General features: G+C 44.9%; 2 protein-coding genes across 2 annotated transcripts; both read left to right on the forward strand.

The window, feature by feature from the left end:
* Positions 23,295-46,689, forward strand: PPP2R1A (protein phosphatase 2 scaffold subunit Aalpha). The gene is made up of 15 exons (XM_018062936.1): positions 23,295-23,667; positions 33,223-33,313; positions 34,071-34,171; positions 37,001-37,233; positions 38,180-38,327; positions 38,446-38,601; positions 40,265-40,379; positions 40,505-40,575; positions 41,017-41,151; positions 42,666-42,839; positions 43,106-43,166; positions 43,837-43,991; positions 45,231-45,373; positions 46,043-46,134; positions 46,264-46,689. Exons 1-15 carry the CDS (start codon positions 23,590-23,592, stop codon positions 46,278-46,280), a joined length of 1,770 nt encoding a protein of 589 aa, XP_017918425.1. The 5' UTR covers positions 23,295-23,589; the 3' UTR covers positions 46,281-46,689.
* LOC102182824 (vomeronasal type-1 receptor 4) lies at positions 67,696-68,696 on the forward strand. The gene is given in 2 exon segments (XM_005692902.2): positions 67,696-68,659; positions 68,661-68,696. Coding segments are annotated over 2 exon segments (816 nt in total). The 5' UTR covers positions 67,696-67,879.

The following is a 72,089-nucleotide window of genomic DNA, read 5'->3' on the forward strand; positions in this document are numbered from 1 at the left end:
TAATGTCCTCATCTATATGAGCTTGGGCTCCTCAAGTGGAACTGGCACTTTTATGCCACTCCTGCACAAAAATGGTGGTTTGTACAATCTGATGGACAGCTATACCCGCCGCTGCCTCTGTGGTGGTGATGGCAATAATGCCCATTATGGTGGCAATAAGGAGCCAAATAAAACATTTGGATCTTTTCGAAATAGAATTTAGTACTGTGAGCACAGTATGCATATCACGGGAGGGTTCCCAAGGCCTGTTTTGAGTTAGTGGCAGCCAAACTCCTAAACGTCAATGCAAAGTCACATAGGAATGGTTCGAGTTAAATAATGAAGTGTTCAAGCAGGTGTGTGGTTTGCAGTCCTGGCAGGTCAGGTTTCTTTCTGTCTGATTAATAGTTATAGTGCCAATCACAATCACATTTGGATCCCTAACACAAGCTTGAGTATAATGTGTCCAATTTGTTGATGTAATGACAGAGTATAATTCATGGAATGAGAATAGTTTCCATCCCAAATTTGATACTTTTTCAGGCTTATGGCCAATTTTCACATTTCTGTTTGAACCCTACCTAATTTGAACTGTGGCTATGGCAGAGACATGCCACTGCCATGCCAGATAATGAGGTATTCTGAATGTGCAGTAATATTAGTGAGATTGTATACAGACACATGCCAACGCAACTTCTTATAAGGATTTCAGGATGAGTCGTGAGCAATTAGAGACTGAGTACCCCTTAGGGGACCAGTCCCAGACAATTCCATTGGACCCACTAAGTAAGATCACCCCTTCAATCTTGTGACAATTATCCCAGTATATTTGATTTTGTCGGTGAGCCTGTATGGGTCTGCTCTCACACAGGGTCTATCTGGCTTGGTTAGATTAATTTGATCAGTCTCTTGATATCCAAATATCAATCCAGAAAGTAAATACAGCTGAGCCTTAGTGTGATTTCTGTTCAAAGAATTTACAGAAAGCCAAGCTTTCTTTCTTTCTTTCTTTTTTTAACTTTAAAATCTTTAATTCTTACATGTGCTCCCAAACATGAACCCCCCTCCCACCTCCCTCCCCATAACATCTCTCTGGGTCATCCCCATGCACCAGCCCCAAGCATGCTGTATCCTGCGTCAGACATAGACTGGCGATTTGATTCTTGCATGATAGTATACATGTTAGAATGCCAAGCTTTCATTGATAGATTAAGATAGCCCTGATCGGCACCCAGACAAACAAGCCAAGTGTTAAAACCCAAAGTGCTATGGAAGGGGATCCCCTATTCCTTTTTATGAATGGGCAAACACTTGTCTTCTGGACCAGGGATCTAGGAGGAGTCATTAACGTAAACAGAGATAGATCCTTCACCCCAATTAACAGGCCTTAGCAATGGGAAATTAGGTACATAGGCCAAATAGATGAAATTCTTTGCTTCTGCTGAAGCCAGGGGTATACTCACTGCGATGGTTATCAGGGCAAACATAACCATGATCAGGTTGCCTGGAATCACTTATTGTTTCTGCTTGGTTTTACTCTATGAGCTGGAATCCACACAGGTTCTAGACCTTCTCCTGGGTGGATACAAGCAAACCCTCTTCCCCATGTAATTAATTTCCCCGGTGACCAAGCACTTGTTAATGGATCTTGCCACCAAATCACAGGCTTAGCTGTATTTGTGGATGTAGCCTGAACATGTTGCTCAGCTGCAGTTTCCATAGTTTGTGCCGAGATATTTAAAATATCAAAAGTAAAAAAGCTTTATTCAATATTGTTTACTGTCCTATAGCATTTTTGTTTTTGTATGATATGTATGTGATTTATTAGCCCTCTCCATTATAGCCTGTCCTTGTGGGTTATAGGGAATGCCAGCAGAATGTTTTATAGACCAAATTTTAAGAAATTGTTGGAATGCTCTACTAGTATAAGCAGGGCCATTATTAGTTTTAATAGTTTTTGGTAGTTTTATAACAGCAAAACAAGCATATAAATGTGTTTGTTTTGTAGTCTCACTGGAGTGAGCAGTGATCCACATAAATTGAGTGAAGTCGCTCAGTCATGTCCGACTCTTTGCGACCCCATGGACTGTAGCCTGCTAGGCTCCTCGCCCCATGGGATTTTCCAGGCAAGAACACTGGAGTGGGTTGCTGTTTCCTTCTCCAGGGGATCTTCCCGACCCAGGGATCAAACCCAGATCTCTGGTACTGCAGGCAGACTCTTTACCAACTGAGCCACCAGGGGAGCCCTATATAAATTGAGAGAAAGTATCAATAGTCACATGTACATAAGAGAGCTTACCAAAGGAAGATATATGAGTTACATCCATTATAGCTGTGGATTTCATATGGAACTATATACCATCATCATATCAGTGGCTCAGTCATACATTTGATAATGTAAGGGACCACATTTCTTGAAACAGGCAATATAGAAAATAATATAGTTAGCAATAATAGTAAAATCATAAGTAAGAATTTAAGTCAAGAACTTTCATAAGGTAGAGCCCAGAGACATCTTTAAGTCATCTGACTTAGATTGTTAAATGACTGTAGCTTGTTGTTAATTTCCTGGTTGCAGATCCTGGAGCATTTGATCTTTATTTAAAGACTGGTTACTGAGATAAACTTTAGAAACAAACTTAGAGTGTCCTTTTTAATGAAGCACCTTTTAAATTTAATAAATATCCTTTTTAATTTAACTTAGTGAAGCCTGTTAGCAGTGTAACATAACCACAAGGAGCTATATTAGAAGTGAGTCATAGTAAATACAGGCCTTAATTAACAAAACTAAGACTTACTACTCAGTGAAACATATTAGATGTCATAGGCCTGACATCAGTTGTGTGGATATTTCTTTTAGAGCTCCCCAGTATACTCTGAGATTTTTGTATATGTCTGGAGACAGTCTTTTTTACCTTGATAAGGCTGTTTAGAACTCAAATGTCTCCAATTTCTGGATTGACAAGGCAGAGAGAAAAGAAAAATGTTTTCATTTTACCCACAGGTGTAAATCACTAAATTGTTTTAAACCCTCAACGACTTAAGGAGAATAACTTTTTTATATCTGAAAATAAAGATTAGAAGCCAGTAATATGTCAGACAAAAAGTCATGAAAATTTTAGTCATACTTAGCAGTCTGTTCAATCTCATGTAACCAATCCCTTTGCTTTGTGGTCCTTGCCTGACAACAAAGGACGTCAGTGAAAGTGATAGTGTCTAAGAAGCTCATGACGTTTTTGCCAGTATCCATACAATCTGCCCAGCAAAATGGGCGCCGTGATCACTAGAGATCACAGAAAATGATTTTAACCATTTTCCCCCTTGTGATATATTAACCCTGCAGCCAGGAAAGGCTTTATGCTGTCAAATAAAAGTGAGGTTTGTCAGGGAGCCGGGAGAAGCCAAACAGCTGTCTTGGGCTTCCCATAGCCCTGATGTTTGGTTAATAGCCATTATTTATCCATTTTAAATTTTCGTATGAGGGGTTAATTTTGTAGAAGCAGAATGAGCTTTGTCTATGTGTGCCATAGTCTCCACAGATCGTTGTGAAATAACACTCATTTATTTTATCAAAGTAACAAGATTTTAAAAGCAAGTATGAATCACTTAAAGACAAATTTCCATAGTCTGTTATCAAAAGCCTCAATAGTGGAATCACCAAGTCCTAAATAAACACTAGACCACCAGGGAATTCCCATTGGTCTTGAATTGAGTGAGTAGCACTGGCTTATCTGACGGTTACAAGAATAGTAGAATCCCCCTCTTGAACTATCTGCTCCTGGTTCTTTTATTTTTGAGGGACTTTTTAGAACCTTCCCTTTTCTATGAATATTAGTCCTGCTTCTGCTTCCTATCACCCTGTGCTTATTACTCAGTCATGTCCAACTCATTGCGACCTGATCGACTGTAGCCCAGTGGACTGTAGGATATTTGGCCCCTCTGTCTATGGGGATTCTCCAGGCAAGAATACTGCAGTGAGTTGCCATGCCCTACTCCAGGGGATGTTCCCAACTCAGGGATCAAACCCAGGTCTCCTGCATTGCAGGTGGATTCTTTACCAGCTGAGCTACCATGGAAACCCTCCTATCACCCTAATTAGGGTCAATATCAGTAAAGTTTAGTTTCCTAACAATTCCTAATATTTATTGATATTGAGTTGTACAAATGCGTGCACTGATATCTAATGTGGATTATTGGCACCATGTCCTTCTTGTTACTTTGATCTGCTTTGAAAGCCTCAGATATTTGGACAAATTCTACTTCTTTGTTCTTAATTGATGATCCAGCTCAATATATGAAATTGGGGAAGAATTGTCCTGAGTACAGTTTTTCAGTGAGATGGAACCTCCTTTGAGATTCATCCTTGCAACCAGCCCCTTACATGTCAGTCCTAAGTTCTTCCTGCTTGCTCCCTGAGGTGAGCCTGTTTGCCTCCTGGGATCATGGAAAAGTGAGACTTGATCACAAACACTCTAATAGTCTCTTACGACATATTAGCTGGAAACTTCTTATTGCTCTTGACAGTTAGCAACTGGGATACAAGGATTTACTGTATGGCACAGGAGAAATATGCAATAACTTATAATAACTGACAATGCAAAATAATAGGAAATATATATATAACTAAATCACTTTGCTGTGAAAATAACACAATAAGTCACCTATACTTTAAAAATTAAATTAAATTGAAAAATAATCTCCAATGAATAAATAGTGATGATTCAGATAAAATCGTAGATCTACTTTTATTGGACAAAATATAGACCCCTGACAGAGGAAAGCAATTTGATTAGAAAGTAAGTCCACTATGACATATTTGTGTAAAAATATAACCAAAATAGAATATTAAGGAATTCATTTTTATGCCATTTCAGGTAAAATATCAGGTATAGTATGAAACCACAATATAAAAAAAGAGTATGTCTAAAACTAAAGAAAATGATCACGCATCAATATCAAAATGCCATTAGCTGTGGGATGATAAATGAGAATCTTAATTTTGCTGTTTGTATATGATTGTGTTTCCATGGGAATCAGATTTCTATTGCTTCTGTAACAAACTGCCACGATATCAGCTGCCTAAAACAACATTCATTAATTTTCTCACAGGTCAGTAAGTCAGAAGTCAAAGTCAGTGTCTGCTCCACTGGACTCTTTTTTTTTTTTTTCAAATTGAAGTATAGTTGATTTACAATCTTGTGCTAGTTTCAAGTGTCCAGCAAAGTGAATCAGTTACATATATACATATCTCTAGGCTTTTAATGTGTACTAAAGTACTTCCTTGGTGGTCCAATGGGTAAGACTCCACCCTTCAAGTACTGAGAGTATAGCTTCAATCCCTGGTCAAAGAACTAAGATCCCAGAAGATATATTGTGGATTCAAGGAAAAAAAGGATGCTAAATTTCTAGGTTAAAAGTTAACACATACTTCAGTTCAGTTGCTCATTCATGTCCAACTCTTTGCGACCCCGTGAACCGCAGCACGCCAGGCCTCCCTGTCCATCACCAACTCCCAAAGTTTACCCAAACTCATGTCCATTGAGTCTGTGATGCCATCCAATCATCTCATCCTCTGTCATCCCCTTCCTCCTGTCCTCAATCTTTCCCAGCATCAGGGTCTTTTCAAATGAGTCAGCTCTTCACATCGGGTGGCCAAAGTATTGGAGTTTCAGCTTCAACATCAGTCATTCCAATGAACACCCAGGACGAATCTCCTTTAGGATGGACTGGTTGGATCTCCTTGCAGTCCAAGGGACTCTCAAGAACACCGCATTTCAAAAGCATCAATTCTTTGGCACTCAGCTTTCTTTATAGTCCAACTTTCACATCCATACATGACTACTTGAAAAACCATAGCCTTGACTAGATGGACCTTTGTTGACAAAATCATGTCTCTGCTTTTTAATATGCTATCTAGGTTGGTCATAACTTTCCTTCTAAGGAGTAAAGTGAAGTGACTGAAGTGAAGTCGCTCAGTCATGTCTGACTCTTTGCGACCCCGTGGACTGTAGCCCACCCGGCTCCTCCACCCATGGGATTCTCCAGGCAAGAATACTGGAGTGGGTTGCCATTTCTTTCTCCACGGGATCTTCCCAACCCTGGGATCGAACCCAGGTCTCCTGCATTGCAGGCAGATGCTTTAACCTCTGAGACACCAGGAGTAAGCATCTTTTAATTTCATGGCTGCAATCACCATCTGCAGTGATTTTGGAGCCCCCCAAAATAAAGTCAGCCACTGTTTCCCCATCTGTTTGCCATGAAGTGATGGGACCAGATGGCATAATTTTCATTTTCTGAATGTTGAGCTTTAAGCCAACTTTTTTACTTCCACTTTCATCAGGAGGCTCTTTAGTTCGTCTTCACTCTCTGCCATAAGGGTGGTGTCATCTGCATATCTGAGGTTATTGATATTTTTCCCGGCAATTTTGATTCCAGCTTGTGCTTCTTCCAGCCCTGCGTTTCTCATGATGTACTCCGCATATAAGTTAAATAAGCAGGGTGACAATATACAGCCTTGATATACTTTTTTTTTTTCCTATTTGGAACCAGTCTGTTGTTCCATGTCCAATTCTAACTGTTGCTTCCTGACCTGCATACAGGTTTCTCAAGAGGCAGGTCACACTTTAGGTGCTGTGTTTTGTAAATATTGTGATTTTGATTGTTGCAGGGTTGGATGGACTGGAAAGTACAGGAAGGCTCCCATTATGAGGCAGCCAGAAGTTTGCAGATAGAACTGTTTTTCTATGGAAGATCATGTCACTGAGACAGACATGTGCATGGTGACTGTATTTTTAAGAAGGAGGGGTATTCTGAGTTTGTGTATCTATGAGTATTAGTATATATGCATGGGAATTTTCATGTGTTCAGTATGTGTGCTAATGCTGTGAATGTCCATTGAGATTATATGAGGATGTGGGTGTGTATATGCATAAATATGTGAATGTGTGTGACTAAATGTTTGAGTATGTGAATGTCCATGTGTGTATGCTTGCATGTCTGTGTAATGACTTTGTGTGTGTTTATGTCTGTGTGTGTAGAATGGGTGGTCCTCCATTACGGCTCTAACAACTGACTTGACAATTGAGAGTGAATTTATAGTGAACGCGGGTCAAAGATCTGTTTGTGAGTGGGGTCCCCTGAGAACTCAGTTGGTAAAGAATCTGCCTGCAATGCAGGAGACCTTGGTTTGATTCCTCAGTCAGGCAGATCCGCTGGAGAAGGGTTAGACTACCCACTCCAGTATTGTTGGGCTTCTCTGGTGGCTCAGCTGGTAAAGAATCCACCTGCAATGTGGGAGACCTGGGTTCAATCCCTGGGTTGGGAAGATCTCCTGAAGAAGGGAAAGGCTACCCACTCCAATATTCTGGCCTGGGTCTCAAAGAGTAGGACACAGCTGAGTGACTTTCACTTTTGATTTTCAGGGAAAACCTAGATAATTCAACTCAATGTATAAACCTCTTTTGTTGACCCATTCGCAATGTGCTTCTTAATTTGAAAACCTGGATGTCCAACAGCAGATGAATCGATAAGAAAGCTGTGGTACATATACACAGTGGAGTATTCAGTTCAGTTCAGTTGCTCAGTCATGTCCGACTCCTTGTGACTCCCTGAATCGCAGCACGCCGGGGCTCCCTGTCCATCACCAACTCCGAAAGTTCACTCAGACTCACGTCCATCGAGTCCATGATGCCATCCAGCCATCTCATCCTCTGTCGTCCCCTTTTCCTCCTGCCCCCAATCCCTCCCAGCATCAGAGTCTTTTCCAATGAGTCAACTCTTTGCATGAGGCGGCCAAAGTACTGGAGTTTCAGCTTTAGCATCTTTCCTTCCAAACACCCAGGGTTGATCTCCTTCAGAATAGAGTGGTTGGATCTCCTTGCAGTCCAAGGGACTCTCAAGAGTCTTCTCCAACACCACAGTTCAAAAGCATCAATTCTTCGGCGCTCAGCCTTCTTCACAGTCCAACTCTCACATCCATACATGACTACTGGAAAGACCATAGCCTTGACTAGACGGACCTTAGTCGGCAAAGTAATGTCTCTGCTTCTGAATATGCTATCTAGGTTGGTCATAACTTTTCTTCCAAGGAGTAAACGTCTTTTAATTTCATGGCTGCAGTCACTATCTGCAGTGATTCTGGAGCCCAAAAAAATAGTCTGACACTGTTTCCACTGTTTCCCCACCTATTTCCCGTGAAATGATGGGACCAGATGCCATGATCTTCATTTTCTGAATGTTGAGCTTTAGGCCAACTTTTTCACTCTCCTCTTTCACTTTCATCAAGTGGGGGAGGTGGGGGGGTGGGGGAGGTGGGGGGGTGGGGGATGGGGGGGTGGGGGGTGGGGGGGTGGGGGCGGGGGCGCAAAGACATGAATCAGCCTGCAAATAATTCTCCCCCAGAGGCTCTAGTTAAGAGCCCAGGTGAGCAGACTTCTTGATTCTGGCCCTGACTTGACTGAGCTATCAAAAAATGAATGAGTGTTGTTTCAGGTGCTATATTTCATGGAAGTTTTTTACAGAAAAAAATGGAAAGAGAATAATAAAGGAAAAATAAAATGAAGTAAAATTCTCATTTATTCTTTACAACTGATACCATTGTGATATTCAAGCGTAACATTTTTTTGTTTTTCATCTATTCTTTTAAAAATGTGGTTTTAAAAAAGTATACCTGATATTATAATTGGTGAAAAATGCATTTTGTAATATGTTGTTTTGCTTCAGTGTTTACAAAAATATTGTCAGACTGATGTTAATTTTTCTCAAGTTGCTTACCTCAATCAGGTTGTTTATGAAGAAGATATTTTTATGTCAGTAGAAATAGCTTTACCATGTTCTGCCAAACACAACAATTTATTCAATGGAGAATATCAGTGAGTCATCTTTATCAAAACACTCCCTGTTTATACCTTTAGAGTGTTGAATTTCAGCTATCACACACTTCGTGGGTTGTTAAAGTACATCACATTGAACTGTCTATTCGTGAATTTTTATTGGCAGCTGTGGCTCAGCGGTAAAGAATCCATCTGCAATGCAAGAAACACATGAAATACGGGTTTGATCTGTGCTTTGGGAAGGTCCCCTGGAGGAGGAAATGGCAACCAACTCCAGTATTCTTGCTGGGAAAAATCCCATGGACAGAGGAGCCTGGCAGGCTATAGTCGTGGGGTCACAAGGAGTTGCACACAACTGAAGTGGCTTATCATGCCTGCACAGAAAATCTCTCTGCCTTTTCTCTCTCTGCCCTCTCTATAACCCCAGGCTCCCAGGTTCACTCCACCACCATCTTATCCTTATAGCTCCTTTTCTCTGTGGCCTGTTCTTACTCCACTCTATCATACCTGCACACTGTCACTTGCCAAAACACTCCAAGTTCCAGAGTGTATATTAACACCAGGTAGCAATATTCACCACACATTTTAGGTGCTGTGCATTATGGTAAATATTGTCTTTGTGACTGTCACAGGGTTGGAAGGACTGGAAAGTGTAGGAAGGCTCCTATTTGGAGGCATCCAGAAGTTTGAAGATACAGCCATTCTACTCTGTATAATCATGTCATTGATGTACATGCATAGTGACTGTAATTTCACGAAACAGTGTAATTGTTTGTCTGCGTGTTTATATTAATGAGTATTGTTATATTCAAGAGGGAATTTTCATGTGTTCAGTGTGTGCATTCATGGTTGTGAGTGTGCAGTTGAAATTGTATGAGGACATGAGTGATTGTGTATGTGTACAAGTATGTGAATGTGTGCAAATATATATTTGAGTGTGACTGTTCCTGCATGTGTGTGTAAATGAGCTTGGGTGTTTGTGTGTGTATGATGGGTTGTGGCTCTAACAACAGACTTGAAAACTAGGAGTGAATGCAGAATGAACCTGAATTAAAGAGTTAATTTGTAAGGGAAACCTGTAAAATTAAATTCAATTAATAATATATAAGTATTTTTCTTGACCCATTGAAAATGTTTCTTAATTAAAAATTCAATCGTAATTCCTTAATGAAAAATTTCCACAAAACTGTGTAGAGTACTCTGTTGACCTCACCGTGGTCTTGAATTAATCGCTAGCACTGACTTATCTGACTGATGCAGAAATAGTAGAGTCTCCCTCGTAAGCCGTCTGATCCTGGTTCTTTTATTTGCATGGGTCTCTTTTAGAGCCTTCTCTCTTTCTTCTATGGATAGTATATACTTCTGCTTCTAAAACTACAGAAGGTCCATATCAGTAAAGTTTATTTTCCTAACAATTTACATATTCATTGATATTGAGTTGTATATATGAGTACCACAATGTCTAATGTAGATTGTTGAAATCATGTCCTTCCTGTTACTTGTATCTGTTTTGAAAACCTCAGATGTTTGGAGAAATTCTATTTCTTTTACTGATGGGCCAGCTCAGTGTATGAAATTAGGAAAGAAGTTTCCTGGGTATCATTTCTCAGTGAGGCAGAACCTCCATTGAGATATATATGTGCAGCCAGTCCCTTACATGTCAATCCTAATTTCTTCCTGCTCCCTGCATGTGAGCCCTGTGTGCCTCCAGGGAGCATGAAAAAGTAAGCATCTGTCACGAACACTCTAATAGTCTCTTAAGACATATTAACTGGAAACTTATAATTATCTTTGGCAATTAGGAACTTGCAGAATATTTTCAAAAACAATCAGAGCTCCCAAGTCTGTTCCTGCGCACCAGGTGACATGAAAATTGCATTTCTGAGGGGAGGTGAGGTCACAGGTTCACAAATTCATATCTCAGGGTCCAGCTAACCCTCCTGCACACTTACTGATTGCTTTGACCTTCACACTGAGCCCACCATTCAGGTAGCAGGAAAAAGTCAATGGTTTTCTCTGTATTCACATGAGAAGTAGAATCTGCAAGGGATAGATTTATATCAGCAATCCGGTAAGTGAACATATTGGACAAAGGGATTCTCCCTTGTGTGAACCTGGTCCAGCACCAAAGCCCTGCAGGAGGGCTGGATAAATCCTGAGTCTGAACTGAGATAGAAAAGGGAGATGGGGTCCTAGACCTTTCACCAATCCCTGATGCCTGTCATGTGAGATTGTTGTGGTTTAATGCCAGTGTGATATTTTATGTACTTAAGGACTGTATTTCCCAAGTTAATATGATGTTCAGTCTACTTTCCAGGAATTACAGACATAAATTTCAGGGTTCAGAGGTGAGTACATAGAAATCCAATCTGTAACAAAGAGTGTGATGAGTCTGGAGGAATCATCTGATCCAGTGCTGCAACAGTGTGTCTGGCAGCCATTGCTGGAGTAGAAATGTTTCCTCAAACTGTGGGTGTGTGAAGTGTTGAGAAGATTTAATTATTGTGACTCTATTGATTATGGAGAGAGTCTTCCCACTTAATGGTAGGGAAGCAGCATTTAAGAAAAATAGAACTTTATACATTTCAGATACTATTTTTTAGGCTCCAGTTTATCTTCTATTATTTCTGCCACTTTCAAATATCTTAATACTGATCCAACAGAGTATGTGCTTTGTACAGTACACAAGTTACTCACCTTAACATTCCATTTACATGTGCCTTATATTTGCATATCTTTTGCAAATCTTGCTTTACTGGTAATACTTGTATTTGACTCAGGTATTAAAAAATAGGTAGATGATGTGAAATTAGTACTAATTTTGTTTCTACAATGCACTATTAATTAGGCAGCAGTGTTCCCTGTCCCATATGTCCTGAGACCTGGCCATTACACTTTTGTCCTGGAATGAGAGTAAATGAGTCTTTCTGTTTCCATCCTAATATTGAGCTGTTCTTGTATATATTCAATCCACCATGTCATGGTACAGGTGTCTGCAGTTTTATATTGCAGACAGTGTATTTACATTAAAAAACATTTTTTTTTGGCTGCTCCTAGTGGCATGTGAGATCTTAGTTCCCTAACCAGAGATCAACCTCATCCTATGCCATGAAAGCAAGAGTCCGAACCCCTGGATTGCCCGGGAAGTCCTAAGGGCATCTACATATAATTAAGATCTCTAAAGCTTTATTCAAATTTTGTAATTGTGTAAGTGGAAATTTGTATTTGTGTAAATGGAAATTTGTTAGTACCTAAATTTTGAAATGAAATACAAGCCACGTAAATTGAAATGACAAGGTGCAAAACCAAACTAAATTTAGATGTGTTTTATTTGAAGGACAAAGGTGACTGGTATTTGAGTATGTTCTGGATTAAATGCACCATTGTTGTTATTAGCTGCTGCTGCTGCTAAGTCGCTTCAGTCGTGTCTGACTCTGTGCAGCCCCATAGACGGCAGCCCACAAGGCTTCCCCGTCCCTGGGATTCTCCAGGCAAGAATACTGGAGTGGGTTGCCATTTCCTTCTCCATGTTATTAGCTGAGTCAGGGTCAAATCCCCACTAGCCATCTGCCCCCAAACAGTGAGTGAATTTAAACCAAATGCTTCATTTCTCTGTGTGGACGTTTGCCTCATTTTTATAAGGAAGATAATAGTGTCTGCCTCATGAATTTGTGAGGGACAAAGACATTAACGCACATGTGTCTTTCATCGCAGTGATTCATACATTTCAAGTGTTTTTTTAATGATTACACTTTCAACCCTTGCAAGCCTTGACCTGACAGGAAATTTTTAACTAATTATTTCTCAGTAGAAGTATTTGTAAGGTCTTCCCTTGTAGCTCAGTCAATAAAGAATCTGCCTGCAATGCAGGAAACCCAGGTTCAATTCCTGGGTCAGGAAGATCCCTTGGAGAAGGAAATGGCAACCCACTCCAGTATTCTTGCCAGGAGAATCCCATGGACTGAAGAGCCTGGCGGGCTACAGTCCATGGGGTCACAAGAGTCAGACATGACTTAGCTACTAAACCACAGAAAGTATTTGTAAGTACAGAATGTTGCCCTTCAGTTTACATGGTACCTGTGTTCCACATCTCATGTTCCCATTCAGGACCCTCTAGCTCAGAAGACACCCATCAGTCACTGAGACCTGACAGCATGGCTGCTGGTGATTCGGAAATAAGAACAGTCTTCTTATCACAGACTCTGTTTGGAGTCCTGGGGAATGTCTCTCTTCTTTACCATTATCTCTTCCTTTATTGCACTGGGTGTAGGCTGAGGACCATAGATTTGATTGTCAAGAATCTGATTGTCCCCAAAATCTTGGTTCTGTTCTCTAATGGATACCACTATACAATGACAAATTATGGGTGGCACCACATGGACAGTGACTTTACATGCAGATTTTCCCCATATGCTCGTGGAGTGAGCAGAGGTGTGCCCATTGGCACCACTTTCCTCTTGAGTGTCTTCCAGGCCATCACCATCTGTCCCCGGACCTCCAGGTGGGAAGAGCTTAAAGTGAAAGCTCTGCAGTTGGTTTTCCCTTCAATTATCCTGTGCTGGATCGTGAACATGCTGGGAAATGTTGTGTATCCTATGTATGTGACTGGAAATTTGAGCAACAAAAACTTCACAAACAGAAAACGTTTTGGACACTGTTTTTCTGTTCGTCATGACCAAATCAGAGACTCATTATATGCAGCATTGATATCATTCTCTGATGTCTTATGTTTTGTGGTCACAATCTTGGCCAGTGGCTCCACGGCTTTTATCCTATACAGGCACAAGCAGAGGCTCAAAAACTTTCACAGGATCAAAGTCTCCTCCATATCCTCTCCTGAGTCCAGAGCCACCAAAACTGTCCTTCTTGTGGTGAGCACTTTTGTCTGTTTTAACACCCTTTTCTCCATCTATTATATTGTTTTGAGTGTTTTGAAAGATCTTGATTTGTTCATTATGAACATCTCTGCCATAATCACTGCATGTTTTCCAGCTATTAGCCCCTTTCTGCTCATGAGTCGTGACTCCAGAATATCTAGGCTCTGCTTTGCTGGGAAAAGGAATACAAACTCCCCTACTCTTATGAGAAAGATGTAAATGGTATATATTTGCACTGTGGGTCCAAAACAGTCATAGGATCAATGTCTCCTCCACATCCTCCCTTGAGTCCAGAGCCACCAAAACCATCCTCCTGGTGAGCACCTTTATCTATTTCAACACCTTTTTCTTCATCAGTCATATTACTTTGGCTTTAAACAAAAACAAACAGTATTGATATTTTTTTTGTTTGTGAAAACGTCTGTAATAATCATTGCATATTTTGCAACTCTCAGCTCTGCTCATGAGATGTGACTCCAGAATATCCAGGATCTGTTTTGCTAGGATAAGTAATAAAACAAGCTGTAATCCTGTGAGAAAAATGTAAAATGGATGTATTTGGACTATGTTCATTTCATTTCATTTCATAGTCACTTCCCCCAGAGTCCTAACTAAGATTATGAGTGGCTGAGCAGAAATAGTAGGTCAGCAAGACATGGTGAGCATCTTCTCCAAGTAAATGCAGTTATAATGGTAATTGTAATTGAAGATATATAAGTACTTATGTACTGGAAGTTTCACTAGTGCTTGCATTGGAGGAGTTCAGAATTTATGCACTAATAAGCATCAGGTCCTAAACAATCTGGATACTACGGAGAATTGTATGAGTGTGTAATTTAAATGTGTCACAGTATATTTCTGAAAAATGAAGTTGACCTGGAATATTAAGAAAAGGTCCATGGAAATGGAAGAGAATGCAGCAGGCCATGACTGAAACTGAAGATAATAGTTCTGGAGGGGAAATTCAGAGGGATGGTATGGGGAGGGAGATGGGAGGGGGGTTCAGGATTGGGAACACGTGTACACCCGTGGCGGATTCACGTTGATGTATGGCACAACCAGTACAATATTGTAAAGTAATTAGCCTCCAATTAAAATAAATAAATCTAAATTTAAAACAAAAAAGCTTTTTGAACCATTCATGAGGTTTGTCCATTGTGTCCCTAGAGAGATGCTAGTTATGTACTTGAAATGTGATGCTACATAGGGAGATGTGCATGTTTAAACATTTTCAGTTAGAAATGTCCAAATTGAACTGGAGTGGGGCAAATGAGTGCATAAAATGACATTTTACCATAGTTTGAAACAATATCTCATGATGTGAAAATTGAAAAAGACGTGAATTGCATGAAATTGGGGTTTGCAGAGGCACATTTCTGTCTTTTGTGATGATGACTTGGGCAAGTTGTCAAGAAAGACATTTGGAGGTATTGCTCATGTCCCTAAAGTGATGATGTTTATTTCTACTGTTGTTGCTCAGTCAGTAAGTCATCTCCGACTCCTTGCGACCCTGTGGACTGCAGCACGCCAGGCTTCCCTATCCTTCCCTATCTCCTGGAATTTGTTCAAACTCATATCCATTGAATCGATGATGCCATCCAACCATTTCATTTTCTGTCATCCCCTTCTCCTCCTGCCCACAATCTTTCCCAAGATCAGGGTCTTTTCCAATGAATTGGCTCTTTGCAATTCTCTGCAAAGTATTGGAGCTTCAGCTTCAGCATCAGTCCTTCCACTGAATATTCAGGGTTGATTTCCTTTAGGATTGACTGGTTTGATTTCCTTTAGGATTGACTGGTTTGATTTCCTTGCTCTCCGAGGGACACTCAAGAGTCTTCTCCAGCATCACATTTGAAAGTATCGATTCTTCTATGTTGAGCCTTCTTTATGACCCAGCTCTCACATTGTACATGACTACGGGAAAAACCATAACTTTGACTATATGGACATTTTTTGGCAAAGTGATGTCTCTGCTTTAGAATATGCTATCTAGGTTGGTCATGACTTTTCTTCCAAGGAGCAAGTGTTTTTTAATTTCATGGCTGCAGTCACTGTCTGCAGTGATTTTGGAGCCCAAGAAAATAAAAATCTGTTACTGTTTTCATTGTTTTCCCATCTATTTGCCATGAAGTGATGGGGCCAGATGCCACGATCTTCACTTTTTGAATCTGAGTTTTAAGCCAGCTTTTTCACTCTCCTCTTTCATCCTCATCAAGAGGCTCTTTAGTTCCTCTTCACTTTCTGCCATTAGAGTGATATCATCTGTATATCTGAGGTTGTTGATATTTCTCCTGGCTATACTGATTCCAACTTGTGATTCATTCAGCCCAGAATTTCATATGGTATACTCTGCATATAAGTTAAATAAGCAAGGTGATAATATTCAGCTTTGACATACTCCCTTCCAAATTTTGAACCAGTCCATGTCTGCTTCTAACTTTTGCTTCTTGACCTGCATACAGATTTCTCAGGAGACAGGTAAGGTTGTCTGGTATTCCCATCTCTAAGAATTTTCCACAGGTTGTTGTAATCCACAAAGTAAAGGACTTTAGCAAAGTCATTCAGAGCATCACATGAAGATCCATTTGAAAGGAAAAGACATAAAAGATACAAAAAGATCCATTTTTTGTCTACAGAGTTTGGAATTTGGGGTTCCTTGATTATTATTATTATTATTATTTTTCCTCATCGAGCTGCTCAGTTCCTGGGATCTTAGTTCCCTGACCAGGGATGGAACCTGGATGGAAGCAGGGATGGAACCTCCTTCAGCAGACTCTCGGAGTCCTAATCACAAGACTGTCAAGGAATTCCCTGGAGCTCCCAGATTTTCAATGAGCACTGTGGATATTGCCTCAAATTTAGGAGAGATTTTTACGTGGTTTTCTCTGTATTGATATTCTGAAACCAGTGAAAGTATTGACAATTCAACAGTTTGAAAAACAAAAAAATTATTTTCAAACAATTGATATATAGATTGAACCTTGCATCCCAAATAGAAACCACTATTTCTTTCTCACATGAGACACTTAAATATTTACCAGAAACTGGATTACAATGGAAGAAGAGAAAAATGAAAGAAAAACCTACATATGTGTATATATGTCTGTGTGTGATCCATGTGTATATATGCATAAAGTCTATCACGTTTGTTATCCATCAGTCAGTACATTGGAAAGTTATATAGTAAGAAAAATTGAAAATGCCACTAATTACAATAACAAAACTCAAAGTGCATGTTGTCTAAGGAGTACGTTGCCATGTTAGCTGCTTCTTAAAACTCCATGAAATGTTTTTTTCATTTTCCTACTTTAATTCTATTATGTGGCCCTATCTTCTGTAAACCCATTCATGAATAAGGGAAAAAATTTTCAGTTAAGAAATTAGTCTTTATAAATTTAATGTAATAATTGATACATTTGCTGTTAGAGTATTTTCTTATTTTATCTATGTTAGCTTCTTTTCTATTAATTTCCAAATATAATTCTATAGTATAATTTATATATTTTCTTTGAAAAGTTGTATACTATGTATTTATTAGCTTTTACCCAGAAATGGTAGCATATTTTCCAAAGGTAATCACAGTGTCATTGTACCTAATACTGTTAAACACCACCTTTATAATATGAGGACATTGCAACAGTAATCTGTTTTCTGTATCCCATCTTTCTTTTTTCCAGAATGCTCCAAAGAAACCTTTATTTATTTACTTGCTGATTTAATTATTTACCTTCGTTTCCACTTTTTATTTTTTAAAATTTAATTTTTGAAGATTGAGGTATATTTTGTTTACAATATTATGTAAGTTTCAGATCTACAGTAGTGGTTCACAATATTTAAAGTTTATACTCCACTTACTATAAAAGATTAGCTGTACATCCTGTGCTGTACGATATTTCCCTGTACTTCATTTATTTCATACATAGTCATTTGCAGCTCTTAGCCCCCTACCCTCTGCCTCCCTTTGGTAGCCTCTAGTTTGTTTTCTATATCTTCAAGTCTGTTCTTTTTGTTATATTCAGTAGTTTGTTCAATACTTAAGATTCCACAAATAAATGTATCATATAGTGTTTGTCTTTCTCTGACATATTTACTAAAGCATAATACCCTCTAAATCCATCTGTGTTGTTGCAAGTAGCAGAATTTCATTATTTTTTATTGCTAACTAGTATTCCACTGGAGAAGGCAATGGCACCCCACTCCAATACTCTTGCCTGGAAATTCCCACGGATGGAGGAGCCTGGTGGGCTGTAGTCTATGGGGTCGCTAAGAGTCGGACGTGACTGAGCGACTCCACTTTCACTTTCATGCACTGGAGAAGGAAATGGCAACCCACTCCAGTGTTCTTGCCTGGAGAATCCCAGGGACGGGGGAGCCTGGAGGGCTGCAGTCTATGGGATTGCACAGAGTCGGACACGACTGAAGCGACTTAGCAGCAGCAGCAGCAGTATTCCATTTTGTTTGGTATAGATATATTCCATCTATATGTATCACATATTCTTTATCCATTCATCTGTTGGTAACGCAATTTGCTTTCATATCTTGGTTTGTAAATAATGCTGCCATGAACATTGAGGTGCGCATATAATTTTGGATTAGTGTTTTCATTTTCTTCAGATATGTATCCAGGAGTGGTCTTTGATGATGGTCATTCTCACAGCGTATCCCAACTTTTTGATTGGTGATATGTATTTTAAAATATTAAAGATACATGCACTTTATACAGTCAGAGCTCAACAGAAATTCACAGAATGAATACATTTCTGTAGTCTGTACCTAGATCAGTAAATGGAATATTGCCAGGCCCCCGGAACCCCCGATCTGTTCCTTCTCATCTGTTGCTCCTCAGGGTACCCACTGCCTTGACATCCAGCAACATAAATCACTTTAGTCAGTTTGAATTTTATATAAAGTAAGTAAACTATTCTTGTATTTGGCTTTTGTCATTTCTCATGTTGTTTGTGAGTTTATTGCTGGGTGTTGTCATTGATCATTTGTTTGCATTGCTGTGTAGGGTTCTATCACGTGAATAGGAAACAGTTACTTTAATCATTCCTCTGTTAGTTGGCATATGGATTGTTTTCAGTTTGGGACTATTAGGAGTAGTGCTTGGTGTGTAAATCGAGAACCTGTTTTGATGAGACACATACTAGTTTCTGTTGGCTGTATATTTAATAATGGAGTTGTTGGGTGACAGATTTACATTCTTACTGTTTTTAAAGGTTGTTTTTGATGTGGACTATTTTTAAAGTCTTTACTGAATTCATTATAATATCACTCCTGTTTTATGTTTTGGTTTTTTGGCTGTGAGGCATGTGGGATCTTAGCTCCCTGACCAGGGACCGAACATGTACTCCCTGCATTGTAAGGCTAAGTCCTAACCACCGGACCACCAGGGAAGCCGCTGCATCTTTACCTTTTAAGGGCAGTGCCAAAGAGGTCTGGAAAATGTTTGGACCAATTTCCACAGTCACAGCAGTGTAGGAGATACTCTTGGCTTACCAACATCCTTGTCGACACTTTCTGTGTGTTTTTTTTTTTTCATTTTGGACTTCCAATTGGTGTATGATGGTTATGATGAAAATGAAGCATGTTTTCACATATTTATCTATTGGGAAACTTATTTCTGAAGTATGTATTAATTTATTTTATCCATTTTTCTATTTATTGCTTTTTTCTTATTGATTTCTAGTAGTTCTATATACCTGCTGGACATGATGTCATTCTTGGTTTCCTTTATCTCATGCTCTCTGTCTCTGTCTTCCTCTGTCCTTTATCTCATGCTGTCTGTCTCTGTCTTCCTCTGTGTGCGTGCGTGTGTGTGTGTGTGTCAATGAGGAGGAAGTGTTAACTTTAATGTAAAAATATTTACTTCTCAATAACCTTTATTAGTCCGCTTAATAAAATTTCCCATTCTAAGACTAGAAATGTTTGCCTTTGTTTTATTTTAAAATTTTTATTTAGCTTTAACATTTAGATTAGCAATCTACCAGAATTGACTCGTTGCATGCGTGGATACTCAATTATATATTTTTCTGATGTTAAAAAATTTCAATTTATTCAGATATGTGACATTATTCTTTCTTTTCATCTGTTCTCACCTCTCACTGCTCATCCAGGTTAATACCACCTCACCCATGAAGCCTCCTGTTAAATCTGTCTCCTTCTGTCTCCTCTAGCCTTTTAACAGTCACACAGCACCACACAGGTGGTGCTAGTGGTAAAGAATCCACCTGCTAACGCGGGAGACAAAAGAGATGTAGGTTTGATCCCCTGGAGGAGGGAATCACAACCCACTCCAGTGTTCTTGTCTGGAGAATCCCATGGACGGAGGAGCCTGGTGGGCTAAGTCCATGGGGTCAGAGAGTCAGACATGACTGAAGCAACTTAGCGCAGCAGCACCACACAACCAAAGTCAGTTTGGGTATTAGAAATCTTCAGTGAATCTTTTTGCTCAGTTACTCCCAAAAGTTGAAGGGAAAGGTGTACCTTATTAGGAGACAGTTCTCCATGACCCTCTCATTTTACTTTTTCATGTCTTATATCAGCTTCTGTTCTGGATTACTTTGAAAGGATTTTTATATAACCTCCTTGAAATATGGCAGTAGTGTCTGTCTTGGGGACAAGGGCAGATTCATTATCTAACTAATATAATAAATAAAATGTCTTCCTCAGAAACAAAGGTTGATAGATGTACTTACAATCCACACTGGAATATTAGGATTTCTTAAGCATAATGTTCTCCATCTGTGACACAGACCCCACTGTGGGTGTGGCATCCCCCTGGGCTTCTTTGCACAACCCCTGTGGGGCTTGTGGGAACAAAAGGAACCAGGTGTGAACTTGGAGCTCTTGCTGCCTGTTGTGCCACACATAATAATGGCTTCTGTCTCAGTCCCAGGCATCTCACGTCTTATGCCAGCATCCATGAAACTGGCAAGGTAACTTGGTTTGCAAATGGGGTAAAAATCTTACACCCTTTACCTTTCTTGACAATCTTGGAAATGAGGATGGGGTAGTGACTGAACCAACATAACAAAGAGCCTTCATGTATTATCACAAAAGCAGAGGGAAGCTAAATAGATGAGGTAATTGGGGGCCTATCTCAGTCTGTTCAGGTTGCTGTGATGAAATTCCAGAGAGTGGGTAGTTCATAAACATCAATTTATTTCTCTCAGTTCACAAGGCTGAAAGTTTGAGATCTGGGTGGCAGCATGGTCAGGTGAGGGCCCTCTTATGGGCTGCAGACTTCTGGCTGTATCTTTACAAGACAAAAGAAGGCAAGAGAGCTCTTTCAGGCCTCTTTTGAAAGGTCATTATAATCCCATTCTTGACCTAATCTCTTTCCAAAGCTCCATCTCTTAATACGATAACCTTGGGAGTTGAGTTTCAATATATGAATTTTGAGCACACACAAAGAGACCATAGCAGGATCCTTTGGAAAAATTCAGCATCCTGCATCAGAACATATCAGAAATTGCTGTGTGATATGCTTGTGTTTCCACATCCCACAGATGTTTCAGTAAGGGGAGATGCAGGTAGACAAGTCTTAGTGAGACATATTACCTTTTTGCTTGCCTCTGGCAAGTGGTAAGGATTTTGGTCAAGCGCCACTAACGTCTGATGCACAAAGTTTTCATTATATAAATTATATTCTCTTTGTTGGCAAGTTAGAGGCCCCAGCCTCCATAGCCTTGTCTAACTTGTCATCACATCTCAGCCAGTTGGGGTAGCTGATATAACCTGACCAAATTCAAGTCCTATTTTCCAGTGAAAGTTTAATGGGATTCTTTGGGCAGATTACCATGCTCAATCCTTCCATCAGTGAAAGAAAAATTATTGTCTCTTGAACTCCCCATTAGCCAAAGGAGGCCCAACACTCACTACACTCCTGGGACATGGGAGACAATGTCCTAATGATTTTGTTAGTTAATACCTCTGGCAAAGGGATGCAGCCTCCATTTAAAAGTCCCCACTGCTTTATGAACTCAGGGCCACTCTGACACTACCAACAGGTGCACTGCTTATAAACAGCAGTAATTAGCTTGCCAATAAATGCACCTCAGGTGGGCTGCCATCTATGGGGTTGGATACGACTGAAGCGACTTAGCAGCAGCAGCAGCAAATGCACCTCAAAACTGAAGTCTGATCCGTAGAAGCCTTGCAATTCTCCTGCTTGATGTTCCAAATTTGGGGATGAATCAATTTGGACTCCACTGCCACCAAGGTACGAAGGGCCCCCGAAGTCCTGCATCTTATAGGAATCACTTACTCGAGAATGAACCCAGACTGGCTCCAGCAGCATCCTGGCTTTATAGGAATAAGTGGTATCTATCCCTTTGGGGGAATTTTCAGCTCTACACTATAGCCATAGCCACTGGCACTAGTAACCCTGTCCTCTGAGACCTCCCTAAATGCATGGTCTGACCTACACGGAAGGTTTAGGCAAGTTGAAACCTAATGTTGCTCCCTGGGCCGCTGTGGCTGTGCAGTCTTAGTGACAGCTGTGCAGGAATAGAAAACAGATGTGGTCAGACACCTGGACGATTACCAGTGTGTCCAAGTGGCACACAAGCCTTTAGTGTGCCTTGGACATCCCTCTTTTAGGATGTGAACTGTGGAAACAAACTGTTGTGCTGAGAGAACTGTTTGGGTCACTGGTTGAAATACTCTTGGTCAGGGTCTTTTCTGTGGAGTCTGACCAGCATCAAGCTGCTGACTGCATCTATGAGCTGCAGAGAGCTGTCTCTGCATGGCACACTTGGGACTCTTTGAGGGGGGAGGGCTTTGAGGTGTAACTGACAAAATTATAAGATATTTAGAGCGCATCCTTAGCTAAGGAGGTTTATAGCCTCCGTGAGTTGGCAGAGTTGGGGTTGGGGGAAGATCCTGGGAATAAGGAGGAAAAGACTGAAATATGCAACGTCTCCTCCGCTCAACCCCCGCTCCCTTTTATAAGGAGCAGTTTCCTAACTGGAGTGGGTCTTTAGCACAGACTCAGCTAAGGGATACGAATTTTGAGAGAGGGAGGGAGGGAGAGAAATTGAGATTGACTGATTACGTGGCTCTGGGAGCTTGGCCAGGACTGAAGAGAGGAAGGGAAGAGGAGATACGTAGAGATCCGACGATTTAATAGGAACTGCTTTCCAAATAGAACGTACAGTTTGGGCAAAGGCTTGCTGGCATGAAAAAGCATGATGTGCTCAAGCAGTTAATTTTCCAGAACTGCTGAAGAGTAAAAAGGGGAGGTGGGAGACAGGCGTTCAGGAATCAGATCCACGCATGAGGAGCGCTGGGTTTTACCCAGAGTAAGGCAAGTCGCCACCTTTCTCGGGGCCTCAGCAAAATAAAGCATAAATCAAAGACACACTCTCTCCTCCTCTCGCACAAAGGTTCAGGAGTCCACTTGCCAGCAAGAGGAACCACTGTCTCCCAAACCAAAACCTGCGGATAGTTCTCGTTGCCCCGCCAATGACGTCATGCATTCCTAGCGACGCAGGCGCAGAAGAACTCGGAGGCGAGCTGACTTAGCCACCTCCCAATCTTCCTCCTCATTGGCTAGAAGCAACTGCTCGTCTAGGCCGCTATTAGCGGCGACGTAGGCGGGCCCAATCTTGGTCGCTAAGATACCACGTACTTCCGTTTCCTCCTCCCCCTCTCCTACGGCAAACTTAATCTCGTCACTTCGGCCAATGGCAAATGGGCGGTAGGCGGGACCTTATTTGTTCGGACCAAAGAAACGCAGGCTCAGCCCGGGATATCGCGGCCAATGAATGTGGGGTAGCCCCTGTAAAGTGGCTCGGGCGTCCCCACGCCTTTCTTTCCTCCTCCCAGCCCAACCCCTCCCTATCCCGGTTTTAGCACGGCGCTGGCCGCAGTCTTGACAGGAACGGGACGGGCCCAAGATGGCGGCGGCCGATGGCGACGACTCGCTCTACCCCATCGCGGTGCTCATAGACGAGCTCCGCAACGAGGATGTTCAGGTCCGGAAGCAACGGGGACTTGAGGAAGAAGGGAAAGGGGACCTGGGGGCACGGGCGTCCCTCGCGGACAAGGTTCAGTGTTCGCTGGGAGTGGCGGAAGGGGCGGCGGCCAATCAGCATTCCGTTTTCATATGTTGGGGTCCCCGGACTCGGTGAGACGGCGCCCGTGATTGGGTGTCGGCCCAGCGGAGGGCGGGAGCGAAGGCCACCTTGGAGGGTCCCGGGCCTGCCAAGTGCGCGCGGGGCCCCGGGCCTACGAGGCCGCGGCTCTGGAGAGAGTCGACCGATTGGGTCGGGGAGAGGCGAAGGAACGGCTCGGTGATTGGCGGCAGCAGCCCTTGAATGGCGCCTTGGGGATGCTGTGGGCGCGTGACTTGCTCCGAGTGGGGGAGGGGCCGCCTGATTGGTGGGGGTCCGGGTAGTTTTCACCCTTCACGGTTTCAGCGGCTAAGGCTCTGCGCTGTGGGTTAAACTTTCCAAATGGAGACTGAGACGTGAAGACTGACTTTACAGTTCCTGCCCTGCCACTGTCCAGTTTTGGTGTAGACCCCCGAAGGGGAGGGGGGGGGCGAAAAGCTCACTCCCAAAGTGGGAACTGGCCAAATTCAGGTACGAATTACGAGGTGGAAACTCGCCCCCCTGCCAGGATCCTCCCGTTGAGTGGAGGGTGGGCAGTGCCCTAAACGGACTAACATTTCTAATGTGTAGGAGCGGGAGGTTCAGATATGTGAGCCCAGCAGGCCGAAGTATTGAGAGGAGGTAGGGTTAGGGTTTGCCTATCCCAGCCCTGCCTCTCACCCGAGTGACCTTGGGCCGATTACTTCACCGATCTGGGCCTTTGTTTTCCATAAACTATGGCCTAATAATAGTCCTGGTGTCAATGGGAGGTTGTAAGGGGCTGAACGAGTTAATAATACGAGTCATATAGAACGGCGCCCGGGCTGTTGTAAGGGCCCAATAAATGTTAGCTGTAATTGTGGGGAGTGGTGATCGAAGAGTTTCTGTACTCCCTTTGGGCCTCAGTTTCCCCATTTATAAAATTGTGCGGGTTACACTGGCCCAGCCTCTGTGGTTTGGGCTCTTATGACCGTAGTTTGGGAGTCAGAACAGCAAGGCCAGCGTGGTGGCTGCACAGTGAATGTCGAAGTGGTGGCAGATGAGGATTAATCCAGAGCTAGATCGAGTGAGGCCTGTGGACCAGCAAGGCGAAGACTTTGGTAAGGTGGAGGAGCCAGTGCCAGGCTTTGCGTAGAGGAATGACATGCTCCTGAGTTTTTGCTGTCGAATAGGGGCCAGGCAGGAGCAGAGAGACCTTTCTGGATGCCACTGCAAAGCAGCACCAGCACTGGCAGGATTGGGGGTATCTTGAAAAGGAGGGTTGTTGGGATTTGCTGGTGGTTTGGATGCAGTGTGGTGAGTGATGGAGGAGTCAAGATGACTGAGATTTGAATGCCAGCACTACCGGTGCCCTCCCTGTGTGCGCTGGGCCAGTCAGTGCCTTGCCTGTTCTGGGTCCAGATTCCTCATCTGTAAGGAATAATGATGAGTGAGGAAGCAGCATCTGCCTGGTTGGGAGGTTGCAGTGGAATTGACCCCTTAAGAAGGCATTCAGTGATGACCTCATTCAGTTGTCATAGCAGTTTATGGTTTTATATTTGGAGAGTGAACTTCAAAGAAATTGCTTCCTTATCCAGTAAGAAGCAGTGACTGGGTTGCATTGTCTCAGGGGTGTTTGGGGCACCACGTTTCTTAAAATGTGGTTCACTGGTGGAGAGAACAGGTTTCTGTGTTACTTACACTGTCTGCTTCAGTTTTCTCATCTATGAAGTGGGAATAGGGAATTCCCTGGTGGTCCAGTGTCTGGAACTCGGCACTTTCACTGTATTGGGTTCACTGCATTGGGCTCAGACTTCAGTCTGTGGTTGGGGAACTAGGGTCCCGCAAGCCGTGCAGTGGATACCTACCCCCCCCCCCAAAGTAATACTTAGCATTTCATAGGCATGTTTCAAGGATTAAATAGGTTAGTACAAGGAAAATGCTTAGAACAGTGCACGACATGTTTTAAGTTTTCATTGAATTTAGTCTGCCGCTTGTGGTAAGATGAGGGCTTCGTCTCTCAAAGGTGAGATGCTTCAGGAATTTAAAAACTGTTCTCTTAATGGTTACTGTAGAGCAGTGGGTCTTAACAGGTTGTCACGACTGGTGGGGGGAGAGCTGCAAGCAGTAGCTAGGCATGCTCCCCAACATCCTACACTGCCCAGGCCCTCCCTTCACAAGGGATGGTCCAGCCCCAGAGGTCAGTCGTGCCGAGGCTGAGAAGCCCTGCTGTCTGCCAGCCTGCTGAGTGCTTTGTGTGTGTTTGTTGAGTCCTCACAAAAGAAATCTGAGATAGGTGCTGGGTTTTTTTCCAGTAAGTGATTTTTGATTGTCAGATCTCAAGCCACAGAGAAAATAGTACCAAATCCAGATTCAGCAGTTTTTAAAAAAAAATTTATCATATTTTTTCACCTGTTTCTCATCCTCCTCCCCACACACTTTTTTTTTTTTGGCTGAAGTATTTTAAAAATAAATCCCATACCCCAGATACTTTCTCCTACATACTTCATTATGCACCTCTAAAACCATGGACTTTTTAAATTTGGCTGTGCAGTGCAGCATGTGGTATCTTTGTTCCCCAACAAGGGATCAGACTAGTGCCCCCTGCATTGGAAGCATGGAGTCTTAACCCCTGGACCACCAGGGAAGTCCTAAAACAATGGGCATTTTAATAACCATAATGACATTATCATACATCAGTTCAGTTCAGTTGCTCAGTCGTGTCCTACTCTTTGCAACCCCATGGATTGCAGCATGCTAGGCCTCCCTGTCTATCACCAACTCCTGGAGTTTAGTCAAACTCATGTCCATTGAGTCAGTGATGACATCCAACCATCTCATCTTCTGTCATCCCCTTCTGCCTTCAATCTTTCCCAGCATCAGGGTCTTTTCAAATGAGTCAGTTCTTCACATCAGGTGGCCAAAGTATTGGAGCTTCAGCGTTTCAGCATCAGTCCTCCCAATGAATATTCAGGATTGATCTCCTTTAGGATTGACTGGTTTGATCTCCTTGCAGTCCAGAGGACTCTCAAGAGTCTTCTCCAGCACCACAGTTCAAAAGCATCATACATGACAAAGTTTTTACAGTGATATTTGATGTCATCTAACAATTGATTCATACACATAATCAGATTTTCCTGATTGTTCCAGAAGTGTCCTTTTACAGTTGGCTCCTTTAAATCAGATTCTGAATCTTCATTCTGAATGTTTGGTCATTGTCACACAACCCAGTAAATACTGATGTAGGACTTAGCCAAAAGCATTGGGTTTCAGGGCAGCACTTTTCACCACCAGGCTGGGCCCTGTGGAGACAAGAGTAGGCCCGGAGGTGACACAGAGGTGGCAGTGCCATGGGTGGAGGCAGACCAGGGTTTCAAGTCTGGTCTGGCAACTTCATGAGTTACTCAACTCTTCTGGGCCTTGATTTTCTTGTTAAGTGAGAAAAAGGGTGGGAGATACACCCGGCAGGGCTGCTGTGAGGATTAAATGAGATAAACTGTAAAGACAGCAGGTTCTTGCATGCTCTAAGACATTTTGGGTGCCCACACCTTAGAAATACGATGTCTCAGGCTCCGGCTTCTTTTCTGGAGCACATAGAATATATGGGGGTTTGAAGCAGAACTCAGGAATCAGGTTGCTCTGAGTTTAGTTGGTGTAGGGTGGTGGTGAAGAAAGTGGGTTCAGGATCTGCTGTGCCTTCTCTGGATGACCTGCATTTTTAAAGACTTGAAAAGTATTTATGCTTGCTGTTTTTGATGTGTCCAGCCCTGTACTCGGTTCAGGAATCACCAGCTGGTAATAGTCATGCTCCTTCCTCATCCCAGAGACAAGTCACCTTCCAAATGTGGGAGCAGGGACGTCCATAATTATAAGGCCGGGTAAACTGCTAGGGAAGGACTCGTTTGTGCTGCGGTTTCCAAGGAGGTGGGGAGATTACTTTTTTCCTTTCTATTTCAGGTTAACTATTTCTTCCCTGCTCAAGAAATAAAAATACATGAGAAATAATGATAAGAATAATGGTTACACTTGTGTGCTTGCTTCATGCCAGGCTCTACGTCCTCTTTATTTGATTATCCCAGCAATCCTGTGAAACAGGCATGTTGTGATAACCATCTTACAGTGAGGAAACTGAAGCTCTGAGGTAGCCGGGATTTACCTGGGGACCTTAGCTAATTGGTGAAGCCAGAGTGCATACTTGTTCATTCTTTACTTTAAAAAAAAAAATCAAATGCTCCAGAAATAGAGATTGTGGTCCTCATTTCACTCTCTGGTGATGCAGAACTTTTCACACCCATCTGCCTGCACACACCCACACACATTATATTCATTTAAAAACATGATTCTTCGTGAAATGAGGTGGAAGGATGTTAGGATTTTGTAGAAGTTGAAGAGGCACTTGTGTCACTCACTAGGCGTTTCCAGGGCTGAGGCTTGTTATTAAAGCAGCCACCTTGCAGCGCCTGCCACCCCACTCCTTCCCAGCCACCGGCTCTACCAAACTGTAACAGCTGGGAGCATGTTCCCCCTGGTTCTTTCCTTCTCTGCCTATAGAAATAGATGTGTAGCCTTGATTTAAAAAAATTAATCCAGCATTTATTGGGCTCTTCTTGTTTGCCAGGCCATGCCCTGGGATTTGGAGGCACAGAGTGCAGAAGACAGAATCCCTGCCCTTGTGAAGCCCACATTCTAGTGGGGAAGGAGAAACAGTGAACAGAGAAGTGGAGGTGACCCTTGAACAGCACAGGTGTGAACTGTGTGGGTCCACTTACATGCAGATTATTTCATTAGTGAATACTGTGGTGCTACGTGGTCTGCCGTTGCTTGAACCCATAGATGTGGAACTTGAGAGGAGGGCCCACTGTGAGTTATACTCAGGTTTTCAAGTGAGCAGGTGGCGGGCGCCCCAGCCCCGTCCGTGTTGCCCAAGGATCCGCTGCCTGTGTTAGAAATGGTGAGAGTTAAGATGTATAGAGTGATGAGGCCGTGCTGGTGTATCCGGGGCAGGCATTGGTGAGGCCTGAGCAGAGGCCTGAATGCAGTGAGGGGAGCCCTGTTGTGTCTCGGGGGAAGCTGAGGAAACAGCATGTCAGCAAGTAAGAAGACCTGACCGTAATGTTTGTGTTCTAGTAGCTGTTGAGGGAGCTACTCTGACAGGAATCCAGGGAGCAAAGAGGGAATGGGAAGTGAGGATGATCCTGTACACAGGAGCCAGTCGCGTTGGGCCTCATAGTCCACAGGAGAGCCTTCGGGTGTCACTCAGCATGAAGCGATGATATACTACATGTGGGACCGTACTCTATGTGGTCATATCGGGGAAGCTCTGTGGGTTGAATGTGACGTGGATTTTAAAAAGTGGTAGCGTTTGTGTGGATGTAGTGGTGAGAAGGGAGTTTTTATTTATTACGTCTCGTGTAGTAGGCTGAGGGCTGCTGGGGACAAAAACAGCCCTGGCTCATGGTGATACGTGTGGTCGTGAAACCATGGGTGTGAGCAGAGAGGTTCTTCTCATCCTCCTCCCTCTCATCAAAGAGGAAAATCTTTCCTGGATGTTCCTTGGCCAGCTTGTCCTTATATCTTTCTGTCCAAAAAGAACTCTGTCATTGACTGGGCTAGTTAGGATTAAGGTTGGCCTGCAGAGTATTTCAGTAGTAAATACTGCGGTGCTACGTGGTCTGCCATTGGTTGAACCCATAGATGTGGAACTTGAGAGGAGGGCCCACTGTGAGTTATACTCAGGTTTTCAAGTGAGCAGGTAGTGGGCGCCCCAGCCCCGTCCGTGTTGCTCAAGGATCCGCTGCCTGTGTCACTCAGTCGTGTCTGACCCTCTGCCACCCCATGGACTATAGCCCACCAGGCTCCTCTGTCCATAGGATTCTCCAGGCAAGCATAGTGGAGTGGGTAGCCATTCCCTTCTCTAGGGAATCTTCCTGACCTAGGGATTGAACCTGGGTCTCCCACATCGTTGGCAGATTCTTTACCATTTGAGCCACCAGGGAAGCGAAGTGAAAGTGAAGTCGCTCAGTCGTGTCTGACTCTTCGCGACCCCATAGACTGTAGCCTACCAGGCTCCTCTGTCCATGGGATTTTCCAGGCAGGAGTACTGGAGTGGGTTGCCATTTCCTTCTCCAGAGGATCTTCCCTACCCACGGATCGAACCCGGGTCTCCTGCATTGTAGGCAGACGCTTTACCGTCTGAGCCACCAGGGAAGCCAAGGTTGGCTATAAGTAATAGGAAGACTCTGAATAAATGATACTTAAATGACTCACATCAATAAGTCTGGCGGTAGTCCAAGCTGGTGTGACATTAAGTGTTAGAATCCCAGGCTCGTACACGTTGTTCTGTGTCCTCCATCCCGCCCTCCCCAGTCCCAGGTTACCTCAAGACCCCAAGATGGTTGCTGAAGCCCCAGCTATCATAGGCCCATTCCAGACAGGGAAGGAAGGATGAAGACGACCCCCATCTCCCCATAAGAGCACTTCTAGAAGTCACACACACCGTTCCCACTTGGATTTCACTGGCCAGACATTAGTCTCATGGTCACATCCAAATGCAAAAGTGGTTTTAAAATATCTTTGCGGGGACTCACATGCACAGATGGAAACCAGAGGTCCTGAGCGGCAGTATAGCCCGGTGCAGGGGCTCTTAACCCGGGGCCCATCTGGCATTCAGGGCATGGCCGTGACACTGGGTGAGGACGATAGCATCAGGGAGTGCCCGTGTGCTTCCTGCTCAGATGTCACTGGCAGTTCACACTCGCCGTATTTAGTTGCTTTCATGTTTCTGTATGTCTGTCTCTATATACGTTTAATCTTCAGCTGAAAAGATGCAGGGCTTGTGATACTTAATCTGGAGGCCCTTTTGCTGCCAGGCAGGTGAGCGAGTGGACCACTTCAAGCCCAGGTGGTCCAAAGACCCAGTGACACTGTATGAAAAGTGGGGTGTTTTTCTGAGGAGAGGCCACCATAGCATTTCTTCAGGCTGTCATCACTGTGGTTGCCAAAGAGAGTCTTAGCGCCTTCAACCGGAGGGGGTGCAGGGTCCCAGGCACTCTCCGCCCTCTTCAGAGTCTCATGGCCTGGGGAAGAGCGGGCCAAGGGAGCCCTTGCTGCTCCCCCTTCGCCATACTCCCTTCTTTCTGCTTTTCCTCTGGGGAGGAGCCCGGCTTGTGCTTGGGCTGGTGAAGCTGATGGGCCTACCCACCACTGGGGCGTTGCCTTGCCCTTTCCGCACAGGAGCTCATGGCTGCAGCCCCACTGTCAGGCTGGAGACACGGAAGGGAGATTCCCAGGTGGCCAGGCCACCTGAGCAGCTGGGGTTGGGTCCTGGCCCACTCAGTGCTCATTCAGGCAGCAGTCTGCACCCCCGAGTCTGCCTCCCTGCTGGTGGAAAGGAGGCATTCGTCCTGTTCCCCGGGATGAGGGCATCAGATGAGGTCCTGACACTAACATTCTGAGCCTAAGGCCTGCCTTGTGTTAGCAGAGGGTGTGATTTCAGGGGTGGCCACGACAAAGCACTGCAACTTAGGTGGCTGCAAACAACAGAAAGGGTTCTCTCTCAGCGCCTGGAGGCCAGAGGTCTGAGATCAGGTGTTAGCTGTGTTGGTTCTTTCAGGAGGTTCAAGAAGTCCGAGATCACAGTGTTGGCTGTATTGGTTCTTTCAGGAGGTTCAAGTCCTAGATCAAGGTGTTAGCTTTGTTGGTTCTTTCAAGAGGTTCAAGAAATCCGAGATCACAGTGTTAGCTGTATTGGTTCTTTGAGGAGGTTCAAGAAGTCTGAGATCACGGTGTTAGCTGTATTGCTTCTTTCAGGAGACTCCGCGCCTCTCCCCAGCTTCAAGGGTATGCCAGCCATTCTGGACAGATTCCTTGGCTTGTGGACACAGCCCCAGCTCCCTCTCTGTCTTCACACGGCCGTCCCCTCTGTGTCTCTTTGTCTTTTCTCCTGTCTCTTGTAAGTCACTGCTGTTGGATTTCGGGCTCGTGTCTTTGCTTTCCTCTCACACCCCTCTTACACTTAGCACTTCTGACACCAGATGGCTTTCCCCACTTCCTGATCAAGCAGTTCTTGGCAACACCTGCTGGATGTCCTACAATTAGCATCAAAGCAAGCCCCCTCCGTGGCTTTGATTATTTGTTAGAACAGCTCACAGACCGTGAGGATTCACTGGCATTTACCAGTTTGTTATGTAATAAAGGATACAATAAAGAGTCTAGATGAACAGCCACGTGAAGGGATGCAGAGGGCGAGGTCAAGGGAACTTCTGTCCCCAGAAGTTGGGGTGCATCACCCTCGCAGTATGTGGGGGTGCACCCCAAGCCCCATACTCTGAGGTTTCTTACAGAGGCTTCATCACATGGACATGACTGATCATCCGGTCAGTGCCCCTCTTGGGGGAATGGGGCTTGGGGCTCAAAGCTCCCAGCTTCTGAGCATGGCTTGCTCTCTGTGGTGACCAGCCCCATCCAGGAGCCCAGCCAGAGTCACCTCATTAAAACAAGAGACATTCCCATCATCCAGGAAATTCCAAGGAATTTTGGGGCTCAGTTTCAGGAACCAGAATCGAAAATCAAACATCAGAACAAGAGATGCTCCTTGTGTTCCTGTCTCTTAGAAAGCTGCAGGGGTTTAGGAGCCAGGAACTAGGGATAGACACACGCTTTTCTAATGTTGCACAGCACCGCCACCACCCCTGGCCCCAAATTCAGGACAGTCTCGAGATGCTTAGTTACATTTGCATATTTCACATTCGCCACTACTGAGGGTTAGGACTGGGACGTACCTTTTTGCAGTCACTGTTCAACTCACTGTGCTAGTGGAATTACTACTGCCAATGTTAGTCTTGTTTTTATAGCAGTGTCATTGTAATATTGTTTGTTCTGTTATCACTACTGTTAACCACCATCTACCATCTAACCCATCGCTGGGTTACAGTCCCCGCTCCCTGCCACAGAGCTCTGTGACCCTTAGAAGGGACTTTCACTCCCTGAGCCTGTTTGCTCTCCTGGGGTAGGGCCTGTAACCCTCTGTCCTCAGCTTGTCGTGAGAGATAAATGAGACATGCAGCTGAGTACTCTGCCTGGGACTGGGCCCAACACAGTAAGCTGGGAATGTAGCTGCTGCTGTTAAGAGCACAAGGTGGAGTATGTTAGTGGTGGTGAGCCAGAGAGTGGGCACAGGTAGGAGGGTGGGGAACTTGGGCATGCAGGCATAGCATCAGACAGAGTGACCCTGGAAAGTGCTGAAGGGGGTGTTGGCTCAGTGAGACCCATTGAATACTGTTGCTGAGGCTGCTGCTGTAATTTAACAGCTCAAGGTCACACAGTCACTTGGTAGGCCTGCATTACTCAGCACCCTACACGTGCTTAGCGAGGCTTCCAGTGGCCGACTGGGTCCAAAACTATCACCTTAAGTGTGGGCTTGCTAACATTCTCCCTTCATTTTCTTCTTCTCCTCATTAGCTTCGCCTTAACAGCATCAAGAAGCTGTCCACCATTGCCTTGGCCCTCGGGGTTGAAAGGACCCGCAGTGAGCTTCTGCCCTTCCTTACAGGTACAGTGGAGTCCTGGGGCCCACGTTGAGTGCGGGCTTCTGGGGGTGGTTCCTGCCAGATAGGAGAGAAACCTCTCTGTGAGTTTAACAGATAGTGTTTAAGTGCCGTGTGCTGGGCGCTGGCGCAGGGACTGATGGAAGGGGGTCTGAAGGCAGATGGAGCCTGGTTTGAAGTTAGAAGCTGGTGACTTTAGGCAAATTACTCCTCTGTTCCATAGAGTTTTTATGTATGAAACAGGCATGGTCATCATGTGCTATAGCGTTGATGTAAACATTAAACGATAATAATAGTAATAGTAGCTACTACTTACTATAAACTGATGATATGCCAGATAGTGTTCTAAACCCTTTCTCGTGAGAACTAAGTTTGTTCACAGAGCTTGTGCTCTATGCCACCATCGTTGTCAAGATTATCTCACAGGAGCTTCTTAAGGCAGGTAAGACTGCTGCCCTCATTTTATAGATGAGGAAACTGAAGTATGGAGAGATGAAGTGACTTAATTGGTCATGTAGTTAGGAAGTGACTCAGGATATCTATCAAGTCACGCTGGCTCTGAACTTGACAGTATTGGTGGTCTCTCTTCCCTAGCATCGCACACCTAATCACTCAGTCCCACCCCCCGCCCCGCCCCCGCCATCTCTGCCCGCCCAGGTAGAGGGTGGCTGCCAGGTTGAGGAAGCGGACTGGGGCACGCTTGTTCCCCAGGGAAAGTCAGCTGTGGGGCGGGACTGTAACCCAGTCTGTCTTGTCCCGCAGATACCATCTACGATGAGGATGAGGTCCTCTTGGCCCTGGCGGAGCAGCTGGGCACCTTCACCACTCTGGTCGGAGGCCCCGAGTATGTGCACTGCCTGCTGGTGAGTCTGGAAGCTGGGGGGGCGGGGGGGGGTCCTGCCCGCTCCTGGGGGGTCAGAACCAGGATCCTCGCAGGGAGGGGAGAGTGCAGGCCAGGCCGGGATCATCTTCTCTGGACAGAGGGGCCTTGATCATTCACTTTAACCCAGCAGGTCAGCAGGCTTTTACTATATTTGAACGAAAATGCACCTGTCTTCCTCACTGTTGACTGGGCATGTGTGAGCAGTGCCAGGCCCCACCTGGCCCTCTGCGTGTGAGGTTTTCAGTTGGGAGTCAGGCTCCACTTACTTGCTGGGTGACTTGTAAGTCACCTGACTTCTCTGCTGTCCTTTCCTCATCTGTAGAAAGGGAGTCCTTAGAACTTATGTTGAGGACCACCTCAAGAAGCCTTAGTGCAGTACTCGGCATGTAGTAAGCACTCAGAGATGTCAGCTCCGTTGTCATCCTGTCCATGCTTTGAGGTAGAGACAGTCATACTGTCTACGGCCGTACCACCCTGGACGCGCCCGATCTCATCGATCTCGAAAGCTAAGCAAAGGTTGGTCCTGGTTAGTACTTGGATGGGAAGGCAGTCACACTGCTAGTGAGTGGCAGAGCTGGGATTCCAGGGTTGTCCCTGTGACTTTTCCTGAGTTCCTGTCCATGTGACCCTGTGTTGGGTGATGGTAGAGGTTAGACATGGTCAGATACTGAGAGTAACTGCTGTTTGGGAGAAGGGAAGGGAGGAGGCGCTCCAGTCCTGTGGCCTGGGTTTAAAGAACCTTGGAGGTTGCTCGGTTTTCGCTGTTCCTTAGAACCACCCTGTAATTCTGTCTTTCGTGATCCCTGAAGACACAGCTTCATATTTTGGCATCTGCTCTTGATGGCGTTTTGTAGTTAGTCTGCAGGCTTTCATTTAGTCTGCCGTATTTTTAATGAGATTGTAAAAAATTTGTTCTCGATTTTTAAATTTTTTTTCATGCTGAGTTAGTAGTAATTAGTGACCATTATTAGGAATTAATAGTACCATTATTAGGAATAATGGTGATAAATAGTTACTATTATTAAGAAGCAGTGACTGTTTTCACCACTCTTTTCCCATGACATTAAGTACATGCATACTGTGGTGCAGCCATCGCTACTGTTCATCTCCAGAACTTTCCATCTTCCCCAAAGAAACTGTACTCATCAAGCAGTAGCTCCCAAGCTCCTCGCACCCACCCCCAGCCACCTTTCCACTGGCTGTCTCTCTGAGTCTGCCTACAGACGCACCTCAGAAATTGTGGGTTTAGTTCCACACTACCATAATAAAGAAAGTGAATGTTGCAATAAAATGAGTCACATGAATTTTTTTGTTCCCTAGTGCATATAAATGTTATGATTACACTTTACTGTTGTCTATTAAATGTGCAGTAACGTTCTGTCAAAAAAAAAGATACATATCTTAGTTAAAAAATACTTTCTCACCAAAAAACACTAACCATCACCTAAGCCTTCAGCAGTTGTAGTCTTTTTGTAGTAGTAACATCAAAGATCACTGATCGCAGATCATCATAATAAATACATTAATAATGAAAATGTTTGAAGTATTTTGAGAATTATTGAAGTGTGACACAGACTCAAAGTGAGCAAATGCTGTTGGAAAAGTTGATGTTGATAGACTTGATGGATGCAAGGTTGCCACACACCTTCAGTTTGTAAAACGTGGCACCTCACGTAAGGAAGCATACATTATGTAGTCTTTTGTGAAAGCCTTATTGCATTTAGTATAACGTCTTCAAGGAGTTCATCCACATTGAAGCTTGTGTCAAATGAGATTTCTTTTTCACATGTAAGAGCCTGGCCCTTTTAGCTGCTTTTGGAAACCCCGAGATTTGCTTTCCCCGGCCATGTCCCCCTGTGACAGTTGGCGGAGCTAGAAGCTGGAAGCAGCTCTGCTCCCTGGATTGGATGCTCTCCAGCCAGTCTCTGCCCCTGCTGTCCCCGCCTGTCACCTTTGCCCGTTGCTGCAGTCAGTCACCTGCCTGGGTCCTGGAGAAATCTCGAGTTATTTCTTTCTGCTTTCTGTCCCTGTCAGGCAGGTTGGACTTCAGACCACAAGTCTCCACCCACATGTTTATTTGAACAGATTAGGATAAAAATTGAGTCTCCCTTCTTTAAGTCAGTAATTCTTGCATTCCTGCTCTGTGCTAGGAGGTCTGCTGGGCTCCAGGTGACCCCATGGTCAGCCAGTCACATGTCCCTAAAGGAACATGATCACTCCAGGCCTCGCAGTAACAAGAGTCTCGAGCCCCAGGTTCCCCAGTATCGTGAGATCCTGGTGTGGTTGCCTGTCCACACAGCTCTGCCCTTCAGCCCTTTGGAGGTTCTGGAGCCAGCTGGCCCGGTTTAGATCCTGGCTTGTCCCTTACATCTCGGGAAAGTTACTTAGCCTGGCTGTGTCTCAGTTTCCTGTTAGTTTAGAATGGAGACAGTAACAGGACCTGCTTCATAGGACTCAGGTGAGTTAGAACCAGCACCGCTGGAGCTGTGGCCCTGCTATGAACATGTAGTAAATAGACACTGCTGTCAACATGAGTCATTATTACTGCATTTGGAGATGCCAGGGACAGCTGTGGCCCTCTCAGAAGGTGACATGTATAGCTTGGGGGTTTGTACACCCCACTGAAGCGCCTTCAAGGACCTGTGCGTGAGGTTCTCTGTTGTGATTCTTCAGGGAGGAGACATAGGGTGCACGCGGGCCTCTGGTGATCAGGGAAAGCCTGTCAGAGGAGCTGAGTCCCTGAAGGGGTGCAGCTGGGAGCTCTGGGGGGTTGGGGGGGAGCTGTGCGCTGACCTGTTCTGCCCCACAGCCGCCCTTGGAGTCGCTGGCCACGGTGGAGGAGACGGTGGTGCGGGATAAGGCAGTGGAGTCCCTGCGGGCCATCTCGCACGAGCACTCCCCCTCCGACCTCGAGGCCCACTTTGTGCCCCTGGTGAAGCGGCTGGCGGGCGGCGACTGGTTCACCTCCCGCACCTCAGCCTGCGGCCTCTTCTCCGTCTGCTACCCCCGCGTGTCCAGTGCCGTCAAGGCGGAGCTTCGACAGTGAGTCCCCCGGCCGCTGGGCCCTGGCGAGACCCCACCTCCCGCTTTTGCTTGGTCCCCTTCTCTCAAGCCTCAGGCTCTGTTAGGCCCATCCAGCTCCCAGAAGCCCCTGAGCTCTGCCAGCCCTCGGAGAGCTGGTGTGTGGATACAGCAGGGTGTCAGTCCAGGCACTGCCTCCTGCTCATTTAGGAAATGGAGACAATGATGGTTCTTCCTCCCATGGGTTATTTAAGTGAATTACTGTGTATAAAACGCTTAGGAAAGACTGGTACATGGCAGGTGCCCAGCCAGTGACGTGCGGTGCAGTTGTAGGCCTGTCTCGGTGTGGCAGATGGGAGGCCGCCGCCCCCACCACCTCCCTCCCTCTTGGCTGAACCCCAGGAAATTGCTTGCACTTGAGATTTGGCCTGTGGAAGAACCAGTATTTTTAATTGAATTAAAATCTCCCATTAATGTGTGTTTCCTCCTCTCCTGGGCTCCTGTCCTTCCACCATTGTCCTGAACCGTGGGCAGCACGCCCAGCCCCTGAGCCATCACTCCGGCCAGGACAGCAGCATGCAGCTGCTTGCAGGTGCTTGGAGGGCTGTTCTGGGCCCCTTGCGTTTCTTTAACTGGAAGCAGTCGGTGCTGGAAAGGAAACGCTCTGAGAAGCTTCAGTGCAGCCTCTTAGCTAAGCAGTTTTATGTGGTCACAGTAATAGATAGAATCAGCAGCTGCGGCTTGCTGTAGACCTGCGCACAGAGAGATGGCTGGGTGTCTCTCACACGGCGTCTTGTTTAAACCTCAGCGGCCCAGTGGGGTGGGTTCTGTTATCAGTTCCTTCGTGTAGGTCTGGGGAGACTCAGAGGCTGTCACTTGGATCAGGATCACTTGGGCAAAGCCAGGAGCTGCAGGGCTGCCTGGGATTCCAGGGTTTCCTCCTCCTGAGCCCCCTCTACCTGCCCAGGTACTTCCGGAACCTGTGCTCAGATGACACCCCCATGGTGCGGCGGGCCGCAGCCTCTAAGCTGGGGGAGTTCGCCAAGGTGCTGGAGCTGGACAACGTCAAGAGCGAGATCATCCCCATGTTCTCCAACCTGGCCTCTGACGAGCAGGTGGGGCCGCCTGCCCACCCCTCTCCTGCTTCTCCCCACGGCGGACCCCGAGTCTGGGGAGGAGGCCCGGAGCTGATGGGGCTTCTGCTCCCCCTCCTTGTTCCCATGCTCTCCCCAGGACTCGGTGCGGCTGCTAGCGGTGGAGGCATGCGTGAACATTGCCCAGCTCCTGCCCCAGGAGGACCTGGAGGCCCTGGTGATGCCCACCCTGCGCCAGGCTGCTGAGGACAAGTCCTGGCGCGTCCGTTACATGGTGGCTGACAAGTTCACGGAGGTGCGTGCAGGGGCTGTAGACAGAGTCTCACGGACGGGAAGATGGAGGCCTCAGGAAGGAGCGGGGCCACATGGAGCTGGGGTTTAGTGAAGCCCAGTGGGTCATCCAGGCATCAAAGCAGGAAGCTCTCTTGTCATTTGGTTAGCTCACCTGACAACTCTGGTTGGTTGATAGCGGCAGCTTGAAGTGCTTCCTTGAGATTTCTGAGGCCAACTTAAGGTTCTGTGGGGGAACCACAGGAGCAGAGAAGGGTAGCGTGTGTGTGTGTTCCCGACCTACGAACCTTATCTCCTTTCACGGAGGCGTCTTTGCTCGGCCATAGGCGGCCTCCTCCTCCCTGCATGTTACCTGTGGGTTGTGTTCTCATCTCCTCTTCTTATAAGCGCTTTAGATGTTTTGGCTTAGAGCTCACCTTAATGACCTTATTTTAACCTGTTACCTCTTTAAAGACCCTGTGGCCAAGTATAGTCACGTTCTGAGGTACTGGGGTGGGGAGTTAGGGCGTCAGTGTATGAATTTCAGGGGATACAGTCGAGCCCCAAAACATGGCCCAAATGTTTGAGTGGTCAGAGTGATGCTGTCAAACAGGCAGAACAGATGCCACGTCTCTGAGGACAGTGCTTTTTCCATGGAGTCGCAATGGCTCATCACAGACATGTTTGTCGCGCTCCAGCTCAGGGCTGGGTGTTGGGGATCCAGTGAATTCAGCACGTTCCTGGGCTTCAAGGAACAGGCAGCCTGAAGGGAGAAGGTCAGCTGAGACAGGGAATGCAGTGAGACAGTGCGACAGGTGCAGGGCTGGCCGGTGGGCGTGAAAGTGCCGAGACGAGGAGGTGCTGCAGCAGGTACTGGAGGACGAGAGAGAGCCGGGGCAGGAACTGTGTCCCGTGTGTGCAGCGGGCCTGGGTGGTAAGAAGAGCACAGGCAAGGACGTTGGGCAGTGGCTCTCGGGGGAGAGGAAGCTGGAGAGGCGGGCAGCAGGCTCCTCTCCTCGCAGTCAGGAACCACCCTGTTCCCCCAGGCCCTCACGAAGCAGCTTCACGGCAGAACCTGTGCATTCTCGTTGCCTGGCTTCCTGAGGGGTGGACCCTAACCTGTACTGTTTTGTTTTAATTACAAAAGTAGTATCGGTTCTGGTAAATAGTCTTAACACAGAAATAATACAAATGAGAAAGTGGCAGTGATCATACATCGTTAGTCTTTTGGGATCAGGGACAGAAAACCCAACCCGAGTAACCTGAACAGTAAGGCAGTCTTGTTACTTTTAATGCAGATAGCAGCACTTTGCAGTAGGTACCCTCGGGGTTGAGGAAGCTGAGGCTCAGAGAGGTGCAGGCACTCATCCAGGGTCACACAGATGATAAGCAAGAGTAAGAACTTGAGCCAGGGAGTTGGACTCCAGGGCCACGCTTGTGACCACAGCCCTGCCCAGCCCCTCGGCACCATACACATTTCATCACTGCACAACAGGGAAACCGAGGCTCAGAGAGGCTCTGAGACCTGGCTGAGGTCGCCCCTGCGGCACCCGCGTTACATCTCAGCGGTGACGCCAAGGGCTGCTTTTGCCTCAGTCCTGGTGCCTGTAACTTTGATTTTGTTCTCATTCACCAAAGGTGCCCGGCAAGCCCTCTCACTCCCCCTGCCCTTCCTTCACTTCCTGCAGCTCCAGAAAGCGGTGGGGCCTGAGATCACCAAGACGGACCTGGTCCCTGCCTTCCAGAACCTGATGAAAGACTGTGAGGCCGAGGTGAGGGCCGCCGCCTCCCACAAGGTCAAAGGTTGGTGCTGGTGACCAGAACACAGCAAGCGGGCGTGTGGGTGGTGGGCTGGGTGTCCGAGGGACTGCAGGCAGAACGGGCACCTCGGGTCTCACCTCCCGTCACCTCCCTCTCGCTGCCCACAGAATTCTGTGAAAATCTCTCCGCTGACTGTCGGGAGAATGTGATCATGACCCAGATCTTGCCCTGCATCAAGGTAACAGGGAGTTTGGTGGGAGGAGTAGAGCATGCCTGAACCTTCTGGAAGGAAGGTGGAGATAGGGCATGAGGGGCAGCCTGATGCAGACTGAGTTCCCAGCCTCCTTGGACCAGGCAGTGTTGGGTTTAGAGCAGTCAGGAAGCCTGAGGGCAGGCGGAATCTGAGGCTCGGGGCTGAGCGTGGTGGTGGGGTGCTTCCTCCTCAGAGCTCACAGCGTCTCCTCATCCACAGAGCTTCAAGTTTGGGTCAGAGGCTCCCGGGGAGGGGCAGGGGTCATTGAACTCCAGGCACGCCGAACGTGTAAGGCAGGCGCTCCAGTTCCCCTCGTGCACTCAGCCTGGATCGAGAGGACAAAAGCAGGCAGTGTCTCGGGGTTCGTAGGACTTGAGTTTCCGCAGCCACTGACCCTGTGGCTCCCATCCTCCTTCTGCCTCCCAGGAGCTGGTGTCTGACGCCAACCAGCACGTCAAGTCGGCGCTGGCCTCCGTCATCATGGGCCTCTCCCCGATCCTGGGCAAAGACAGCACCATCGAGCACCTCCTGCCCCTCTTCCTGGCCCAGCTGAAGGACGAGGTGCGGGTGCTGTGGGGCTCTGCACGCTGACTGTGGTGGGCGGGAAAGCTGCTCCCCAGGGTCGCCAGCACCTGCGGCAAACGCCCAGGTCGCCAGGGAGTTGAGTGTCTGTGGGCCTGATGGGCTGCACGTTAGCTCATTTGCTTATTTGGCGTTTGTTTCACGTGCCTTTATTCTGTACTAGTCTTTTTCCTGGGCATTACTGAGAAAAAAAGGAACAAGATCCTTTTGATCCTCCAGGACCTTCAGAGACTGGCAGTGGAGAGGGACAGATGGGCGGTCCCTTGACTCCCTGATCATACAGGCGCTGTGACAGGTTCATGTCTATCCAAGTTCAGGCTAAGGTGCTTACTAGAGACCCTGAAGTGCTGTGGATTAAATAAGGTGGAGAATGGTTTCTCTCACACGAATCTAGGGGCAGAGGGGACCTACACTGAGGGCGTTGTCCCTGCTGACCCCAGCACCCTGTGGGTCTAAGGTGGCTGCCCTGATTTGTTCGGTCTCAGCTGGCATGAAGGGAGAGGGCACCGACCAGCAGCAGGCCAGTCCTCTCAGTCAGACCCCAGAGAGGGTGCCCATCCTGTCTGCTGATGGCTGGCCTTAGGTTACAGGTCTCTAGCCTGTGTGGAGGTCAAGTTGATGCCACATGGCCCACGGGCCTCACCATAAGTCACAATGTTAGCATGATCTTTTTGACATGGCCCAGGGCCCTTTTTTATTTCAGATACTGAGAGATCATCTCCCAGAAGCTGGTGGGGGGCCAGTCCTTTGTTTGGAATGTGCCAAGTTTGAACAGCCTAGCACTGTCCAGTTAATAACCCTTTACTGCACACTTGATTATTTGGTTCATTGATTGATTTCACTGCCTGCCTATTCACCCCACAGCTCCCAGAGGGAGATGCAGGAAAAACTAGTGTCTGCCCTCCAGGAATATATGATGTTGGACAAGGAATTAATTATATTTGTGTGCCATTTCTTAGAAGTTGTTTCAGAGATTTTTGGAAGCAGATGGGGATACAGGTTCCCCTCTGTGCTAAGATAGAGCATTTTGATAAGCCTGTCTTAGGTTGAAATGGCGTAGAGTGAAGCAGCTGTTTTTTCCTTGGGTAAAGCACAAATCCTCTTTGGGTTTCTTTTAGTGAAAGCAGGAACCCATGGAAGTCTCATAGTGGTGTGAAGCTAACTGGATAAATGGGGGCTACCTGTGTACACACGCATGTGTGTTTGTGTGTGTTAGTCACCCAGTCATGTTCGACTTTGCAACCCCATGGGTAGCCCGCCAGTCTCCTTTGTCCATGCAATTCTCCAGGCAGGAATACTGGAGTGGGTACCATTCCCTTCTCCAGGGGATCTTCCCAACCCAGGGATCAAACCTGGGTCTCCTGCATTGCAGGTGGATTCTTTACTGTCGGAGCCACCAGGGAAGCCCATACATGCATGTAGTGTAAGTCTGAGCCTTGCCCTGGGCTCCGTGTGCAGTGCCCCTTCTCAGAATGCTCCTGTCCTCTCCTCAGTGCCCGGAGGTGCGGCTGAACATCATCTCTAACCTGGACTGCGTGAATGAGGTGATCGGCATCCGGCAACTGTCGCAGTCCCTGCTCCCTGCCATCGTGGAGCTGGCGGAGGATGCCAAGTGGCGGGTGCGGCTGGCCATCATCGAGTATATGCCTCTGCTGGCGGGACAGCTGGTGAGAGTGCAGGCCTGGGCCAGGCCTGCTGCCCGGGGAGGTGGGTGGTGCAGCCAGGCCTGGGGGCCATGCTGGGGCCCTGGGGGCCGTGAGGGCCCAGTGGAAGGTGTGAGGGCTGTCGTGGGAGTCAAGGGGAGGAAAGGGAAGAGAGCCCCTCAGGTGAAGTGGAACAGTGCCTGGCTCTTTGCGGGGGTTGGGGGTGGGTTCCCTGGGCTTCGCCAGATCCGCGCAGTCTCAACCCTGATCTATTATCTCGTCTCCTGCAGGGGGTGGAGTTCTTTGATGAGAAACTCAACTCCTTGTGCATGGCCTGGCTTGTGGATCATGGTGAGCACCTCCCCAGGACCTCTGGGAGGAGACTGGGGCTCCAGAAGGGTGCAGGGGCGGATTGCTTGGGGCAGGTGGGGGCTGGGCGTCACCCCACTGCTGCCAGGTACATGGACCACCTCCCTTGCTTTCTGGATTCCCACAGGAGGTCAGAGTAGGAGGTGGATGTATCAGGTCACCCGGGGCTGCCAGGTCTAGTGGAGAGTCTGAGGGCCACCTGGCAGACAGCCCGAGTTTGAATCCCACTTCCTGGCTGTCGAACTTTAAACACGTCACTTGCGACCTTTGAGCCGACACTCTGTGAAACATAGGGTGCCTCATCCCAGTCTTTGAAGGCCATTGTGAGAATTGCTCATTGTTTTCACTAGGAGTGGCAAAAATAAAAGTTAGTATTTGTCTGTAACAGGCTCCATTCCACTTACTAAGTCATTCACTTGGGCAAATTCAGAGCCTCAGTCTGCCCGTCTATGCCTTGGAGCTGTTGAGAATGTGCTATGTGAAAAGAAAACCCTACATCTAGCGCACAGCCCTCTCTTTCTCTGCGAGTTTATGGGTTCTCATGTGGCCTGGTACCTGGGGCTGCTCTGCAGGCGGGAGCGAGTGTGACTGAGTCCCCACCTGCGTCAGTCCTTCACCTCCTGAGTCTCCTTCTCTCCTCCTCCTCCCACAGTCTATGCCATCCGTGAGGCGGCCACCAGCAACCTGAAGAAGCTGGTGGAGAAGTTCGGGAAGGAGTGGGCCCACGCAACTATCATCCCCAAGGTCTTGGCCATGTCTGGGGACCCCAACTACCTGCACCGCATGACCACACTCTTCTGTATCAATGTGAGTGCCCACCGGCCCCCACCTCTCCCTGGGGGAGGGGAAGTAGACGGGAGAGGAGGAATGGAGAAGGTCCTCGGGGGAAAGCTGGCTTGGGAGTAGGAAAGTGATGGGATCTGGGGCTGTAGGGGTTAGTCCTTGGAGAACTGCAGGCTGGAACTTGGGGCTCCCTGGTCAGAGTATAGGGCCTTTGCAGGTGGGGACCTGCATGGGGGTGACTGGGGAAATTTGGCCAACAGAACAGTGATGGCCAGGTCTGTCTGAGCACCCCCTCCTTCCTCACAAAATAAGTGACGTTTATGATACAACGGTTAAAGCACAGTTTCTAGACTCAGACCTACTGTTTAATTCTAGCTCTGCCATATATTGGCTGTGCACCTTGAGAAAATTACTTAGTGCCTCAGTTTTCTCACCTGTAAAGGGTTCATACCAACAATCACAGCCCCAGACTCCCGAGGCTGTGACATTGATCTGGTTATACAGCTTAGAACAGTGGTTCATATGTAATGTATGGTGTGTATGTAATATGTATAGTGTGTATGTAATACATAATGTATGGGGTGTGTGTGTGACATGTAATGTATGCTGTGTGTATATATGGTGTGTGTGTGATATGTATGCTATGTGTGTGTGGTATGTAATGTATGGTGTGTATGTGATGCATATGTATGCTGTGAGTGTGATATGTATGCTGTGTGTGTGATATGTAAATATGTGATAAATAAATACAGTAGAAAGTGCTGATAGATAAATACAGTAGAAAGTACTTGTATGTAGTCATGTAAATAAATCATACACTTAAATAAACCACTTAAATAAACTTAAAACCACTCAAATAAACCACATAACTACAAATTAAAGAATGAGATTTAAAAGTTAGCATAAAATTGTTCCGGTAATCCTTTCCTGTGCATCACTCTGGAGACCACAGCACTAAGGAAGGGATCCCAGGGTCAGGAATCCAGTCCCATCCCCAGAGGATGAGGGAGACTCTGAGGAAGGGAGCTGGGGTGGGACAGTGTGGGCTGGGGGTTTTCAGGGCAGGGAGATGGTGGAGTGAAGAGGGTGTTAGGGAACCTGGGAACTTGGGGAGAATCAAGGCCCTCAGGCTGGGCGAGTCTGAGCTCAGAGTCCCCCTGATGCTCAGCTAGTTTTATCCCCAAGCCTGATGGCCACTAAGTGTCCCGGGCAGAGGGAGCGAGGACTCTGGGGAGTCACCCTCTGCTGCTCCCTGGCCTGCAGGTGCTGTCCGAGGTCTGCGGGCAGGACATCACCACCAAGCACATGTTGCCCACCGTGCTGCGCATGGCCGGGGACCCTGTCGCCAATGTCCGCTTCAACGTGGCCAAGTCCCTGCAGAAGATCGGGCCCATCCTGGACAACAGGTGAGGCCTGCCCCTCCTCCACACACGACTGCATTTGTATCAACTTCAAAAATGGATCAAGGGGGACGCAGGCAATGGAAGTGAGAATGGTGGTTATTTTGGGGGAAGGGCCTTGTGACGCCTGCACCTCTGTCTGTCCAGGACACAATTTCACCCCTTAGCTTCTCTCTGAAGACCGCCTTCGTCCCCCAAACAGCTGACTGCCGCTGCAGAAGCATTTCCCTCGGCCCTTACCTCCCTGGGCCCCTGTAGGGCCGAGTCCCTCCCTCAGGTGCTCGCCTCTCCTGTTACTTGTCAGCAATTTGATCTGCCTTCTCCCAGTCTGGGCTCCGTGTGGGTGAGAGTCAGGAGTGTTGGGTTTTCCACTGTGTCCACACCTGATGGGCAGTAGGCCTCAGTATATAATGTTACACAAATGCAAGGCGTCACGTGGCCGAGGCTCAGAGACTTGAGGGTTCTGGGTTTTCTGCCCCACCTTTCCACACCACCTCATCTCCCTATACTTATTCTGGGCCCCCGAGGCCTCTGTCCTGGTTTGTGAGATTTTCAGCCTTCCAAGTACTGGTTGCTCTGGCCCCTGAGAGCTTTCATGCACCTGTGTGTCTGCGTCTGTGCAGACACCCAGCAGCCCCGCCTTTCTGACCCCTCGCCTTCCCCCTCTCTTCCCAGCACGCTGCAGAGTGAGGTCAAGCCCGTCCTCGAGAAGCTGACCCAGGACCAGGACGTGGACGTCAAGTACTTTGCCCAGGAGGCTCTAACTGGTGAGGCGTCAGGAATCCGAGACGCCGGCAGGAGCGGGTGGGGGTCTGCGAGGGCGATGCTTGGCCTGGGAGCGGCCGTGGGCAGCGGGCTGGCTGCCTTCTGACTCCCGTCTCTTCCTGTTCCCCCAGTTCTGTCTCTTGCCTGATGCTGGAAGAGGAGCCACCGCCAGCCTCCGGTGTCCACCCTCCCCCGCCAGGCTCCTCCCTGGGGGGACAGTGGGGGGCCTTTGGCTGTCACTCCCTGTGCATGGTCTGACCCCAGGTCCCTTCCCCGGCACGGTTCCTCCCTCAGCCTGGGACATCCACCCCCCCACGGGGCTGGGGGCGCACAAGGTGGGACAGAGCAGAGACCCTGGGAGGAAGGGGCCACTCCCGCCCTTTGGGGTGAGGCGGGAGCATCCCAGGTCGCCGGCTCCTGCTGCTGTATGGGGACCCTTCCCCCATCTCCTCCACCTCCCTCCCTTCCTCTCGGTGGTTTTTTTGTGTCAATTGTGCTGTTTTTATTTTATTCCCTTGTTCCCCTTTTCACAGAGAAATAAAGGTCTAGAAATAGCTGGTCCTCTGGTCTTAGTCACTAGATGGAGAAGGGGGCACCACCTCAGGGCCCCAGCCTTGCACTTCTGTCTGGCGAGGACTGACTGGACTTGCCACATCCCTGTCCTGTGAGTGAGGAGGATTCCCTGGGAAGCCGATGGGAGTGCCCCTGGCCCCAGGGGCCAGCGGATTCCTGAGGTGCACTTAGGTTTCACAGAGGCTGGCTGAGTGTGTGGTGGTTAGAGCAGGTGCCTTGGTGCCAGACTGCCTGCGTCCAGATCCTTGTCCTTCCGTTAATAGCTGTGTGGCCTTGAGTAGGTGCCCAGTCTCAGATTGCAGGACTGTAAAATGGGGTAACAGACTCTAGATTGAGCGGGGCAGGAATGAAGACTAAACGAGGTAATACACACAGCATGGGCAGTGATGTTTGACGCATGAGAAGAGTGGGCCAGGAGCTCTCAGGATCATCAGGGCCACGGCAGAGCAGGCTGGGGACTGTGGCTAGACAGAACCACTGGTTCTCTCTCAGTGTCTGTTCTTCTGTTTCTTTAGTACTGATGAGACACCTGTATTTTCAGTTGGGCACATGGCTGCCTGGATTCAAGGCATTTTCACAGGGTCTCTTGAAATTTGGTGTGGCATTGCAGCTAAATTTGGGCCAGTAGTATGTGAACAGAAGTGGCACGGGCAACTTCTAGAAAGTGTTCCTAAGTGGGGAAATAATGCCTCCGTCTCCCTGCTGAGCCCCGGAATGTGGCCTGATGGCGGGAGTGGGTGCAGCCATCCCAGGCCAGGACGTGAGCCCAGAAGTGCAGGCCCAGCGAGGCAGCAGCGCACGACAGGCGAGGCCCAGGGTTCCTGATGCTGTTGAGGCCCACACGGGCTACCCGTCACCTGGCGGAGTTAAACGTATAAGTGACTTTGGGGTTTGATCACTTGGCAAGTCACCCAGATCCTAACTGATGCCGGGGCCAAAGAGCCCTGCAGAGAGGAGCAACAGATGACGCAGATGGTGTGTGTAAAGTTTCACAGAAGACGTGACACCCGAGTGAAATCTGGCCTTGCAGGGTGGCAGGGACCTTGGCCTTTGGTGGCAGGTTGTTTTCACCAGTGAGCTCTCGTGTTACTGAGTCCCTGCTCTTTGTTAGAGCAGATCAAACCCTGGGGGATGAGGGCGAAGGAGACCCTCTTCCTCACTGTGCTAGCTGACATTCATTTCCTAAGGACAGGGCCTGTGGTTTAAACTCAGCCCATTGCTCTCCGCACCCCCCTGCCTCACACACACACATGTGCCTTCCTAAATATACATACTTGAAGGACTGAGTGAGTGAAGAGTTTGTGGGGTGGGGACGAGGGTAGTGTAATCACTTGCAGCATGATGTTGAATGTTCTGGCGTGGCCAGCAGCCTACCAATAATGAATGATCCATGGTGTCCCACTTATATTTTCCTGCCTTTCAACCCATCCCCCAAAACTTAGTGACTTGAAACAGTGAAACGTATCATCCCTCGTCATTCTGCAGTGTGGGCTTGGCTCGTAGGGAAGGTTGTGCTTCATGTGGTGTCTACTGGGGCTGCAACCTTCAAGGTGACTTCTTCATTCCCGTGTCTGGCCCTCAGCCAAGGCCTGCTGTATCTTCTCCCAGCATTTGGCTGCTCCATGGTGGCTGGATGTCTTTATCTGATGGCTGATGACTCCAGAGCAGCTTCCAAGAGAACAAGTCCCAGTTTCCAAGTACCTTTTAAGCCTCTGCTAGCATCACAGGCCAAGTCAAGTCACGTGGCCAAGCCCGAGTCAGTGTGGGAGGGGCCGCTCAAGATGTGAGTGCTGAGTGTGGTCCATTGCAAACTGTGGATGTAACGGTCCTCATGTGTGGTCCAGAGATAGCTGAGCTCCACTGCTGGTGAGCAGAGGCATCGAGAGCATAAGGAGATGAGGCTGACTCCAGGGTATGTATTTTGGAAAGAGCTGAAGATGGACGCTTTACCCTGGAAGGCAGAAGAAACCGCAGGGCGTTTTGGCAAAGTAGTGACAGCATCCGAATTGAAGGGCAGGTTGAGGCTAAGAAACCTGAGAGAATTCTGGTCTAAGTGAGCTGGAGCAGGTGGAGTGAGGTAGGTGGCAAGTAATGAGGGTGACGAGGAAGATTCCCAAGGAGGCAGATTGGGACTTGGTGACGCCTGGATTAGGGGAGTAAAGGGAAGGATGCAGTCACCTTGGCACCCAGGATTGAGATCTTCCAGTCTCAGCACCCGCTACTGCCTGGGAAACGTTCTTGGTTCCTGCAAACCCACACATGCTTCAGCATCTCAGTCTTGTCTATAACGTGAACCTCTACCTGGAAAGCCTTCTTTCCTCGTCACTCGTCAGGGGAACAAGTAATTCGGTGTGCAGAGTGGGAAAGTGAGACTGAGTGGCACAGCGAGTGTGGAGGAGTAAGTATGTAGGGGTCAGATCCTGAGGAGCCTCTAAGTAGCAGGGTAGGGGGTCTTGAACTTGTCCCTGAGGGACGGGGGCCAGTAAGACTTGAGATCTTTCCAGAGTTAACAAAGCTCGGAGCCAGGGAAGAGGCTGGGATGATGGTCCTGGAAGATGAAGACCTCAGCTGGGCAGTGGTCGAGGACAGAGGGCAGAGGGATCAAGGAAGTGGACTTGATGCCACTTCCCCTTTCCAAACCACAAGAAATTACACAAAGAGCAGCCGGAAGGAAGGCCTGTCTCTCCTGTCCTTGGTTCTCAGAATATCCAGTCTCAGCACACGCCTGTCATCAGTCCGCCCCTGTCCAGCTGTGTCTTCCAGATGGAAGAACAGCCCCAGAGTGTGTAGGGTGTGTGATGTGGGCTCTTACAGAGCGACCACACCAGAACTCCACAAACCTCCCAGAGGAAAGAAAATGCCTCAGTTTCCTCTGGTAGTTTAAGATCCTCTTCAGCCCAGCCAAAGACGGAAGCTGGCCCTACAAGTTAGATGAGGCCGAGCGGGCCGTGGCTGGCGTAGCACTGCGGAAACCGTGATGCGCATTGCAGAAATTCTTTTATGTGAATCACTGGGGGCAGAACCTGATCTGACCTGAACTACTCTACTGACAAAAGCTGACTTGGACTGCTGTGTAGAGTATTATCCCTTTTCTGTGGAATAGAAAGTACAGCAGAAATGTCCTTGTGTTTGGAATACATGGAATATATTGAATCAATAATAAAAAGCATCCACAGAGAGAAGCACAGGCCCCGATGGCTTCACTGAGATCTGCCAAAACACTTGCAAAGTTAATAACCAGTTCTTCTCAAACTCTTCCAAAAACAGAAGAGGAGGAAGCACTTCCCAGCTTACTTTGAGGCCAATATTGCGCTGATACCTAAAGCCAGACGAAAACAAATGAAATCTACAGAGCATTTATCTCTTAGAAACATAGATGCAAAAATGCTGACAGCCTGAATTCAGCAGCGTATAAAAAGAATTGTATACCATGACCAAATATAATTTATCTCAAACATTAAAGGTTAGTTTAATGTCAAGAAAATCAATGTAATACAGCATATCAGAATAAAATACAGAGAGAACCACATGATCATCTCAACTGATGCAGAAAAACTATTTGGCAAAATCTAACCCCTTTTGTGATTAAAAACACTCAAACTAGGAATAGAAGGGAACCTCCTTAAACTGATAAAAGGCATCTCCAAAACCCCACAGTTAACAATACTCAGGAATAAAACATTCTTGCCACTTCTGCAGACCATACTGGAAATTCTAGCCAGAATATTTAGTCAAGGAAAAGCAAAGGCTTACAAATTGGAAAGGAAGAAGTAAAACTTTGCAGGTGACATGATCTTATACATAAGAAATCCTAACAAATCAACTAAGGAAAAAAAACACAAAACTCCACTGTTTGGGCTTCCCAGGTGGTGCTAGTGGTAAAGAATCCACCTACCAATGCAGAAGATTTAAGAGATGCAGGTTTGACCTGGGTAGCCAGATTCCCCTGGAGAAGGAAATGGCAACCCACTCCAGTATTCTTGCCTGGAAAATTCCACAGGCAGAGGAGCCTGGCGGGCTACAGTCCATGGGACCACAGAGAGTCAAACACAACAGAGCACAGCACAGCGGCAACCATGTTTAGCAAGGTGGGCAGGATACAGGATCAACATGAAAATCACTTGCATTATTGCAGATGATAACAGGTGTTTGGTGAGGATGTGGAGGTACTGGAATCCTCATACTGCTGATGAGGATGTAAAATGCTGGACCCCGCTTTGGAAAACATTACCAAGCCAATTCCACTGCAAGGCATATTCCTGAGGGAACTGAAAACGTGGCCACACAAGAGCTCGCACACAAATGTTGGTAAGATTGTTCGCAAGTCAAAATGTGGAACCCATTCGAATGTTTATCAACTGATGAATGGGTAAATGTATCCATATAATGGATATTTCGTAGCTATAAAAATAAGGACTGACATGTGCTACAACATGTTGGAACCTGAAAACAAACAAACAAAAAACCAAAAAACGTTGTGCTAAGCGAAAGGAGCCAGACACAAAAGGCTGTATGTGGTGTGCTGTCATTTACAGGACATGTCCAGATTGGTAAATCTGTAGAGACAAAGTAGCTGAGGTCAGCGGGTAGGGGGTGGGCAATGGAAAGTGATTCCTTAGTGGGTATCAGGTTTCTTCTGGAGGTGATGAAATGTCCTGGAGTTAGTGGAGATGGTTCCCCCACTTGATAAATAACACCTATGCAGTTGTGCCCTATAATAGGATGAGTTTTATGGTATATGAATTATGTCTCTATGAAAAGCAGTCACCACCAAGCCCTATCTGTCTACCCTGGTTTAGGTAAGTGGGTTTGTAAGAATAAAATAGAATTGTTTTCGCCCCTCTCCACCCTCCATACCCTTGGGTCAAAAATTCCAGAAAGTTTCAAACATCAGAATTTGTACTTGCTGCATTTGTTGTTCAGTCGCTCAGTTGTGTCCAACTCTCTGCAACCCCATGGACTGCAGCACACCAGGCTTCCCTGTACTTCACTGTCTCCAAGAGTTTGCTCAAACTCATGTCCATTGAGTCATTTACATTGCAGTAGGTATTATAAGTAATCTAGAGATGATTTAAAGTATACAGAGGATGTGTGTAGGTTGTGTGCAATTGTTAAACATAAGGGGCTCAAGCATACATGGATTTTGGTATTCATGGGGGATTCTGGGGTTAACCCATGTATACTGAGGGATGACTGTTTCACGTGCTGTTTTCAAGAAGACTTTCTAACACATTCGCTATCAATTTCTATCTTCATTGCACTATAATTGGAGGATATGTTTGGTATTTATAAAAATCCTTTGATTACAGCCAAGACTTACTTTAGGCCCAATATTTGGTTCAGTTTTATAAATCCTTTTGTGTCTTTAAGAGGTGTAGTCAGCAATGGAAGCAACATTCTACAAAGTCCAAAAGGCCAGGTTTATTGTTTGTGGTAGGCAGACCTGCTATTCATTTCTAAATTAATGCAGCTTTTAACAAATTAATACTAAGGAAATTGCTTAACTCCCACTTTTAATTATAGAATTGCCTGCTCTTCTTGTTTTATTTTTGCTTTATATATTTTGAAGCCATGTTTATAGAGGCATAAAATGAAGATTTTTTTTTGTATTTTTGGTGAATTCAGTCTTTTATCATTATGAAACTGCTTCTTTATACCGAGCAAGACCTTTTCATGTCAAGTCTTGTTTCTCTGAAATTAATATAGATGCATCAGCTTCTTTTCATTAGTATTTTCATGCCATGCTTTTTCCATCCTTTTACTTTAAAACTTTCTGCATCCTTAGGTTTTATATATAGCAATTATAAATGGCATATTTTTGGAAAATCTAGTCTGATGATCTTTGTTAACTGATACTTAATTCCAGTTATACTTAATATACTTAATGAATATATTTGCACCTAAATCTGCTGCCTCCCTTTATGCTTTCTATTTCTTCTATTCTTCTATGTTTCTTTTTTTAATTTTTAAAATTTTTAAAAATTTACTTTATTTTACTTTACAATACTGTATTGGTTTTGCCATACATCAACATGAATCTGCCACGGGTGTACATGAGTTCCCAATCCTGAACCCCTCTCCCACGTCCCTCCCCATCCATCTCTCTGGGTCATCCCAGTGCACCAGCCCCAAGCTTCCTCTATCCTGCATCGAACCTAGACTGGCAGTTCGTTTCTTACATGATATTATACGTTTCAATGCCATTCTCCCAAATCATCCCACCCTCTCCCTCTCCCACAGAGTCCAAAAATCTGTTCTATACATCTGTGTCTCTTTTGCTGTCTTGCATACAGGGTTATCATTACCATCTTTCTAAATTCCACCCAAGTAAGATGGTAGGTGTTGCAAGAGGGCATCAGAGGGCAGACACACTGAAACAATACTCACAGAAAATTAAATCTAATTGCACTAGGACCACAGCCTTGTCTAACTCAATGAAACCAAGCCATGCCCGAGGGGCAACCCAAGACGGGCGGGTCATGGTGGAGAGGTCTGACAGAATGTGGTCTGCTGGAGAAGGGAATGGCAAACCACTTCAGTATTTTTGCCTTGAGAACCCCATGAACAGTATGAAAAGGCAAAATGATAGGATACTGAAAGAGGAACTCCCCAGGTCAGTAGGGGCCCAATATGCTACTGGAGATCAGTGGAAAAATAACTCCAGAAAGAATGAAGGGATGGAGCCAAAGCAAAAACAATACCCAGCTGTGGATGTGACTGGTGATAGAAGGAAGGTCCAGTGCTGTAAAGAGCAATATTGCATAGGAACCTGGAATGTCAGGTCCATGAATCAAGGCAAATTGGAAGTGGTCAAACAAGAGTTAGCAAGAGTGAATATCGACATGCTAGGAATCAGTGAACTAAAATGGACTGGAATGGGTAAATTTAACTCAGATGACCATTATATCTACTACTGTGGGCAGGAATCCCTCAAAAGAAATGGAGTAGCCATCATGGTCAACAAAAGAGTCCGAAATGCAGTACTTGGATGCAGTCTCAAAAACGACAGAATGATTTCTGTTCCTTTCCAAGGCAAACCATTCCATATCACGGTAATCCAAGTCTATGCCCCAACCAGTAATGCTGAAGAAGCTGAAGTTGAATGGTGCTATGAAGACCTACAAGACCTTTTAGAACTAACACCCCCAAAAGATGTCCTTTTCATTATAGGGGACTGGAATGCAAAAGTAGGAAGTCAAGAAACACCTGGAGTAACAGGCAAATTTGGCCTTGGAATGCAGAATGAAGCAGGGCAAAGACTAATAGAGTTTTGCCAAGACAATGCACTGGTTATAGCAAACACCCTCTTCCAACAACACAAGAGAAGACTCTACACATGGACATCACCAGATGGATAACACTGAAATGAGATTGATTATATTCTTTGCAGCCAAAGATGGAGAAGCTCTAAACAGTCAACAAAAACAAGACCAGGAGCTGACTGTGGCTCATATCATGAACTCCTTATTACCAAATTCAGACTTAAATTGAAGAAAGCAGGGAAAACCGCTAGACCATTCAGGTATGGCCTAAATCAAATCCCTTATGATTATACAGTGGAAGTGAGAAATAGATTTAAGGGCCTAGATCTGATAGATAGAGTGCCTGATGAACTATGGACTGAGGTTCGTGACATTGTACAGGAGACAGGGATCAAGACCATCCCCATGGAAAAGAAATGCAAAAAAGCAAAATGGCTCTCTGGGGAGGCCTTACAAATAGCTGTGAAAAGAAAAGAAGCAAAAAGCAAACGAGAAAAAGAAAGATGTAAGCATCTGAATGCAGAGTTCCAAAGAATAGCGAGAAGAGATAAGAAAGCCTTCTTCAGTGATCAATGCAAAGAAATCGAGGAAAACAACAGAATGGGAAAGACTAGAGATCTCTTCAAGAAAATTAGAGTTACCAAGGGAACATTTCATGCAAAGATGGGCTCGATAAAGGACAGAAATGGTATGGACCTAACAGAAGCAGAAGATATTAAGAAGAGATGGCAAGAATACACAGAGGAACTGTACAAAAAAGATCTTCATGACCTGGATAATCACGATGGTGTGACCACTCATCTAGAGCCAGACATTCTGGGATGTGAAGTCAAGTGGGCCTTAGAAAGCATCACTATGAACAAAGCTAGTGGATGTGATGGAATTCCAGTTGAGCTATTTCAAATTCTGAAAGATGATGCTGTGAAAGTGCTGCACTCAATATGCCAGCAAATTTGGAAAACTCAGCAGTGGCCACAGGACTGGAAAAGGTCAGTTTTCATTCCAATCCCAAAGAATGCTCAAACTACCACACAATTGCCCTCATCTCACATGCTAGTAAAGTAATGCTCAAAATTCTCCAAGCCAGGCTTCAGCAATACGTGAACCATGAACTTCCTGATGTTCAAGCTGGTTTTAGAAAAGGCAGAGGAACGAGAGATCAAATTGCCAACATCCGCTGGATCATGGAAAAAGCAAGAGAGTTCCAGAAAAGCATCTATTTCCGCTTTATTGACTATGCCAAAGCCTTTGACTGTGTGGATCACAATAAACTGTGAAAAATTCTGAAAGAGATGGGAATACCAGACCACCTGACCTGCCTCTTGAGAAATCTGTATGCAGGTCAGGAAGCAACAGTTAGAACTGGACTTGGAACAATGACTGGTTCCAAATAGGAAAAGGAGTACATCAAGGCTGTATATTGTCACCCTGCTTATTTAACTTCTATGCAGAGTACATCATGAGGAACGCTGGGCTGGAAGAAGCACAAGCTGGAATCAAGATTGCTGGGAGAAATATCAATAACCTCAGATATGCAGATGACACCACCCTTATGGCAGAAAGTGAAGAGGAACTAAAAAGCCTCTTGATGAAAGTGAAAGAGGGGAGTGAAGAAGTTGGCTTAAAGCTCAACATTCAGAAAACGAAGATCATGGCATCCAGTCCCATCATTTCATGGGAAATCGATAGGGAAACAGTGGCAACAGTGTCAGACTTTATTTTGGGGGGCTCCAAAATCACTGCAGATGGTGATTGCAGCCATGAAATTAAAAGACGCTTACTCCTTGGAAGAAAAGTTATGACCAACCTAGATAGCATATTCAGAAGCAGAGACATTACTTTGCCGACTAAGGTCCGTCTAGTCAAGGCTATGGTTTTTCCACTAGTCATGTATGGATGTGAGAGTTGGACTGTGAAGAAGGCTGAGCACCGAGGAACTGATGCTTTTGAACTGTGATGTTGGAGAAGACTCTTGAGAGTCCCTTGGACTGCAAGGAGATCCAACCAGTCCATTCTGAAAGAGATCAGCCCTGGGATTTCTTTGGAAGGAATGATGCTAAAGCTGAAACTCCAGTACTTTGGCCACCTGATGTTAAGAGCTGACTCATTGGAAAAGACTCTGATGCTGGGAGGGATTGGGGGCAGGAGGATAAGGGGACGACCGAGGATGAAATGGCTGGATGGCGTCACTGACTCGATGGGTGTGAGTCTGAGTGAACTCTGGGAGTTGATGGACAGGGAGGGCTGGCGTGCTGCAATTCATGGGGTTGCAAAGAGTCAGACACGACCGAGTGTCTGAACTGAACTGAACTGAACTGATATTGTATTGGTGATTTTCTTTCTGGCTTCACTCTGTATAATGGGCTCCAGTTTCATCCACCTCATTAGAACTGATTCAAATGTACTCTTTTTAATGGCTGAGTAATACTCCATTGTGTATATGTAGCACAGTTTTCTTATCCATTCGTCTGATCCTCTATGACCCACCTCTCAGAATACTGGAAATAAAAGCAAAAATAAACAAATGGGATCTAATTAAAATTAAAAGCTTCTGCACAACAAAGGAAACTATAAGCAAGGTGAAAAAGCCTTCAGAATGTGAGAAAATAATAGCAAATGAAGCAACTGACAAACAACTAATCTCAAAAATATACAAGCAACTCATGCAGCTCAATTCCAGAAAAATAAATGACCCAATCAAAAAATTGGCCAAAGAACTAAATAGTCATTTCTCCAAAGAAGATATACAGATGGCTAAAGAACACATGAAAAGATGCTCAACATCACTCATTATCAGAGAAATGCAAATCAAGACTGCAATGAGGTACCATTTCACACCAGTCAGAATGGCTGCTATCCAAAGTCTACAAGCAATAAATGCTGGAGAGGGTGTGGAGAAAAGGGAATCCTCATACACTGTTGGTGGGAATGCAAACTAGTACAGCCACTATGGAGAACAGTGTGGAGATTCCTTAAAAAACTGCAAATAGAACTGCCTTATGACCCAGCAATCCCACTGCTGGGCATACCCACTGAGGAAACCAGAATTGAAAGAGACACGTGTACCCCAATGTTCATCGCAGCATTGTTTATAATAGCCAGGACATGGAAGCAACCTAGATGTACATCAGCAGATGAATGGATATGTTTCTTTTTCTAATCACCTCTTTGCTGATTGACTTAGGATTTATTTTACCAGTTCATTTCTCCCCTCTTCTGGTTTGGAATCCACCAACTCTGCTTGCTTTTTAGAGGTTCCCCTAGGGCAGTATTTCCCCACCTAAGTACTCACTGAGGTTTTCAGCTGGATAGTTTCTTGTGGAGGCTGTGCTTTAGGAAGTTTGTCAGCATCCCTAGCGTCCACTCACTAGTCTGCACCACCCCTCTTCTGTGAACAGAAATGTCTCCAGTATGGCATACACGGTGGAAGGCAAAATCCCTCCTGGCTGAGAACCTCTGCCCTAGAAATTACCACACACATAGCCAACAAATTAAAGTTTAACATCAAGACCTTCATCCTCATGGTTAATGTGAGAACCTTAGAATCTTGATACTCAGAATCCAGAATGGACCAACAGCCTCAGCTGCCCCCAGAAGCTTGTTAGAAGTGCAGAATGTCTGACCACAACCCAGACCTGTTTGATTTTATGTTTAGAATACTTCTTTTGTCTTGTATGCTGGAAATCTTAGTTTTTAATGAAATATATAAGATATAAAAGTATCATAAGTAGATTATATGTTAGTTATACATTCCATATATCAGGAAGGCATATACAACACCTGTAATAATTCCAGAATGACTAACAAATTTACAGATAGTCTACTGAATATAGCTCAACATATTCTTTATGGCTCATTTTTTGGAAAAAATTTCCCACTTAATGTGACCTGAGGTTGGTCACATCGTCCTTCTCATCCACCCACTCACACTTGAGAAGTGCTTCAGCCGTGGGGTGCGTGGCAAAGGTCACTGGCCATGGGGGCCCATCCTCCCTTTTCTCCAGTCCTATGTTCTCCACCTGGAGGGTGACTTGGCTTCTGTGAACTTCACATTGGGAGAATAAAATGATGAATGCGTGGTGATAAATGTATTGCTATGAGCAGCACCCCAGCCCACAGGCTCTGCTTGCTGTGTAAGCCTGAGCCTTTCTTTAAAAGGTGCAGTTTGCTGCTCCAGGTCCTTGATCCCATCACAGTGAAGAGACCAGGGTGGCTCTAATTCCTCGTCCCCTGCAGGCCCAAACCAGCAATGGTGCATCACTCATCTCTTCCATGACACTGTTCATGAGAACCGCCACACTTAAATTATCTCCCTATTTATGACTCCACTTTGGCTGGAAATTTTTTTTTTTTTAACCACCAGCTTCTCCATTCAGCCCTCCAACTACTTCAACCTAGATGACCTGAAAGTGGATGAGTTTGGGGAGCCATTTGGTACCTTTGGCTGCTTTAACTTAAATGTCTGGGTAGAGGTTCTAGCAGAGCCCTAGAATCACTGTGCTCTCAGGAGGTCTGCCTGTGGTGCATGAGATGTGGGTGTCTTGGGTGGCTCAGTGGGTAAAGAAAGCACCTGCAAGGCAGGAGACACGGGAGATGTGGTTTTGATCCCTGGGTTAAGATGATCCCCTGGAGAAGGGCATGGCAAGCCACTCCAGTATTCTTGCCTAGAGAACCCCATGGACAGAGAAGCCTGACGGGCTATAGTCCATGGTATCTCAGTCAGACATGATTGAAGCGACGGAGCCCACAAGCGCTGGAGAATTACCATGGCTGCCCAAGCAGATAAGGGCCACACGAGGGCACCTTGTCCTGATGTGCAAACTGTCCAGGTGAAGGACAAGATCTTGCATACTGTCATCAGGTGTGGATGGAAGGCACCAGGTTCATCTTCCCAAATGAGTGGTGACAGGCCTGAAGACATCTCACATCTCTGTGCTCAAAGACAAGTTCCACACACACTTAGGCAGGGATGCATCAGTGTGGTCTGGAGTTTACCACGGAGCCACAAGGACGTGGCACCTGGATCCTTTAGTGTGTGTGAGTAGATGGTGAAGATGAAGATGATGGGGATGTTTTCATTCATTGCCACCAGACTGGCCATTCTTTGCCCCACTTTATTCATTTCTGAGGCATTCTACCTCAGCCTCTTTCTCATTGTCTGCCTCATTTTCCCCTAAGGCAGCATGTGCTTCCCTCATGAACACTCCCACCACTACTGGAGGATTTCTTTACCTCACAATGAAATCGTCATGACAGGCATGTAGTCTGCATAGGGAGGGTCTCCCCTTTCCCATGGTGCCACCAAGGGGGAGATGTCAGGGTCAAGATCATACTGTTTCCAGATGGGGTAACATCAGAAGACAGATCCCAACATATATTTAGGCTTTACTTGCTCTTCCCAGGATCCACATTAAAAATATATATATATATATGTATATATATACACACACACACACATTCACACACATATATATCTCCAGATCATACCTCCATCTGGTACCCTTCCAGAATTACTTCTCCTTGACACTGATGACATTTGCTAAACTGCAGCAACAACAATGCCTCTGATTCTGGGAAAACACCCCTGAACCTGAACCTCTTTGGAGTTGCACTGCCTTGTAGAGAGAGGGCATGGGGAGAATTTGCCCACATCAGGGCTCAAGTTCGATGTACCTAGCTTGGAAGCCACTTCTATCCAGTGGCTGGAAAGAGACCTGGAAGCTGCTCGGACATAGGAAAAGATCTCTTGTCCAAGCCTGCAAATAGCACATCTTCTTTCCCCCTCCAGTTTTCAAAGGCCTGCCCTGTGCTCATTCTGGCCGGGGTCCAGCAGTCAAATAGCCGGGGCTACTGTAGACTTGTTCATGCATCGTTACCCTTCTCACAGAATTGTTTGCCCAAACTCTAGGTTGAGACAGGAAGGAAGGGCAGTAACCTCTCAACACTTTTCATCTGGGACAAGGAGCTGAACAAGGCCCACGGTGGGGTTCTTAGTAGCTCTCCTGCTTCCCCACACTTGGAGCTGGAAGGTCTATTTTCCCTAATACTGTAGGTTATATGCACACAGGGTAAGGGAACAGCAGAATGGGAACAGCTCTTCATTTCCATTAAGGCTAAGCTCTAGGGTGGGGATCAGATTCCAGTCCTCAGCCTCCACTGTGGCAGGGGGCAGCTACTTGCCGTGAAGAATATCAGGGCCACAGGTTTCCCTCCACCCTTCTGAAGTCAGAGTCTAGGCAACTCAAACTTCTAGTTCTAATTTTGCAACACATGGAGCTACTTTTCTTTTACTCTTCTGGAGGCTGGGGCGGGGAAAGGGGGAACTCAGCTCTATAAAGCCTGTAATCCCACTCACTCACAAATATGTAATGTTTAAAATCTTGAGAGAGAAGAGGGAAGGACTTCTGGAGCCAGGTCCTGGGGGTGGGTCTTTACTGTTGTTCAGTTTCTCAGTCGTTCTGACTCTTTGCAACCCCATGGACTTCAGCACGCCAGGCTTCCCTGTCCACTATCTCCCGGAGTTTGCTCAAATTCATGTCTTTACTAGATTTCTTTTTTTTTTTTTGACAAGACCCTGCATATATTTTTTGAGATTTGAAAAATCGTAGTAAAAAATACTCATAAAATTTACCATTTTAACCATTTAAAATTGTACAGATCAGTGGTATTAAATATATCCATAATGTTATGCAAACATCACCATATCCAGCTCCATAATTCATTTCATCTTGTAAAACTGAAACTCTATGCCCATTAAACAACAATTCATTAACTTCTCATTTCCCCTTTCCCCAGTCCCTGGAAACTACTCCTCTACTTTCTGTCTCTTATGATTTTGACTACCTTTAAGGGTATCACATCCGTGGAATCATACAGTATTTGTCCTTTTGTGATTGGTCTATTTCTCCTAGCATAATGCCCTTGTTAACCGAAAACAACAAAACAGCATTTTACCAGACCAGTGGGTTTATGCAGGAGCAACACAGAATTGCAATTTGGGACAAGCAAACTCTGGCGAAACATACAGAAGTCCAGTAAAGCAAGTAAGAGGAAACTTTTATAAAGGAGAAGAGGCAGTTGCGAGGGGCTGTTATAAACAAAAAGTCCATTGGAGGAAACTGGGAGTTCAAAGTGCAGTGGCTTTTCATTGAGTTGTGACAGTCTCTCATTGGTTGAGCTGTTGTCTGGCTTCCTGTTGCTAGTGGTGGTAGTAAAGTAGTGTCACTTCAAAATGCAAGGTAACATCTCTTCTTGCTGGGATCTGTATTGCGATCCAGCGGTACATGTGTGAGTGCTCCCCCTGCTGGTCACCCGACAACATTCTGGTGAGATTTTCCTTTCCTGTTCACATTTCTCAAGTTTCATTCTCCTTGCATTATATTGCAGAATTTCCTTTCTTTTACATTTTATGTCTATACTGTCTTTTACTTATCTGTTCATCTATTGATGAACTGTTGGGTTGTTTCCATGTTTTAGCTATCAAACATCTATTTGGGACCCTGCTTCTGATTCTTTTGTATAGATACCCAGAAGTAGAATTGCTCCATCATACAGTAATTCTATTTTTAATTTCCTGAGGAGCTGCCATCCTGTTTTCCAATGGCTGTGCCATCTTACATTTCTTGCCCAACAGTGCATAGAAGTCCTTCCAATTTCTCCACATTCTTGTCTTCACTTGTTGTTTTCTATTGCTTTGATAGGAGCTATCTTAATGGCTGCAAGATGGCATATCATTGTAGTTTTGATCTGCATTCCCTGATGGATAGTGATGTTGATCATCTTTTCATGTGCTTATTTGTCATTTGTATATCTTCTATGGAGAAACGTCCTTTCCCAAGTTCTGAATTGGGTTATTTCTGGGTTTTTTTTTTTGTTTGTTTTTGTTTAAGAGTTTTCTCCATATTTTGGATATTAATGTCTTATCAGGTATATGATTTGCAAATATTTTCTCTTATTCAGTGAATTCTCTTTTTACTCTGATGATTCTGTCTTTGATATACAAAAGCTTCTTAAATTTCAGGAAGGTTCAGTTTGTGTTACCTGTGCTTTTAGTATCAAATCCAAAGAAATCATTGCCAAGTCTAATGTAAACTTTTGCCCTGTATTTTCTCCTAAGAATTTTATTGTTTTAGGTCTTACATTTAGGTCTTTGATCCATTTTGAGTTAATTTTTGTATGTAGTGTTAAGTAAGGGTCCAACTTTCTTCTTTTGCATGTGGATATCAATTTTCCCAGGCTCATTTGTTGAAAGAACTGTCATTTTCCCACATTACCCAGAACTTGGGTAAGAAGATTTCCACTTGTTCCAGGAAGCATTCTCGTATCCCCTAACCAAGATTGTGTGAGATCTTTATAATTTTCTCTGTGAGAAAGTGATGTCTCTCTCAGCCTTACATCCTTATCATCATGGCTATTAAAGAATGTGAAGAAATGTCTTAGATTTTACCCTACATGCAAGATAACAAATTATCCTGTCAACTTCATGGATGCTGTCAGAAGGCATGAGACTCCTGGGTCTGAGAAGAAAGATTTTGTTATTCGTGGCACAAGAACAGCAAGAGCTTTGTGTTTTCATTTGTTCTTCTTGTCTGTATCAGGCTTCTCAGAGGTGATAAAAAGAGGCCCAAAACACGCATAATAGGTTTACATCATAAGTGAAGATGTGAAGGTTAAGAAATCCAAATATTTTAATGTTGGTTACGAACAAATCTGCCCAAATTTTGCCTCAGACGAAAGCATTGTTTTTATTATGCTGATCAAGTAATTAACCTGTCCTTTTCCCTGGAGAATATACTGTAGACATTATCTGAAGCTGGTTGTTATATGAAAAGTTCTTGAAAAGATAATTTAGGACAGAAGCTGACACAAGCCGTGAAGAAACTTAGAGCAAAACTTGTCTCTCAGCACAGTGCAACTTTCCCTTTAAAACATGAGCCTAATCAACCTTCTAAACAAACAGGCCCACTGAAGCTTTCTGGTCCCAAGACTAAACTTGACTGACTGTGGCACACTGGGGTTGTAAATACTGGAAGAGACAAGAAGAGATGGGATCATCAGGAAATCTGTCAGAAAACCAGTTCCAAGGGTGAGGCAATGTCAAACTGGATGAGGCAATGATAGATGACAGCAAATAAAAAGCAAGGCAAGCACAGCATTTTCAGAAGAAGTGGAAGTGTGTTATCTTGAAGTGTAAAGAGACAAGTTGTTACTAACATATATAACAAATTATTCTGAATAGATTGCTGATGTAAATTTTGAAGATATAAAATGATGTTTTTAGAAGAAAACAGAGAACATTTCTGAGCTCTAATAGGAAAAGACTGTTCTTAAACAGAGCAAAAATATCGACTATAAAGGAGGACATGACAAATGAGCTTGTATTGAAGTTAAGTGCTTCTACTCATCAAAAGAGAAGATAGAAAACAAGATAGAGAATTCATTTCATCTTGCAAAACTGAAACAGTAACTCCCCATCTCTCCTTCCTCAGTACCCTAACAACTGCCTTCCTGCTTTTATTGCTGTGATTTTTACTACGATAAATATCTCATAAAAGTGGAGTCATACAGTGTTTGTCTTTTTGTGACTGGTTTATTTCACTTTATATAGTATCCTCAAAGTTTATCCATGTTGTGGTATATATCATTATTTCCTCCTTTTAAGCCTAAATAATATTCCATTGTATGTATATACCAGTTTATTTTTGTATATGATATAAGAAACTATTTCAGTTTGAGTGTTTTGCATGTAGCTGTTCCGTTTCCCAACACCATCTACTGAAGAGGCTGTCTTTGTCCTGTTGTATCTGCTTGCCTCCTTTGTCATAGAGAAATTGACCAGTAAGTGTAGATTCATTTCTGTTCTATTTATTCTGTTCCATTGATCTATGTGGCCATTGATCTTGTGTCAGTACCACACTGTTTTGATGCCTGTAGCTTTATAGTGTAGTTTGAAATTGGGAGCAAGATAGCTCCAGCTTTGCTTTTCCCTCTCAAGACTGTTTTGGCTATTCAGGGTCTTCTTCTGTGTTTCCATACAGACTTTATGTCTTCACTCCAGGCTTTCTCCACCATGGTTTTATTTGGGTATGAATACATACCCATTCACTGGTATACCCTGAAACATGTTATCTTTCTTACCCACTGACCCATGAGGAGGTAATGCTCACATGGACCATAGAGTCCATGGAATTCTCCAGGCCAGAATACTGGAGTGAGTAGCCGTTCCCTTCTCCAGGGGATCTTCCCAACCCAGGGATCGAACCCAGGTCTCCCACATTGCAGGCAGATTCTTTACCAGCTGAGCCACCAGGGAAGCCCAATTTTAAGGCAGCTTATAGCAAATATTGTCTGTGGTGAAAGGATTACAAGCAGAGGAAAGGATGCCTTTTTCCTGCATCCAGAAGTCTGGAGATACACCTGTTCTTCTGTATATGAAATCATCGTCCAGAGATACACAGGGACCAGGTGAGTTGATTTTATGAAGGTGAACGTGACCGTGTGAGTTCATATGAATGTGTGTCATGTGTTTAGGAATAAGATGTGAGTTTGTGTGTGGTGAGCATGTGCACAAGTGTTTGTGAGCTTTAAACTATAATTGTGCAAGTACTATATACATAAGTATGTGAGTATTAATGCACATGGGTGTTTGCGTCTGCCTGTGTTTAAATGAGTTTGTGTGCAGACTTGGTTGACCACCAAGTATGGCTCCAAATCCCTAACTTGAAAATTGGCAGTGATTGCATCATGATGCTGCATCAAATGTAGATGTATTTTATGAAAAAAAAAAAAAAACAGATTTCTTGCAAGTCCTAATTTATATTTCTTAATTATCAGAGTACCAAGTGCTCATTCTGGAAAAATAGCACAATTAATTAATTAATGTAGAGCACTGTGGTAACTATTTTATCTCTTTGAATGAAGTAATTGAGCATTGGTTCATCTGATATTTACAAGAATGGTAGAATCTGTCTGTTGAGCCATCAGACCTAAGTGCTCATTTGTGAGACACTCATTTTGAACCTTCTCATTTTTTCCCATGTATATTGTTCTGTTGTGTGTCAGTTGCTCAATCATGTCTGACTCTTTGCAACCCCATGGACTGTAGCCCACCAGGCTCCTCTGTCCATGGAATTCTCAAGGCAAGAATACTGGAGTGTGTTGCCATTTCCATCTCCAGGGGATCTTCCCAGCCCAGGGATTGAACTTGCATTGCAGGCAGATGCTTTACAATATGGGAAGCCCCATATTGTTCTGTGTTTGATTCAAATTGCTAATGCAGGTGAATAATCATAAAGTAAATTTTCCTACAACATCTCCATATTGATTGGCATTGATTTATGCAAAGCATCCAATTAACTGGCTCTGATTTGTGCTGACATTTTCTATAATGAGTGATGTGTCCTGTTCTTCCTTTTACTTGTATCTCTTTGAATGTTTTTCCCAGGGATTTTGTCCCATTCCATTTCTCTAACAACACTTTAATTGATCATTCAGTTTAACTGTCTGAAGATTAGGAGAGCTCTGGTTTCAGGGTAGAGAAACATCTCAGGGAAGTAAAGAATGCAGAGGGACACACAGTTTATGCCAGTCCCTTAAGTGTGTGACTTCAGAAAGTCCCGCTTTCCTCAATGTGAGACCCTGTCTGCCCCCAGGGATCATGGAAATTAAGAAGGCTCTTAGAAACACTCCTTTAGTCTCCTAAGGGTGTTAACTAGAAACTTGTAATTGTTTCCAGTAATTAACAACTGAGAGAAAAGTTTCCAGAAATGTTCTCAGATCCCAGGCCTGCACTCCCATTGCTGCTGCAGGTGAAATGATAATTGCAGCTCTGATGGGAGGGGAGGGGAGGACACAGCATCTCAAACCCATATTTCAGGATCCAGTTGCCTCCTTCCCACACAGACACTGGGTATAATGACCACCAGGAAGCCCACTCTCCTGATAGCAGGAAGGTGTCAGGTAAGTATTTTCCATCTCATTCTAAGCAGAAGAGTCTGTAAGAGAAAGTCAGATCAAGAGTCTGGAGAAGAGATCATATCAGACAAAGGCAATCTTCTGTGTAGTAACTGGATTCAGTGCCGACAGTGGGCAGTATGGTGTAAGTCTGAGGCATGAGCTGAGCTAATATTGAGAGATGGATTTCTAGAACCCACAGCAATCTCTAAAGACCCTTCATGCAATCAAATGTAATCCTCTGATTGTTTCTGTTGTGACTCAATCCAAGTTACATCAAAACCTGATTTTTAAGGTTCTTAAAAATATTTGTGATGAAAAGGATCCTAGTCCACATTGGGGAAATGTTATTTGCAAATAAGTATTGGTCTATCATTTGGTAATATTTAAGCTATTTGTTAACTATACTGAAAAAAGCTTTGCTTCTCACTGAGTTAAAGCTCTTGGATTTAACTCATTCATGTCCATCAAAGCCTTTTCTAGACAAAGAATGAAACTGCACACATGGCATAATTCCAATAAAGATATTTTTCTCAACTTAAAAAATTGTATTTTAAGTGGTAAAATACATTTGTAAAATCAATCTACTGTTGAGTCTACCTTATAGGAATTATAGACTCCATGTTCAGGATGACTAGAAGTTTACCACCAATCCATACAGGGTTGCAATAAAATGTATGATGGATCTGAAGAAATCATCTAATCCCATGCAGAAAGTGTATCTAAATGAAAACGACTTGAATAGAAAGGGTTGCTCCAGTCCTGGATGTCTGATGCAATTAGTGTAGACAGTAACTTTGCCTGAACTGAAAACCTCTGTAGTGTGTTAATTCTGGTGAGGTTACTGTCATTCTTAGATTTAAAGAACAGTTGACGTGGTAATTGTAAGTTAGAGGCAGCAGCTGGCACTCTCCTAGCATGTTGATTCTTTTTTTTTTTAAATAGGCTGCTATCAATCCAAAAATCCAGTCTCTGAATTTATAAAATACACAAGAATACATGCCTTGCAGATGCTATTTTACACATATGTCTGGTATGTCAGTGGCATACGCAAATATTATTTCTTTGTTGCTATTTTTGCTTAGCTCTGGAATTAACAAATAGATAAGTATATGAATTGAAAATAGCAATAATTCAGTTTTTGCACTCTTTTATCATGTATTAGTGTTATATGGCTCAAAGTTTACAATGTTACTTGTGCTTATTCAATAATTCCTGTGATAGGTACATTATACCTGCTTTTCAGACATAAAAGCATCCTAATACCATCCCAATACTGAGCCATTCTCATCTTCATGACATTACATTATCTTGGGCAGGTTCCTGCCATATGCCATATTCTACTGCCAGCAATCCATATATATGTATTAAGATATCTAAAACCTAATGCATAATACATAATGCCCTAAAGAATAAAGCTTTACAAAAAAGGAATCTTCTTATAATAAAAATATAAAAGACCATTGGTCTAAAATCAAGTTAAGAAGTTGTGGAATCAAAACTAAATATGGGTATGGATTATTATTTGAATACAACTAACTGGTTTTTGGCAGAGCTGGTAGTTCAGTGCACTCTCTTGACCAGCCTAATGAGTTTCTAAAGTCTTCACTCTGCCCTGTGCAGCAGATCTCAACAAATACCTAACCTTTCTGTGTTACCTTTCCCTGAAAATATTGAAGTCACAGAAATCCCAGGCTTGTGGATTTGTGAAGAATGAAGTGATAGCATGGAGTGCCTTCAGCAAGTAATTTTGCATTTTAAGTGCTCTTTCAGTGTTATACATTGAATCCTTTTAAGGCTTCTAGTAGCAGAAAAGCATAAAGCAAAATTTTCCAAGTGGGACCTGAGGATAAGTGGAGAATATTGGATTTCAGTGGACATGATGCATGCAGCCCACGCCTGATGTTCCCGTAGAGACACTAACTCGCGAGACAAGTACCAGTGACTGTGAACTGAGAGGATGGCCGGCAGCTTTTTCATAATAGGCATGATCATCTTAACACAGACCGTGGTTGGAATCCTGGGGAATTTCTCACTCCTTTGCAGTTATATCGTCCTTCACGTCACGGGTTACAGGTTAAGGTCCACAGATTTGATCCTTAAGCACCTGATTGTGGCCAACTCCTTGGTCCTCCTCTGTAAAGGGGTCCCCCAGACAATGGCAGTGTTTGGGTGGAAGCATATCCGCAGTGATTTTGGCTGCAAACTTCTCTTCTTTCTGCACAGAGTGGGGAGGGGAGTGTCCATCTGTAGCATCTGCCTCTTGAGTGTCTTTCAGGTGATCACAATCAGTCCCTGGAACTCCAGGTGGGCAGTGCTGAAAGTAACAGCCCCCAAGTACACTGTTCCCTCTATTTTCCTGTGTTGGATCCTGCAAATGCTGGTAAATGTTATTTTTCCTATCTATATAACTGGCAAATGGAGTCACAATAACATCACAGAGGAAAGAGATTTTGGCTGCTGTTCTACTATTCTTACTGACCAGAAGAATAAAAAAACCAAAGACGCCTTGTATGCAGCATTGCTGTCGTTCCCTGATGTTTTATGTTTGGGGCTCACGCTCTGGGCCGGAGGCTCCATGGTTCTCATCCTCTACAGACATAAGCAGCAGGTCCAGCACATTCGTAGGACCGACGCCTTCTCCAGGTCCTCCCCTGAGTCCAGAGCTACTAAAACCATCCTTCTCCTGGGGGGCACCTTTGTCTACTTTTATACTCTTTCCTCCATCTTTCAAGTTCTTCTGGCTCTTTTTGTTCAGCCCAGCTGGTTCTTTGTGAACATGACTGTAATCATAGCAGCGTGCTTCCCGACTGTCAGCCCCTTTCTGCTCATGAGCCGTGACTCCAGTGTACACAGGCTCTACTTTGCCTGGATGAGAAATGCAAAGTCCTCTACTATTATGAGAAAAGTGTGAATTTTATTTATTTCTATACTGAGCCATTGCCAGCTCATTTATTCACCCTCAGAATCCTAATTTAAATTTTGAATTTCAAGATAATGTAGTGGACATGCCAAGCGTCTTCTTCAATATAAAGACCAATTGAAATATATTGTCATGAAATATGAATACCTCATAAAAAATCATATCATTGAAGTTTCCTTGTAGAAAAGGAGTTCACAAATGTATGCAATAAACAATGTCTTGAAATGATATGCATATCATAAAGTGTTCAAATGTGTTACTTTCAGTCTAACAGAACGAATTTCCCACAAATGAAATAGGTATGGAATTATAGATAAAAGTATACATGAAAATGGATCAGTGTGTACAGTAGTCAGAAATAAAATGGATGAAATTAATGTCCTCACAGAGTAAAGAATACCCGGGTTACTTCTCAAAGGTAAAGTCAGGTAAGAATTTGGGAGCCAGTTACAAGTTTATAGTTAACATTGTTAAGAGAGATGGCAGTATTTATTAGAAAGAGTCTTGCGGGGAGATTAGCACATTAAAATATTTTCATGTAGAATTGAGCAGTTTGAAGTGAAGTACAATAAAAAATACACTGAAAGAATAATGTATTTCAGCAGATTTTTAAAACTGAAATATATTTGACATATAACATTGTGTAAATTTAAAGTGTAAGATTTGATAATTTGTTACATGTAAATATTGTAATGTGACTGCCATTACAACCACATATCACAATGCATAACTTTTCTTTCATGTCATTCATTGAATTATAGTTGATTTGCAGTATTATAGCAGTGGCAGAGGTACAACATTGTGGTTCAATATATAGGTTATACTTTGTTTAAAGTTATTGTGAACTATTGGCTATATTCCCTGTGCTGTAAAGTATGTCCTTGTAGTTTATTTATTTTATACATAGTAATGTGTACTTCTAAATCTTTACTCTGTCTTGCCCCTTCCCACTTTCTCTCCCCACTGGTAAGCACTAGTTTATTCTCTATATGCGAGCGTCTTTTTTTACACCATTATTTTCATCCATTTGTATTAGTTTTAGAGTCTATATGTCAAGGGATAATATACAGTATTTATCTTTCTCTGTCTGACTTAATTCACTAAACAGAATGATTTCCAGGTCCATCTATGTTAGAAGCAGCAAAATTTTATTCTTAAGGGGTGAGGAATATTCCATTGTGTGTGTGTGTGTGTGTGTGTGTGCACTGAATCCATTAGTTTTCTGGTGGAGACATTAGGGTTTTCTATATAAAGTATCCTTTCTCTATAGTAGTGACAGTTTTGCTTCTCTTAGGCATTGGATGTCTCATTACTTTTTGGTCCAAATGCTGTGGCTAGGACTTCCACATTGTTAAACCGGAGTGGCAAGAGTGAGCATCCTTCTCTTGGACCTGATTTTAGAGGAAAAAGCTTTCAGATATCCACCTCTGAGGGTTTGCCTTGCTTATGTGGAGATATATTTTCTCTATGCCCATTTTTCTGAGAGTATTTACCGTGAATGGATGTTAGATTTTGTCAAGGTTTTTTCTGTCTATTGACACAATCTTGTGTTTATCTTCCTTTTTTTAATGTGGTGTATCATGTGGATTGATTTGTGGATTTTGAACCATCCTTGCATATCTGGAACAGTGCTACGTGATAATCATTTATGATACCTTTTATAGATTGTTGAATTCTGTCTGCTAATATTTTGTTGAAAATTTTTTCAACCATATTCATCAAGAACATGATCTGTAACTTTCTGTAATATCTCTTTATAGTACTGATATCATTGTAAAGATAGCCTGATAGAATAAATTTAAGAGTGATCCCCTCCTCTTTAATTTTTTGGAATATTTTAAGAAGGATAGATGTTATTTTTAAAAATGTTTCATAGATCACATGTGACACCTTCAGGTCCTGGATATTGTTTTCTGGGAGGTTTTTAATTCAGTTCAGTTCAGTTCAGTTGTTCAGTCATGTCCAACTCTTTGTGACCCCATGAGCTGCAGTACACCAGGCCTCCCTGTCCATCACCAACTCCCAGAGTTTACTCAAACTCATGTCCATTGAGTCGATGATGCCATCCAACCATCTCATCCTCTGTCGTCCCCTTCTCCTCTCGCCTTCAGTCTTTCTCAGCATCAGGGTCTTTTCAAATGAGTCAGCTCTTCACAGGAGGTGGCCAAAGTATTGGAGTTTCAGCTTCAACATCAGTCCTTCCAATGAATATTCAAGACTGATTTCCTTTAGGATGGACTGGTTGGATCTCCTTGCAGTGCAAGGGACTCTCAAGAGTTTTCTCCAACACCACAGTTCAAAAGCATCAATTCTTCGGCACTCAGCTTTCTTTATAGTCTGACTCTCACATCCATACGTGACTACTGGAAAAACTATAGCCTTGACTAGACGGACCTTTGTGGACAAAGTAATGTCTCTACTTTTTAATATGCTATCTAGGTTGGTCATAACTTCCCTTTTAAGGAGTAAGCGTCTTTTAATTTCATGGCTGCAATCACCATCTGCAGTGATTTTGGAGCCCCCGAAAATAAAGTCTGACACTGTTTCCACTATTTTCCCATCTCTTTGCCATGAAGTGATGGGACTGGATGCCATGATCTTCCTTTTCTGAATGTTGAGCTTTAAGCCAACGTTTTCACTCTCCTCTTTCACTTTCATCAAGAGGCTTTTTAGTTCCTCTTCACTTTCTGCCATAAGGGTGGTGTCATCTGCATATCTGAGGTTATTGATATTTCTCCCAGCAATCTTGATTCCAGCTTGTGCTTCCTCGAGCCCAACATTTTTCATGATGTACTCTGCATATAAGTTAAATAAGCAGAGTGACAATATATAGCCTTGACATAGTCCTTTTCCTATTTGGAACCAGTCTGTTGTTCCATGTCCAGTTCTAACTGTTGCTTCCTGACCTGCATATAGGTTTCTCAAGAAGCAGGTCAGGTGGACTGGTACTCCCATCTCTTTCAGAATTTTTCAGTTTATTGTGATCCACACTTCAAAGGCTTTGGCATAGTCAATAAAGCAGAAATAGATGTTTTTCTGGAACTCTCTTGCTTTTTTGATGATCCAGCGGATGTTGGCAATTTGATCTCTGGTTGGTTTCTCTGCCTTTTCTAAAACCAGTTGAACATCTGGAAGTTGACAGTTCATGTATTGCTGAAGCCTGGCTTGGAGAATTCTGAGCATTACTTTACTAGTGTGTGAGATGAGTACAATTGTGTGGTAGTTTGAGCGTTCTTTGACATTGCCT

This window comes from Capra hircus, chromosome 18 (assembly GCF_001704415.2).
Source record: "Capra hircus breed San Clemente chromosome 18, ASM170441v1, whole genome shotgun sequence".
In the NCBI taxonomy this organism is placed as follows: domain Eukaryota; kingdom Metazoa; phylum Chordata; class Mammalia; order Artiodactyla; family Bovidae; genus Capra; species Capra hircus.

Bases quoted from the DNA above. Each gene is read 5' to 3' on its own strand.
- PPP2R1A (XM_018062936.1), top strand. From the start codon at position 23,590: ATGGCGGCGGCCGATGGCGACGACTCGCTCTACCCCATCGCGGTGCTC. The intron at 33,314-34,070 runs GTACAGTGGAGT...CTTGTCCCGCAG, and splicing joins GCTTCTGCCCTTCCTTACAG to ATACCATCTACGATGAGGAT. The intron at 38,328-38,445 runs GTGGGGCCGCCT...TGCTCTCCCCAG, and splicing joins ACCTGGCCTCTGACGAGCAG to GACTCGGTGCGGCTGCTAGC.